We start from the raw sequence: 72089 nt of genomic DNA, 5'->3' as shown, positions 1-72089 counted from the left end.
AATAAAAGTAACCATAACTTTAAACTCTACATTAAAAAAAACAACAATTAAAAAAAAAAAGTCCCGATTAATAAATGTTTTAATGGTAAAAAATATTTTTAACAATACGAAAAATACTTTATTTCAATGGTTTTTACATTGTGTTTAAAAGTATCACATTAAACAGCAAGGTATTATTATTTGCATTGCATTTATTATTGAAATGGACTGTATACAGACTGCTCACTGTCAGATAAGTTACAGGTGGAGCACAGTGGGTGAAGTACAAACTATTGGACTGGTTCATGTATGCTGTACATGTAAAGCATATCTGTCCAAGTCCAATAGGTTGCTTATGTACTCAATCATTCAAGATGTTCTGTGCTTACAACATAGATGAGACAGTGTATTTAAAGCCTTTTATTAAATTTAAAACAGAAACATTTAGTGCAAAGCTTGAGTAAATCTTAAATTGTATATTAAACACACACACACACACACACACACACACATAGATGTGTAGATAAATAGATTCCTTTAAAAATTTAAGATTTGCAATAAATATATTAAAAATGTTTTAAAAATGTAAATAGTAAATAAACATAATAAAAAAGTGTATATATAAAAAGTGCAATAAAATAAAAAAAATTAAAAAGTGTTGGACATCTAGACAGGAGGTCCAAGTCTCCCAGTCCTGAGCAGGATCTGTCAAAAACAAATCATATACTTTTATCGGTTCATTTAGATAATAATACAATAAAGCCTGTTTACAAATTTGTTGACCAAATAAAACTTACCCTGCAATCTAGTCCAAATCCAAATCCAGGAGGTCATGCAGGTTGAGGGTGGGAAACTCAGGATATGTCTCTGTAAAAACAAACCTTTCAGTTTTAACAGACCATTTAGAAAATACAATAGAGCCTGATTACGAATGTTCTGACAAAATAACACTTACCCGGCATCCTTACAGACTCATCCTGTGCTGTGCTGGCTGCCCGGTAATCACCTTCATTATCTGGTAGACCAACCAATGCAAAAAAAGTTAAATTCTGTACAAAAATATTCATGTTCAAATAAGATTGCAGGTTTGTTTACTTACCGAAAAAAGAATCCTCCACTTGGTGATCCTGGGGAGCTGGCACTTGGTCTGCCTGGTTCAAGCCCTCAAGAATGTCCAAAGTGCTGGCCATTGGAATCTCTGGGTTTGTTTCCCTCAGGCGGGCAAGCTCCTCCATAGATACCTTCCATTTTAGGCCTTTGATCAGGTTTCTAACCACAGGACCCTAAAAAAAAATACAGTTTAGTGTAAAACAACAACAAACACATTGTAAGGACATTGTAATTAGTGCAATAAAGTTGTAACAACACATTAACAATATGATACAATGAATGATTACATTACACAACTATTAGAATTAAAAATATATGTTTGTCTAAAAATCCTAAAAACTATGCTGTATTTCTTATATTTCTGTAATTTAACTTATATAATTTGTGAGTATTTATTTTGATTTAACATTTATTCTCTTTCAACCATATGCAAAGCATATGGGAATCTCGCATTCAGGCGTGCGGCTTTCTATGTCGTATTTCTGTTTGATTAGAAATTTGACCAAGTAAGGCAGCACTCTTTCGTTCGTAATCGCGGCCGCCATTTTGAATCGCGCCGGCGCGCGCTGGTTTTCGGCAAATATCTACGCGAAAAAAGCCCCAAAAACCATGAGCAATGTACCATTCTTTTCAGCTAGATTAGACGTTTACAAAGAGCTAAGCAAACGACGGATACGTCGTGTTTCCTTTGAGTTATTGAGGGGGATTACTGAGATTACTTACTGTTATAACAGAGTGTTGTCTGATCAAGTGCCTCTCAACGAACGTAAACTTGATCGAACACACTGGGCAGCTCAGATTCCTTAATTTGACCCGTCCTCTGGCCCATCTGAGGAGTATCTGCCGCTCCGTCGGGTTGAAAATATTATGTGCAGACCTCAAATGATGCCTCAAATGAGACACATTTGAGGTGCACATGGGGCATTCCAACAACACCATCTATGAATGAGTAAATTAAGTTAATACATTTACAAAGTCTTAAAGGATCATGCACAACTGTGAAATAAAGATGAAATATTCATTATATAAAGATGAAATAACTTACATTTAAAAAGGTAACAAACACAATACAGAGATTCCTGGAGGTGTTGCTTCTCTGAGATAACTCCTGCAATGACCTTACCTGTGCCTTCTGATGGACTATTCATTAGCATATGTATAGGTGATCGAGGCTGGAGGTTCCTCCAACTTGGCACATGCAATCTTAATACGTCATTTATTGCATTCTGGACGTTTCATTCAGAAAGCACAGACTGTTGTTAAACATGTACAGTTACTTAAAAATATTCTATGAAGATTGTTTATAGTGTGTTTTAAGAGAGTGAATTTTACATAAGTTCACATGCAAAAAGTGCTCCTTCTTATTTTCTTTCAGTGTTTTTGCAAGGACAAAATGAGTGACAGCGGCGTGGTAACATCCGGACTAGAAATAAGCGATGTTGTGAGTATAAATAAGACACTTCATAAACCAAAATGTGAATAATTCACATTTCATTGTTTTTTTAATTTGTTTTTTTTTTTCAATGTTTTTTTTTTCTTCCCACAGGCAACAACCGTGCTTATCAGCCGCACTGTAAGTTGAGTACACTTGTCAATAAACAGTGCATCTGTTTTTTAGACAGAGATTATTGTATGATGTCCAGTTGGACAGCTTTTGAATTATGTTATATTGCAGGACAGTGAGCACCCCTCTTCTTCTGAGGATGGAGATCCTCTTCCTCCTCCTCCTCCTCCTCCTCTTCCTCTTCCTCGTCCACCCCCACCTCCACCTCCTCCGCCACCCCCTTTGCCAGTTCTTCCTCCTCCGCAGGAGTTTGATGAAGTAATGGAAATATTATAATAATATAGTATAGAATAGTATAGTATTTTACTATATTATACATAATATAGCCTGTCAAACTCTCTAGTTGCCATTGTTTTGTTAATTTTTTGTTTGATTTTTATTTCTCTCCAGTATTTCGCAGACGACGAGGAAGAGGATGACTGAGTTTTTTTTTTTTTTTTAATAAACATTGTATATATCATGGTCTTCTCTTCTCGTTTTATCTTCCCGTATGTACTGTGTGCTTACAGTATAGATGGAGACCAGATGAAGAAATCATCCATAACATCAGGGTGGTCCCATAGCGTGCTCCCGGCTGGGTTAGAACCTATGTTCTCATGATCAAAGGGCCCAAACCAAAATAAAGCCCACAATGACCACTACTCCACAGAACATGTGCATTTAGATCTTCATCTATTATGTACTCAATCATTCAAGATGTTCTGTGTGCTTACAACATAGATGAGACAATGCATTTAAAGCCTTTTATTAAATTCAAAAAAGAAAAAATTAGTCTAAAGCTTACAAAAACTTTCTTTAATGAATAAATAATAATGAATAATAATAGACTTATGATATTAATCATACACACACACACATACAAATTTTAGGTACAAGGTCATATTTCATGTACAACATATCAGTCCCTATCCAATAGTTTGTTTATGGACTTAATAATTTAAGATGTTATGTGTGTTTACAACATAGATAGAGATAATGTATTTAATGCCTTTTAATAAATTAAACAGAAAAAAGCTAAGTAAAACTTACCCTATGTAAATATATAATCTTAAAATGTAAACATTTGTGCTATTCAACACACACACACACACACACACACACACACACACACACACACACACACACACACACACACACACACACACACACACATTTAACAAGTCATTAATGTATTGTCCACAGACTACTGTGTGTGTGTGTGTGTGTGTTGAATAGCACAAGTGATAACATTTTAAGATTATTTATTTACATAGGTCATTGTGAATAATCAGAGGTTTATAAACAATATGTGTTCTGATATAACTGATGTGCATTATAGCTATTCATTAAGAATAATTAGCCTTGAAATTAAATGTTAGATATAAATGATGTACATTATAGCTATTACTTATGAATAATTAGCCTTGAAATTAAATGTTAGAAATTTTAAGCAGCTGGATCTTTACAATTTAATTTTTGCTGGATTATATTAAACTTTACCACAGTAAATACAATAAATACCCTTTTAGGAAAAAAATGATGACAGACAAAAAGTGTAAATTCAAAAACAAGAAAGTATATTTATTAGAAAAAAGCACACAAATATAATAACAATATAATAACAGAATAATAATATATTGTCCACAGACTACACATTAATGACTTGTACAATGTGTATGTGTGTGTGTGTGTGTGTGTGTGTGTGTGTGTGTGTGTGTTGAATAGCACAAGTGATAACATTTTAAGATTATTTATTTACATAGGTCATTGTGAATAATCAGAGGTTTATAAACAATATGTGTTCTGATATAACTGATGTGCATTATAGCTATTCATTAAGAATAATTAGCCTTGAAATTAAATGTTAGATATAAATTATGTACATTATAGCTATTAGTTATGAATAATTAGCCTTGAAATTAAATGTAAAAAGTGTAAATTCAAAAACAAGAAAGCATATTTATTAGAAAAAAGCACACAAATATAATAACAATATAATAACAGAATAATAATATAGAAAAACAATAGATTAATAATATTTAAACAATAAAAAACACACTAAAAACACGCTGAATTAAAAAGAGAAGAAAAAGGTCAAATGTAGGGGGGAAAAAAATGATTCATTTCTTTCTGCGGCGCTTTTCCATAGATTCTTGCACTTTTTTCGCCGCCGCTTTTGACTTTTGCAAAGCAATAACTTTGCGCAGTTGCAGAGGTGAGATCCGCCGTGGTCTTAATCTGGCTTTAAGGCCCAGAGGAGTCAGGACCACCTTCAGCTGCTTTGTTTCCTCTGTCACCTCAGCCGCCATTTCTCCAGATTCTTGTCGTTCATCCTGTCAAAGAAAATACATGATGAACAATTTATCATTAGTCTGCAAATCAAGACAACATGTATGGATGTAGTCTCATTAAATGATATCACTTTACCTCATCAGACCCCTCCGGTACAGCATCATCTGAGCTGGTGCTGCTCGACGTCACGTCGGAATCTCTAGCAGACCGCTTGCGGGGCTGAGGTGTCCTTTTCATGGGCCGCTTTCTTTTCTGATGTGTGTGGGCTGTCTCGGGCGGTGACTGCTCCTCTCCCTGCTGTCAAAGAAAATACATGATGAACAATTTATCATTAGTCTGCAAATCAAGACAACATGTATGGATGTAGTCTCATTACATGATATCACTTTACCTTATCAGACCCCTCTGGTACAGCATCATCTGGGCTGGTGCTGCTCGACGTCACATCGGAATCTCTAGCAGACCGCTTGCGGGGCTGAGGTGTCCTTTTCATGGGCCGCTTTCTTTTCTGCGGTTTGTGGGCTTTCTCGGGCGGTGACTGCTCCTCTCCCTGGAGCGCTGCCTGAAATAGCATCCGGTGCTCGACGGCCTGCTTCACTGACAAATTTGTTACATAAAATTTGTCAGCCGTTCGCACGTCATGGCACATGAACTTGGCTAACTTTTCTCGGTCGTCAGTCGCATGCGTGAACTTGGCCTACAAACAAAAGGAAAAGAAGGGAAAACAAAGGCAAATTGGTAAGATAAAACATTACACAGTGATAACCAAAACCAAAAACACAAAAAATATGTGCTCATGTGAGAAGACACTTACGTGGCTGGCGATTGACGTTCGAATGTCAGTGAACGTTGGGCATCCAGGGAGGCCCATCTCCTTCCACGCCTCCTGGAAATATCCATTCAAGTTCTTACACGGATTGGGCTTCGAGGTGAAAAAAAAAAATTTGGCATCCTCCCCGCCCGGCAGTTTGTCCTTCAAGGCCAGAAACTGACGCGCCCAGGCATATTCATTGTCAAGAAGGGCAATCTGTGCTGGCCCAAATGCTTTATTGGTCTTGTGGCTGCATACCTGATCTCACACACACACACACACACACACACACACACACACACACACACACACACACACACAAAAAGACAGTTAAGAACAGAACAGATAAATACAAGTCCCCAAAACATTTATGTATATAAATGACAAACACTCACGTTTATGACATGCGCCTTCTCATTACGTGAATACCGTGCCCCCTGCACCTCCTGGATAGTCATGTTGGTCAGGACACCTCCCCTGTGGCCGTAGAGGGACGCCAGGAAGGCCGAAAAGTGCCCATAGAAGCGCCACAGGTTTTTATAAGAGGGGTCCCTCTCCAAACTCGCTAAAAACAACAACAACAAGGAGTAAAATCTCAGCAATTAAATGGCAAATTATTTTTTACAGTTAACTCCTTGAGAGTACAAGTTGAAATGTTTGAATAAAAAAACTTACCCAGAAGTTCAGGGATTGCTTTTGATGACAGCTCCTGGCACTTCAGGAGGGTCGCCTTTGACAAAACGCGGTCCTCCTTCATTGCCTTCACCGCCACCTGGTGGATGGACACGCCCCTGCCCAGGCTCTTCAGGACCCGGCGCATCTCCCGGCGCAGCCCGATGAGGACAGTCCTACTTAGGCGGCAGGAGGATGGAGGCGTTTCAGCGATGTAATCAAAGAACTGGGCCACATTCTGTGCATAGTGCTTCACAGTAGTCTCTTTCATGTATGACTGCCTTAGAAAAGAGATCCATCTGCACACAGACCAAAAAAACAACAACATCAGAAATACTCAATTCAAAGTACCATCACATACGCAAACTGTCTGCACAGATGGGCTGATCATGTACAGAATTAGGTTTGCAGCAAAAACACAAAATTCAAAAAAGAATCCCATCAGAAATCTATTTGACAGCATTACATCACATCTGTTAAGAGCGCAACATTAGCCTTACAACTTCAGGACCACGGACAGCGCCGTTCTAAGTCCAAAGCAAAAACACCAAGTTCGAAACTGCATCGCATCAGAAATCTTTTTGACAGCTCCGTTCTAATGGTTAAACTAACTTTTCAGAACACAAGAAAAACAAAACCTGCGCGTGTATTCTGGACGTTTCATTCAGAAAGCACAGACTGTTGTTAACATGTACAATTACTTAAAAATATTCTGGTCGGGGTGTGCTGATAATTTGGAGTAGATCAGATCACTTTGATTACATGCACCGTTACTTAAAAAAATTTTAATAGTGGTCGAGTGCAGGTATAATCTCAAGTAACTCACAGCAATTACATGTACAATTACTCAAACATATACTAGGAGTGTGAAGGTATATTTTTAAGTAAATGGTCAAAGTGTAAAATGACATTTTCATAAAAGATTGACAGTTTAATCTTTAAGAAAGTCAGTTTAAAAAGTGCTGTTTCTAACACCCTGCCGCGCTCTCTATCTCGGTCACATAAAACAAAGCAGTGCGGAATTATGCTGTAATGTACAGGACCAACCAGGTCCAAAACAAAAACACCAAATTCGAAACTGCATCCCATCAGAAATCTATTTGACAGCATTACATCACAGCTGTTAAGAGCGCAACATTAGCCTTACAACTTCAGGACCACGGACAGCGCCGTTCTAAGTCCAAAACAAACGCACCAAATTCAAAACTGCATCGCATCAGAAATCTTTTTGACAGCTCCGTTCTACTGGTTAAACTAACTTTTCAGAACACAAGAAAAACAAAACCCGCGCATGTATTCTGGACGTTTCATTCAGAAAGCACAGACTGTTGTTAACATGTACAATTACTTAAAAATATTCTGGTCGGGGTGTGCTGATAATTTGGAGTAGATCAGATCACTTTGATTGCATGCACCGTTACTTAAAAAAATTTTAATAGTGGTCGAGTGCAGGTATAATCTCAAGTAACTCACAGCAATTACCTGTACAATTACTCAAAAATATACTAGGAGTGTGAAGGTATATTTTTAAGTAAATGGTCAAAGTTAAGTGTAAAATGACATTTTCATAAATGATTGACAGTTTAATCTTTAAGAAAGTCCGTTTAAAAAGTGCTGTTTCTAACACCCTGCCGCGCTCTCTATCTCGGTCACATAAAACAAAGCAGTGCGGAATTATGCTGTAATGTACAGGACCAGGTCCAAAACAAAAACACCAAATTCGAAACTGCATCCCATCAGAAATCTATTTGACAGCATTACATCACAGCTGTTAAGAGCGCAACATTAGCCTTACAACTTCAGGACCACGGACAGCGCCGTTCTAAGTCCAAAACAAACGCACCAAATTCAAAACTGCATCCCATCAGAAATCTATTTTACAGCTCCGTTCTACTGGTTAAACTAACTTTTCAGAACACAAGAAAAACAAAACCCGCGCGTGTATTCTGGACGTTTCATTCAGAAAGCACAGACTGTTGTTAACATGTACAATTACTTAAAAATATTCTGGTCGGGGTGTGCTGATAATTTGGAGTAGATCAGATCACTTTGATTACATGCACCGTTACTTAAAAAAAATTTTAATAGTGGTCAAGTGCAGGTATAATCTCAAGTAACTCACAGCAATTACATGTACAATTACTCAAAAATATACTAGGAGTGTGAAGGTATATTTTTAAGTAAATGGTCAAAGTTAAGTGTAAAATGACATTTTCATAAATGATTGACAGTTTAATCTTTAAGAAAGTCAGTTTAAAAAGTGCTGTTTCTAACACCCTGCCGCGCTCTCTATCTCGGTCACATAAAACAAAGCAGTGCAGAATTATGCTGTAATGTACAGGACCAGGTCCAAAACAAAAACACCAAATTCGAAACTGCATCCCATCAGAAATCTATTTGACAGCATTACATCACAGCTGTTAAGAGCTCAACATTAGCCTTACAACTTCAGGACCATGGACAGCTTGATTTTACTATTTAAACAAACTTCAGAACACAAGAAGAACAGGACTTACTTATATATCTTTGATGTCTCGTTTAAAAAGCACAGGTTGGCGAGGTTTGTCTTGCCTTCTGACATATATCCAAGAAATTTCCTGATGCGATAAATCTTCCCGCTCACATTTTCCCTCATTTTGTAAGTAGGATCCGGGCCTTCTTGGTGCCTCCGATATTCTTCCAGCAGATCATCTGCACAAAGAAAGAGGAAAATAAAGAGACTGTCAGCACAGTCACAGCCTTTCATAAAACATTTATATATATATATATATATATATATATATATATATATATATATATATATATATATATATATATATTTTTTTTTTTTTTTTTTTGTATATATATATTTTTTTTCTTTCTTTTTTAAAAAACATTTATCAAAACAAATGTTTAAAGACGTGCAAATGTTATACTCACTCAGGACCGCCACATGATTGGGGTAGTGAGGTGGACTGGAGGTTTGACCACTGGATGCCTCGGGGACGGAGGATGGCTGGATGTCAGAGGGCGGCTGGGTGCCGGAGGGCTCCTCGTGGGTGGAGGGTGGAGTAGGCTCGTCAGGGGCCCCACTCTCTTCCTCTGGCCCAAGGGATGAGAGGAGTTTTTTGGTCACATTCTGGACTCTGGCTGCACCCTTTGTTGAAGTCCGCCTTTTTAGCACACGGTACCGCCTGGTAACATTTTTGAGGGCATTTGACAGGGTGTCGATTTGCTGATTCAAATCACTGATCTGTGCCCTCATCCGTGCTACCCGGCTTTTACAAGAAGAATTACCGCAGTCCTCGTCCTCCTCATCCGTCTCAAAAACTGGAACCGCATCTTGGTCTGCCCAGGGGTGTTCAGCAGCTTCCAGGTCGAGGGTGGAGATCATTGGCACCTCCGGCTGAGACGCCCTCAGCGCACTCAATTTATCCAGCACTTTTACCCGCTTGCTGTACATCATGTATTCATCCCTGGCTGCCTCAGATATTTCACAATGCGACTTAATGTGACGGTCCAGGCGAGAAGTGTCCTTTCCACAGCCAGGCACCGGACAGCGTCCTTGGCGGATGTTGACCCTTCCGGACTCCAAAGAGAGGAGCAATTTCCTTTCTTCTATATTTTTTACATTATGGAACACTTTTAAGTGTTGGCCTAGTCGCGCAAACAAACGGCAACACAATGGGCATGATTCGACAGGCATGGCTGATAAAATCAGAATAAAAAGATTGCTGACTTCAGGCTACACGTACACGAATCTAGAGAGTTGTGTCATGTAAAAACTATGAACAGAGGACTTGTCTCATGAGTTCCCTCCCACTGAAGGCATAATTTGACTATAACTTAAAGGAAGTTACAGTGCAATTACTTTAAAATTGACTAGGGTTGTGAAGGTATAATTTCAAGTAGTCCACTGTTATTACATGCAAAATTACTTAAAGTTATACTAGCAGGTGCGTGCTGATAATTTAAAGTAAATCAATGCAACTACATGCACCTTACTTCAAAATTTACTAGTGGAAGTCTGCAGGTATAATTTTAAGTAATTCACAACAATTACATAGTCTCTTACTCTAAATGATACGTTCACACCCTCTGTTCAATTTTGAAGTGACTCACTGTTTAATGCAGTCGCAAAATCACTTAAAGTTATACTGATAATTTAAAGTAAATCAATGCACCTTACTTCAAAATTTTCTAGTGAAGTGTGCAGGTATAATTTCAAGTAATTCACAACAATTACATAGTCTCTTACTCTAAATGATACGTTCACATCCTCTGTTCAATTTTGAAGAGAGTCACTGTTTAATGTTGCTTATGTATTTAATCATTCAAGATGTGCTTACAACATAGATGGAGACAATGTAGTTAAAGCCTTTTATTAAATTTAAAACATAAACATATTTAGTGCAAAACAAAAAAAAAACAACTTAAATGAATAAATACAAATAAAATGTAAACACTTTCTACTATTAAATACACAGACACATGAAAATTAGTGGCCCGGCTGGCTCTTGAGACGTGGGGCGGCTGGGACAGTGATATCCGTGCTTAAGTGTGTCCAGGGGGTCCACCGGTTCCCTATAAATCAATGATGTCCTGTAAATCCAGTGTCACCAGCTCTCCAATTTCAAAATTTAAATCCTGGACAGGATCTGTCTCTGTAAAAACAAACCATTCACTTTTAACAGTCCATTAAGATAATACAATAGAGCCTGATTACAACTGTGCTGAACAATTAAAACTTACCCTGCACAATAAAAGAGTCCTCCTGTAAGTCGCCAGGAAGATCTTTGATTTCACCTGTAAAAAAATATTTTTTTTTAAAGGTTCCATTCTGTAAAAAATACTCATGTTCAAATAAGATTTCAAATTTGGTTCACTTACCTAGCAATTCAAAAAAATCATTATCCATTTGAAGCTGGGGATCTGGCACTTGCTCATCTCCAGTCACACTTTCTGTGATATCCAATGTGCTGGCCATTGGAATCTCCGGATTTGTGTGTCTCAGCCTTGTAAGATGCTCTAAAGTGACATTCCACTTGAACTCTTCTACCGTTTTTGTAACAACGGAAACCTAAAGAAAAATACAGTTTAGTGTTGGATTAGAAATGCAGAAATTAAAAAGGCAGCCCTCTCGCGTTCTCTATTAGAATATCTTTCTTAAACCAACAAACAAGCTTTTGAATTAGTCTAGGGGGACAGATGTGAGATTAGGCCTACTTACTGTTAGATGTGAGTGTTTTTTCAGCAAGTGCATCTCAATGAATGTCATCTTCCTAAAACAGAAAGGACAGGTCAAATTCCTTAATTTGACCCGTCCTCTGGCCCATCTGAGGAGTATCTGCCGCTCCGTCAGGTTGAAAATATTATGTGCAGACCTCAAATGATGCCTCAAATGGGTGACATTTGAGCTGCACAATGGACATTTCAACTCCATCTATGAATGTGTAAATTAAGTTATTACATTTAAAATGTCTTAAAGAATAATGCACAACTGTGAAATAAAGATGAAACATTCAACTTACATTTAAAAACGAAATGTAGAGGAGCATGGAGCTGCAGTTTGTTATAAAACACAAAGTTAACTGTTTTAAGAGTTGACCTGCAATGACCCTTGAGTTGGTATTCAAACTAGCCAATCAGAACTCACCTTACACCTTGCCCCCACCAGCCCCCTGTAAAGGGTGTGACCCTTGGAAAGGTGAGAAAGTCAGCCTGAGGATCAAACTTTATCAACAGTCAAAAAATTTTCATGTCTTCTGTGGGTTAGTGGTCAGTGTGGACTATTTTTTTGGTTTGGGCCCTCTGCTCGTGAAGACATGGGTTCTAACACAGCCGGGACAACGTTATGCAAACACCGAAACATTTTGGACTTAGGTTTTGGATTGCTCCTGGAGACCCTCTCCCTCCAGGAGTTTATCCCCAGCCAGAGTGCACCCTGTATGGGCTTGGATTGCTCCTGGAGGCCCTCTCCCTCCAGGATTTATCCCCAGCCAGAGTGCACCCTGGATGGGCTTGGATTGCTCCTGGAGGTACACAGACAGACTACCGGGGACCAGTCAAGAAATTTTCATGTCTTCTGTGGGTTAGTGGTCAGTGTGGACTATTTTTTTGGTTTGGGCACTTTGCTCGTGAAGACATGGGTTCTAACCCAGCCGGGACCACGTTATGCAAACACCGAAACATTTTGGACTTAGGTTTTGGATTGCTCCTGGAGACCCTCTCCCTCCAGGAGTTTATCCCCAGCCAGAGTGCACCCTGTATGGGCTTGGATTGCTCCTGGAGGTACACAGACAGACTACCGGGGACCAGTCAAGAAATTTTCATGTCTTCTGTGGGTTAGTGGTCAGTGTGGACTATTTTTTTGGTTTGGGCACTTTGCTCGTGAAGACATGGGTTCTAACCCAGCCGGGACCACGTTATGCAAACACCGAAACATTTTGGACTTAGGTTTTGGATTGCTCCTGGAGACCCTCTCCCTCCAGGAGTTTATCCCCAGCCAGAGTGCACCCTGGATGGGCTTGGGTTGCTCCTGGAGGTACACAGACAGACTACCGGGGACCAGTCAAGAAATTTTCATGTCTTCTGTGGGTTAGTGGTCAGTGTGGACTATTTTTTTGGTTTGGGCACTTTGCTCGTGAAGACATGGGTTCTAACCCAGCCGGGACCACGTTATGCAAACACCGAAACATTTTGGACTTAGGTTTTGGATTGCTCCTGGAGGCCCTCTCCCTCCAGGAGTTTATCCCCAGCCAGAGTGCACCCTGGATGGGCTTGGATTGCTCCTGGAGGTACACAGACAGACTACCGGGGACCAGTCAAGAAATTTTCATGTCTTCTGTGGGTTAGTGGTCAGTGTGGACTATTTTTTTGGTTTGGGCACTTTGCTCGTGAAGACATGGGTTCTAACCCAGCCGGGACCACGTTATGCAAACACCGAAACATTTTGGACTTAGGTTTTGGATTGCTCCTGGAGACCCTCTCCCTCCAGGAGTTTATCCCCAGCCAGAGTGCACCCTGGATGGGCTTGGATTGCTCCTGGAGGTACACAGACAGACTACCGGGGACCAGTCAAGAAATTTTCATGTCTTCTGTGGGTTAGTGGTCAGTGTGGACTATTTTTTTGGTTTGGGCACTTTGCTCGTGAAGACATGGGTTCTAACCCAGCCGGGACCACGTTATGCAAACACCGAAACATTTTGGACTTAGGTTTTGGATTGCTCCTGGAGACCCTCTCCCTCCAGGAGTTTATCCCCAGCCAGAGTGCACCCTGGATGGGCTTGGATTGCTCCTGGAGGTACACAGACAGACTACCGGGGACCAGTCAAGAAATTGTCATGTCTTCTGTGGGTTAGTGGTCAGTGTGGACTATTTTTTTGGTTTGGGCACTTTGCTCGTGAAGACATGGGTTCTAACCCAGCCGGGACCACGTTATGCAAACACCGAAACATTTTGGACTTAGGTTTTGGATTGCTCCTGGAGGCCCTCTCCCTCCAGGAGTTTATCCCCAGCCAGAGTGCACCCTGGATGGGCTTGGATTGCTCCTGGAGGTACACAGACAGACTACCGGGGACCAGTCAAGAAATTTTCATGTCTTCTGTGGGTTAGTGGTCAGTGTGGACTATTTTTTTTGGTTTGGGCACTTTGCTCGTGAAGACATGGGTTCTAACCCAGCCGGGACCACGTTATGCAAACACCGAAACATTTTGGACTTAGGTTTTGGATTGCTCCTGGAGACCCTCTCCCTCCAGGATTTATCCCCAGCCAGAGTGCACCCTGGATGGGCTTGGATTGCTCCTGGAGGTACACAGACAGACTACCGGGGACCAGTCAAGAAATTTTCATGTCTTCTGTGGGTTAGTGGTCAGTGTGGACTATTTTTTTGGTTTGGGCACTTTGCTCGTGAAGACATGGGTTCTAACCCAGCCGGGACCACGTTATGCAAACACCGAAACATTTTGGACTTAGGTTTTGGATTGCTCCTGGAGACCCTCTCCCTCCAGGAGTTTATCCCCAGCCAGAGTGCACCCTGGATGGGCTTGGATTGCTCCTGGAGGTACACAGACAGACTACCGGGGACCAGTCAAGAAATTTTCATGTCTTCTGTGGGTTAGTGGTCAGTGTGGACTATTTTTTTGGTTTGGGCACTTTGCTCGTGAAGACATGGGTGTTACATCCCTGCCCCTGTTTTTTTTTATCTCTTATATTTTGTGAGAGCTCTAGGGCTGACTCCTCCTTGGTGGGCGGGATTGCCCTAATGAAGATCAGCTGCACCTGTGGCAAACTATTTAAGGAGCTCCTGGATTTTGCCTAGTCTCTCATTTGTGTTTTGTGGCTTTGTTTGAAGAGTGGGTTCTTGAGTTTGTGTTCCCATATGATTTCCACAACTCTACCAACCTCATTTCCATCTGTTTATTGATTTGATTTTGTGTTGATATTTACTATAATTATCTTGTGTTTGAACCCTAGACATTATTTGTTTAACTTTAAATAAACTTATGATTTCTTTATTTGAATTCATCTTGTCAGTTGTCCTCTTTATGTTATGACTTTGAGCCGGGTCGTAACATAAATTGGAGCCTCGTCCGGGATCAATAATGGTTTGGATTTGGGGTTTTATTTGTGAGGTGGAGTGTGGACAAGGTTATTGGATTATTAGGAATCTCCGGTTAGGTAGAGTGTTCCAGCTGGGTTGCTAGTCAATCCTTCCAACGGCACACTGTTTGTTTTGTTAGTTTGTTTTGTTAGTTTGTTATTTTTGAAGGTATCCTGGGTGGAGATTTAATCTCTGTTGGGGGTATGCTATTCAGGGCCTGGTTTTTGCCAGGTGACATGAAGTTCAGCATTTAAAGTGGCCCCGAGCCTGGTAAGCCTTTGAAGATTAGAGAGGGTTATTTTATTTTTAATTTTTTTTATAGTGTACCGGAGGTGCTGTCTAAGATATCCATGTTCAATGGTGTGTTTTTTAGCATCATTGATTAGTGTTGGGGAACTTGTGAAATTTTGTTATGTTGGAGAGAGCAGGAATTTTTCTCATCCCCACTTTCTTCAAGTTGGTAAGTAATTTTGCACCAGTAACCAAAGTTGTTGGTATGTCAATGTGTTGGGTAACATGCATTTGCGATGTAGCATGCTAGGTTGTTGAATGTGGTCAGCAATTTAGGCATGTTTTTGGTGATTTATGAGGAGGTCTCTTTTTGTAGATTACCATAGTGTTAGCATGTTACCTGTTGAGAGGTTTTTGGTAAACCTATTTAGTGTTTGAGTAAGTGATTGACTTGTTGACTGGTGCAGATTAAATTACCTTTTTAGTAGCTTTGTGGAAATGGAGTTGGTCAAAAGTTTAAATCCTTTTTTTCAGTGAAATGTATTGGAAAGGATACTTTGGTGTTTTTGGGAACTCTTAAAGTTGCTACTGTTGTGAAGGCCTTGAGTTTAGCCATGGCTTCTAATGTGGAAGTTTTTTTGAAAGTGTGGTAGTGGTGTCACTTTCCAGGAGGGTCAGTATTTCGGGGATGGCCTGCTTAGCCAGACTCAGGCACTTCAAGATACTGGCTTTACTCAGTACCCTCTGCTCCTTTATTGACTTCACTGAAGTCTGGTGGATGGCCACTTTCCTCTTCAGTGACTTTTTAATAGCCTGCATTTCTTGCCGAAGCCCGATCAAAACCGTCTTTGAAAGGCAGCAGGACGGTGGAGGAGTTTCAGAGATGTAAATTATGAATTGAGACACACTCTGCACATAATACTGTATTGTTGTCTCGTTCATGTGCGCCTTGCACAGTGAGCTGACCCACGCGTGAATCCTGCCAGTCTCATTTAGGAAGCAAAGGGTGCTTAATTTAGTCCTTCCCTCCGCCATGTAGGCCAAAAATTTCTTTATACAAAAAATCTTCGCATTGACATTGTCTTTATGTTTGGTCGATGGGTCTGGACCTAGTTGGGTTAGACTAAATTCATCCAGGATGTTGTTCAGTGTCGACACATTATCTGGGAAATCAGGGGCTTCTTGCTCCTGAGTGCTGGGTGGCTGCTGGCTGGTGGAGGGCTCCATGCCTTCAGACTCGAGAGAAGAGAGGAGACTTCTTGACACCTTCTTCAACCTGCCCGCACCCTTGCATGACGACCTCTTCTGCAACAGCCGGTACCGCCGGGTAAGAACTCGCAGGGCCTCGATCAGTGTGTCGACGTGCAGATTTAAATCAGAATTCTGGCGCTTCATTTTCTTCACTCTCACCCTACAGCCAGCGTTGCTGCACTCTTCCTTTTCTTCGTCCTTTTCCTCTTTTTCTTCCTTTTCCTCTTCCTCTTCAAGGGGCACATCATCATCCCAAAAGTCCAATTCAGCATCCACCTCCAAATCAAGGGTAGGCCTACTAACCAGTGGCACCTCTGGCTCAGATGCCCTAAGTGCAGACAGTTGAGAGAGCACCTTCTTCCGCTTGCAGAACCTCAGTGCATCCTCCTTTTCATGCTTTGAGAGCTCGGTGTGGGACTTCATGTGTCGGGATGTGTCATGTGTAAAACGAGATGCTGGCTCAGTCGTGCATACATCTTTAAACACAGTGGACAAGAAAACACAGGCATTTTTTTCTGATGAAATCAGGATAGGATATGGAAGAGAAAATCACATGTGCTTCCACCGATGCTGAACTCAGTACTGAGTACTCAGTCCCCATGCCCAGAGTTTGGAGCTCCAACTCTGCTTCGTTCCCAAGATACACCCGTTCAAAGTTCCACAGGAAGTTGCCGTATCTCAGGAACGAAGCCGACTTGGGGGTCCATACTCCCGGCATGAGGGGGGCACATGGGTACCTCCCCACACCCGGAGTTTGGAGCTCAAAGTCGGCGTGCTTTCAGAGATACACCCGGTCAAAGTTCCACAGGAAGTGGCCATATCTCGGGAACGGAGCCGATTTGGGGCTCCATACTCTGGGGTCATGGGGGGCCCACAGGTACCTCCCCACACCCGGAGTTTGGTGTCGCTAGGCTGCCGGGTCCCCGAGTTATGGCCGTTCAAAGTTCGGAGCCCACCTGTAACTTATTCGACGGAGGCCCTGTGCGCTGTCCGTGGACATTGCATTAAAAGGGTCATATTTCATAAATAAAGTGCTTACTTGTGGTCAAACCTACTGTACACCACTCAGGGGACACTGTACAACACACTGGTGTACATTTGACCCATTAATTGTGCAAAATTTGCATAAAATCACACTGTCCACGGACAGCTCTCAGGGGCCCTGTCAAATAGGTTGCAGGTGGGATGCTGTTTTTGACTTAGACATTTTCAGCATGTGAGTTTTAAGAAAGATACGTGTGAGTTTTAGGGTGATTGGCCACCTGTAACTAACTACAGTGCTTTTATGTGGTCAAACCTACTGTACACCACTCAGGGGACACTGTACAACACACTGGTGTACATTTGACCCATTAATTGTGCAAAATTTGCATAAAATCACACTGTCCACGGACAGCTCTCAGGGGCCCTGTCAAATAGGTTGCAGGTGGGATGCCGTTTTTGACTTAGACATTTTCAGCATGTGAGTTTTAAGAAAGATACGTGTGAGTTTTAGGGTGATTGGCCACCTGTAACTAACTACAGTGCTTTTATGTGGTCAAACCTACTGTACACCACTCAGGGGACACTGTACAACACACTGGTGTACATTTGACCCATTAATTGTGCAAAATTTGCATAAAAACACACTGTCCACGGACAGCTCTCAGGGGCCCTGTCAAATAGGTTGCAGGTGGGATGCTGTTTTTGACCGGGCATAACTCCAAAACCAAGCCGACTTGGGGCTCCATACTCTGGGGTCATGGGGGGCCCAGGGGTACCTCCCCACACCCGGAGTTTGGAGCTCAAAGTCGGCGTGCTTTCCGAGATACACCCGGTCAAAGTCCCATCTTTGACCGGGCATAACTCCAAAACCAAGCCGACTTGGGGCTCCATGGGACATTCTACCAGAAACGTACATTTCCACTTATAAAAATCTTGGGGGAAAAAATATATTTTTCTTAAATCTGAACGTTGAGTCATATGGAGGACATGTTAAACTATGAGAGAAACATATCATCCCATCTCAGCATGTTTTTATGATTGAATAAAATACAGTTTTATATGCATTTCACCCCTAAAATGTCAGGCCCTGTCACAGACAAATTTGTATTTGTTAGAATGGTTTCATAATGAATTTCTTTGATACAAATAGCATTTTCTTATTGATCACATGTCCCTGATTGTATCTAACATGGTTTTATAATTCCTTTAAGAAATATAAGTAACTTTTCGGTCAACTGTAGTACACAAAAATCACAGAATACCCACCAGGCACTCATATAGTTGTAAAATAACTACCTTTACATAGGAGATTTTTACAAAAACATAGTAGTGGATAGTAGTGGATATATATCCCCACCTTCATCTACACAGGTAAAGAGATTAATTAATTAATATTTCCTCAAATAGTACATTTTTGTCATAATTTCCTGTGTGACAGGACTGACCATGGCGTGACAGGACTGACAGTACTGTGACAGGACTGACTTTATGGATTTTGATGATGCAGAAAAAGTTATGTTTTGTGTTCTTTATTTAAGTTTTGATTGCCATTTCTTTTTTAAATTATTATTATAATTTTAATGTTAATGTAATATTAGACTATGGTAAAATTCAGCCAAGGACATACACAATATTGGCAAAAGTATTGGGACAGCCCTCCAAATAATTGAATTCAGGTGTTTAAATCACTGTTTGAAATCACTGTGTTTAAATTCCATGGCCACAGTTGTATAAAAATCAAGCACCTGGGCCTTCATTTTACTATTGCATGTGTTAAATACATAATATATGCAATAAATGTAATAAAAAAGAACAATAACATTAATTTGTAAGGCCGTGTCACACAGGAATGTGACAGGGCCTGATGTGACAGGGCCTGACGGTTGGCCATTTTAAACTGCCATTACTCAGCCTGCTAGCATGCTAGCATAAAAACTGTTAACATGCAAGCAAGGAATTTCAGTAACCTTTTTAGACATGTTTTGAATTTAAAACATTTTCATTATTTTCTGGAATGTTTTACCGTGACAGGGCCTGACCCTTTAGCTCGTCTTCCTAAAAAAAACATACAAAAAAAAGCTTAAAATCATACAATTCAATGACAGAATGCAGCCTTGATCAATGTCAGCTTCATCTGGATCAAATGATGTCACTTCCTCTGAGTGATACCCTTAAAGGCGTATTTCACACATTTTATGTAGAGTTTTATGTAAACGTGACAGGACTGACCAAAACATGGGGACAGTTGTAAAATAGAATTTATTTGTAGAATTTATATATAATTTCATGTTTTTGATCAGTTGATGTGAATGATAACAGCTTAAACTTGTTATTGATGGAGCTTTTTTCCTAAATAACAGTTTTTTAGCATAACAAAACTATGGAAGCTGTAGCTCCAATTTGGCTGAGGACAAGGACATGGACAGGATTTGTAATTTTCAAAAGTGTTTTTAATAAAGAAAAAAATATCTGAGAACCTAATGAATGACATATTCCTTTACAGAACAACTAACAGAAATCAACTATGAGCCAGTTTTAGGAATTTTTGGATGAAATACTTTTTTAGTCACTGTAACAATTCAAGGACAGATAATGTACGTTTCTGGTAGAATGTCCCCCATACTCCCGGCATGAGGGGGGGCACATGGGTGCCTCCCCACACCCGGAGTTTGGAGCTCAAAGTCGGCGTGCTTTCCGAGATACACCCGGTCAAAGTTCCACAGGAAGTGGCCATATCTCTGGAACGGAGCCGACTTGGGGCTCCATACTCGGGGGTCATGGGGGGCCCACTGGTACCCCCCCATGCCCAGAGTGTGGAGCTCTAATTCGGCTTGGTTCCCAAGATACACCCGGTCAAAGTCCCATATTTGACCGGGCATAACTCCAAAACCAAGCCGACTTGGGGCTCCATACTCCCGGCATGAGGGGGGCACATGGGTACCTCCCCACACCCGGAGTTTGGAGCTCAAAGTCGGCTTGGTTCCCAAGATACACCCGGTCAAAGTCCCATCTTTGACCGGGCATAACTCCAAAACCAAGCCGACTTGGGGCTCCATACTCTGGGGTCATGGGGGGCCCACTGGTACCCCCTCACACCCGGAGTTTGGAGCTCAAAGTCGGCGTGCTTTCCGAGATACACCCGGTCAAAGCTGGACCGGAAGTGGCCGTATCTCGGAACTGGAAGGTCCCAGGAGCTGGGGACGGTGGGGTCAGAAGGGGCCCTAAGGGCCCTCCTCACGCCCGGAGTTTGGAGCTCCAACTCAGCTTAACTCCCAAGATACACCCGGTTATACATAAGGGACTTTTAGACAAAATGGTCGATATCTCGAAAAGGACGTGTCCCAGCGGTTCGTCCTTTGGGGTGGTGAGGGGCCCCTAGGGGCCCTCTAAGACCCCAGAGTCCCGAGCCTCTGGGACCCTTCCTTCTCAAGTGCACCCTTTCCTGTTGGGCCCCGTATCTCGGACCGTGGGGGCGCTAGAGCCTCGGGCTAGGGCCCGTTGGAGAGGGCCCCTCGGGGTCCTACTTTGACCCGAGTTTGGTGTCGCTAGGCGGCCGGGTCCCCGAGTTATGGCCGTTCAAAGTTCGGAGCCCACCGGCAACTTATTCGACGGAGGCCCTGTGCGCTGTCCGTGGACATTGCATTAAAAGGGTCATATTTCATAAATAAAGTGCTTACTTGTGGTCAAACCTACTGTACACCACTCAGGGGACACTGTACAACACACTGGTGTACATTTCACACATTAATTGCGCAAAATTTGCATAAAAACACACTGTCCACGGACAGCTCTCAGGGGCCCTGTCAAATAGGTTGCAGGTGGGATGCTGTTTTTGACCGGGCATAACTCCAAAACCAAGCCGACTTGGGGCTCCATACTCTGGGGTCATGGGGGGCCCAGGGGTACCTCCCCACACCCGGAGTTTGGAGCTCAAAGTCGGCGTGCTTTCCGAGATACACCCGGTCAAAGTTCCACAGGAAGTGGCCGTATCTCTGGAACGGAGCCGACTTGGGGCTCCATACTCTGGGGTCATGGGGAGCCCACTGGTACCTCCCCACACCCGGAGTTTGGTGTCGCTAGGCGGCCGGGTCCCTGAGTTATGGCCGTTCAAAGTTCGGAGCCCACCGGCAACTTATTCGACGGAGGCCCTGTGCGCTGTCCGTGGACATTGCATTAAAAGGGTCATATTTCATAAATAAAGTGCTTACTTGTGGTCAAACCTACTGTACACCACTCAGGGGACACTGTACAACACACTGGTGTACATTTGACCCATTAATTGTGCAAAATTTGCATAAAAACACACTGTCCACGGACAGCTCACAGGCGCCCTGTCAAATAGGTTGCAGGTGGGATGCCGTTTTTGACTTAGACATTTTCAGCATGTGAGTTTTAAGAAAGATACGTGTGAGTTTTAGGGTGATTGGCCACCTGTAACTAACTACAGTGCTTTTATGTGGTCAAACCTACTGTACACCACTCAGGGGACACTGTACAACACACTGGTGTACATTTGACCCCATAATTGTGCAAAATTTGCATAAAAACACACTGTCCACGGACAGCTCACAGGCGCCCTGTCAAATAGGTTGCAGGTGGGATGCCGTTTTTGACTTAAACATTTTCAGCATGTGAGTTTTAAGAAAGATACGTGTGAGTTTTAGGGTGATTGGCCACCTGTAACTAACTACAGTGCTTTTATGTGGTCAAACCTACTGTACACCACTCAGGGGACACTGTACAACACACTGGTGTACATTTGACCCATTAATTGTGCAAAATTTGCATAAAATCACACTGTCCACGGACAGCTCTCAGGGGCCCTGTCAAATAGGTTGCAGGTGGGATGCCGTTTTTGACTTAGACATTTTCAGCATGTGAGTTTTAAGAAAGATACGTGTGAGTTTTAGGGTGATTGGCCACCTGTAACTAACTACAGTGCTTTTATGTGGTCAAACCTACTGTACACCACTCAGGGGACACTGTACAACACACTGGTGTACATTTGACCCATTAATTGTGCAAAATTTGCATAAAAACACACTGTCCACGGACAGCCTAAAGGGGCCCTGTCAAATAAGTTGCCGGTGGGATGCTGTTTTTGACTTAGACATTTTCAGCATGTGAGTTTTAAGAAAGATACGTGTGAGTTTTAGGGTGATTGGCCACCTGTAACTAACTACAGTGCTTTTATGTGGTCAAACCTACTGTACACCACTCAGGGGACACTGTACAACACACTGGTGTACATTTCACCCATTAATTGTGCAAAATTTGCATGAAAACACACTGTCCACGGACAGCTCACAGGGGCCCTGTCAAATAGGTTGCAGGTGGGATGCTGTTTTTGACCGGGCATAACTCCAAAACTAGGCCGACTTGGGGCTCCATACTCTGGGGTCATGGGGGGCCCAGGGGTACCTCCCCACACCAGGAGTTTGGAGCTCAAAGTCGGCGTGCTTTCCGAGATACACCCGGTCAAAGCTGGACCGGAAGTGGCCGTATCTCGGAACTGGAAGGTCCCAGGAGCTGTGGACGGTGGGGTAAGAAGGGGCCCTAAGGGCCCTCCTCACGCCCGGAGTTTGGAGCTCCAACTCGGCTTAACTCCCAAGATACACCCGGTTATACATTAGGGACTTTTAGACAAAATGGTCGATATCTCGAAAAGGGCGTGTCCCAGCGGATCGTCCTTTGGGGTGGTGAGGGGCCCCTAGGGGCCCTCTCAGACCCCAGAGTCCCGAGCCTCTGGGACCCTTCCTTCTGAAGGGCACCCTTTCCTGTTGGGCCCCGTATCTCGGACCGTGGGGGCGCTAGAGCCTCGGGCTAGGGCCCGTTGGAGAGGGCCCCTCGGGGACCTACTTTGACCCGAGTTTGGTGTCGCTAGGCGGCCGGGTCCCCGAGTTATGGCCGTTCAAAGTTCGGAGCCCACCTGCAACTTATTCAACGGAGCCCCTGTGCGCTGTCCGTGGACATTGCATTAAAAAGATCATATTTCATAAATAAAGTGCTTTTATGTGGTCAAACCTACTGTACACCACTCAGGGGACACTGTACAACACACTGGTGTACATTTCACACATTAATTGTGCAAAATTTGCATAAAAACACACTGTCCACGGACAGCTCACAGGGGCCCTGTCAAATAGGTTGCAGGTGGGATGCTGTTTTTGACCGGGCATAACTCCAAAACCAAGCCGACTTGGGGCTCCATACTCTGGGGTCATGGGGGGCCCAGGGGTACCTCCCCAAACCCGGAGTTTGGAGCTCAAAGTCGGCTTGGTTCCCAAGATACACCCGGTCAAAGTCCCATCTTTGACCGGGCATAACTCCAAAACCAAGCCGACTTGGGGCTCCATACTCTCGGCTTGAGGGGGGCACATGGGTACCTCCCCACACCCGGAGTTTGGAGCTCAAAGTCGGCGTGCTTTCCGAGATACACCCGGTCAAAGTTCCACAGGAAGTGGCCATATCTCGGGAATGGAGCCGACTTGGGGCTCCATACTCTGGGGTCATGGGGGGCCTACTGGTACCTCCCCATGCCCAGAGTGTGGAGCTCTAATTCGGCTTGGTTCCCAAGATACACCCGGTCAAATTTCGGAGCCCACCGGCAACTTATTCGACGGAGCCCCTGTGCGCTGTCCGTGGACATTGCATTAAAAGGTCATATTTCATAAATAAAGTGCTTACTTGTGGTCAAACCTACTGTACACCACTCAGGGGACACTGTACAACACACTGGTGTACATTTGACCCATTAATTGTGCAAAATTTGCATAAAAACACACTGTCCACGGACAGCTCACAGGGGCCCTGTCAAATAGGTTGCAGGTGGGATGCTGTTTTTGACTTAGACATTTTCAGCATGTGAGTTTTAAGAAAGATACGTGTGAGTTTTAGGGTGATTGGCCACCTGTAACTAACTACACTGCTTTTATGTGGTCAAACCTACTGTACACCACTCAGGGGACACTGTACAACACACTGGTGTACATTTGACCCATTAATTGTGCAAAATTTGCATAAAATCACACTGTCCACGGACAGCTCACAAGGGCCCTGTCAAATAGGTTGCAGGTGGGATGCCGTTTTTGACTTAGACATTTTCAGCATGTGAGTTTTAAGAAAGATACGTGTGAGTTTTAGGGTGATTGGCCACCTGTAACTAACTACAGTGCTTTTATGTGGTCAAACCTACTGTACACCACTCAGGGGACACTGTACAACACACTGGTGTACATTTGACCCATTAATTGTGCAAAATTTGCATAAAAACACACTGTCCACGGACAGCTCACAGGGGCCCTGTCAAATAGGTTGCAGGTGGGATGCTATATTTGACCGGGCATAACTCCAAAACCAAGCCGACTTTGGGCTCCATACTCTGGGGTCATGGGGGGCCCAGGGATACCTCCCCACACCCGGAGTTTGGAGCTCAAAATCGGCGTGCTTTCCGAGATACACCCGGTCAAAGTTCCACAGGAAGTGGCCGTATCTCGGGAACGGAGCCGACTTGGGGCTCCATACTCGGGGGTCATGGGGGGCCCACTAGTACCCCCCCCATGCCCAGAGCGTGGAGCTCTAATTCGGCTTGGTTCCCAAGATACACCCGGTCAAAGTCCCATCTTTGACCGGGCATAACTCCAAAACCAAGCCGACTTGGGGCTCCATACTCCCGGCATGAGGGGGGCACATGGGTACCTCCCCACACCCGGAGTTTGGAGCTCAAAGTCGGCGTGCTTTCCGAGATACACCCGGTCAAAGTTCAACAGGAAGTGGCCATATCTCTGGAACGGAGCCGACTTGGGGCTCCATACTCTGGGGTCATGGGGGGCCCACTGGTACCTCCCCACAACCGGAGTTTGGTGTCGCTAGGCGGCCGGGTCCCTGAGTTATGGCCGTTCAAAGTTTGGAGCCCACCGGCAACTTATTCGACGGAGGCCCTGTGCGCTGTCAGTGGACATTGCATTAAAAGGGTCATATTTCATAAATAAAGTGCTTACTTGTGGTCAAACCTACTGTACACCACTCAGGGGACACTGTACAACACACTGGTGTACATTTCACCCATTAATTGTGCAAAATTTGCATAAAAACACACTGTCCACGGACAGCTCACAGGGGCCCTGTCAAATAGGTTGCAGGTGGGATGCTGTTTTTGACCGGGCATAACTCCAAAACCAAGCCGACTTGGGGCTCCATACTCTGGGGTCATGGGGGGCCCAGGGGTACCTCCCCACACCCGGAGTTTGGAGCTCAAAGTCGGCGTGCTTTCCGAGATACACCCGGTCAAAGTTCCACAGGAAGTGGCCATATCTCTGGAACGGAGCCGACTTGGGGCTCCATACTCGGGGGACATGGGGGGCCCACTGGTACCCCCCCATGCCCAGAGTGTGGAGCTCTAATTCGGCTTGGTTCCCAAGATACACCCGGTCAAAGTCCCATTTTTGACCGGGCATAACTCCAAAACCAAGCCGACTTGGGGCTCCATACTCTGGGGTCATGGGGGGCCCACTGGTACCCCCTCACACCCGGAGTTTGGAGCTCAAAGTCGGCGTGCTTTCCGAGATACACCCGGTCAAAGCTGGACCGGAAGTGGCCGTATCTCGGAACTGGAAGGTCCCAGGAGCTGTGGACGGTGGGGTAAGAAGGGGCCCTAAGGGCCCTCCTCACGCCCGGAGTTTGGAGCTCCAACTCGGCTTAACTCCCAAGATACACCCGGTTATACATTAGGGACTTTTAGACAAAATGGTCGATATCTCGAAAAGGGCGTGTCCCAGCGGATCGTCCTTTGGGGTGGTGAGGGGCCCCTAGGGGCCCTCTCAGACCCCAGAGTCCCGAGCCTCTGGGACCCTTCCTTCTGAAGGGCACCCTTTCCTGTTGGGCCCCGTATCTCGGACCGTGGGGGCGCTAGAGCCTCGGGCTAGGGCCCGTTGGAGAGGGCCCCTCGGGGACCTACTTTGACCCGAGTTTGGTGTCGCTAGGCGGCCGGGTCCCCGAGTTATGGCCGTTCAAAGTTCGGAGCCCACCTGCAACTTATTCAACGGAGCCCCTGTGCGCTGTCCGTGGACATTGCATTAAAAAGATCATATTTCATAAATAAAGTGCTTTTATGTGGTCAAACCTACTGTACACCACTCAGGGGACACTGTACAACACACTGGTGTACATTTCACACATTAATTGTGCAAAATTTGCATAAAAACACACTGTCCACGGACAGCTCACAGGGGCCCTGTCAAATAGGTTGCAGGTGGGATGCTGTTTTTGACCGGGCATAACTCCAAAACCAAGCCGACTTGGGGCTCCATACTCTGGGGTCATGGGGGGCCCAGGGGTACCTCCCCAAACCCGGAGTTTGGAGCTCAAAGTCGGCTTGGTTCCCAAGATACACCCGGTCAAAGTCCCATCTTTGACCGGGCATAACTCCAAAACCAAGCCGACTTGGGGCTCCATACTCTCGGCTTGAGGGGGGCACATGGGTACCTCCCCACACCCGGAGTTTGGAGCTCAAAGTCGGCGTGCTTTCCGAGATACACCCGGTCAAAGTTCCACAGGAAGTGGCCATATCTCGGGAACGGAGCCGACTTGGGGCTCCATACTCTGGGGTCATGGGGGGCCTACTGGTACCTCCCCATGCCCAGAGTGTGGAGCTCTAATTCGGCTTGGTTCCCAAGATACACCCGGTCAAAGTTCCACAGGAAGTGGCCATATCTCGGGAACGGAGCCGACTTGGGGCTCCATACTCTGGGGTCATGGGGGGCCTACTGGTACCTCCCCATGCCCAGAGTGTGGAGCTCTAATTCGGCTTGGTTCCCAAGATACACCCGGTCAAATTTCGGAGCCCACCGGCAACTTATTCGACGGAGCCCCTGTGCGCTGTCCGTGGACATTGCATTAAAAGGTCATATTTCATAAATAAAGTGCTTACTTGTGGTCAAACCTACTGTACACCACTCAGGGGACACTGTACAACACACTGGTGTACATTTCACCCATTAATTGTGCAAAATTTGCATAAAAACACACTGTCCACGGACAGCTCACAGGGGCCCTGTCAAATAGGTTGCAGGTGGGATGCTGTTTTTGACTTAGACATTTTCAGCATGTGAGTTTTAAGAAAGATACGTGTGAGTTTTAGGGTGATTGGCCACCTGTAACTAACTACACTGCTTTTATGTGGTCAAACCTACTGTACACCACTCAGGGGACACTGTACAACACACTGGTGTACATTTGACCCATTAATTGTGCAAAATTTGCATAAAATCACACTGTCCACGGACAGCTCACAAGGGCCCTGTCAAATAGGTTGCAGGTGGGATGCCGTTTTTGACTTAGACATTTTCAGCATGTGAGTTTTAAGAAAGATACGTGTGAGTTTTAGGGTGATTGGCCACCTGTAACTAACTACAGTGCTTTTATGTGGTCAAACCTACTGTACACCACTCAGGGGACACTGTACAACACACTGGTGTACATTTGACCCATTAATTGTGCAAAATTTGCATAAAAACACACTGTCCACGGACAGCTCACAGGGGCCCTGTCAAATAGGTTGCAGGTGGGATGCTATATTTGACCGGGCATAACTCCAAAACCAAGCCGACTTTGGGCTCCATACTCTGGGGTCATGGGGGGCCCAGGGATACCTCCCCACACCCGGAGTTTGGAGCTCAAAATCGGCGTGCTTTCCGAGATACACCCGGTCAAAGTTCCACAGGAAGTGGCCGTATCTCGGGAACGGAGCCGACTTGGGGCTCCATACTCGGGGGTCATGGGGGGCCCACTAGTACCCCCCCCATGCCCAGAGCGTGGAGCTCTAATTCGGCTTGGTTCCCAAGATACACCCGGTCAAAGTCCCATCTTTGACCGGGCATAACTCCAAAACCAAGCCGACTTGGGGCTCCATACTCCCGGCATGAGGGGGGCACATGGGTACCTCCCCACACCCGGAGTTTGGAGCTCAAAGTCGGCGTGCTTTCCGAGATACACCCGGTCAAAGTTCAACAGGAAGTGGCCATATCTCTGGAACGGAGCCGACTTGGGGCTCCATACTCTGGGGTCATGGGGGGCCCACTGGTACCTCCCCACAACCGGAGTTTGGTGTCGCTAGGCGGCCGGGTCCCTGAGTTATGGCCGTTCAAAGTTTGGAGCCCACCGGCAACTTATTCGACGGAGGCCCTGTGCGCTGTCAGTGGACATTGCATTAAAAGGGTCATATTTCATAAATAAAGTGCTTACTTGTGGTCAAACCTACTGTACACCACTCAGGGGACACTGTACAACACACTGGTGTACATTTCACCCATTAATTGTGCAAAATTTGCATAAAAACACACTGTCCACGGACAGCTCACAGGGGCCCTGTCAAATAGGTTGCAGGTGGGATGCTGTTTTTGACCGGGCATAACTCCAAAACCAAGCCGACTTGGGGCTCCATACTCTGGGGTCATGGGGGGCCCAGGGGTACCTCCCCACACCCGGAGTTTGGAGCTCAAAGTCGGCGTGCTTTCCGAGATACACCCGGTCAAAGTTCCACAGGAAGTGGCCATATCTCTGGAACGGAGCCGACTTGGGGCTCCATACTCGGGGGACATGGGGGGCCCACTGGTACCCCCCCATGCCCAGAGTGTGGAGCTCTAATTCGGCTTGGTTCCCAAGATACACCCGGTCAAAGTCCCATTTTTGACCGGGCATAACTCCAAAACCAAGCCGACTTGGGGCTCCATACTCTGGGGTCATGGGGGGCCCACTGGTACCCCCTCACACCCGGAGTTTGGAGCTCAAAGTCGGCGTGCTTTCCGAGATACACCCGGTCAAAGCTGGACCGGAAGTGGCCGTATCTCGGAACTGGAAGGTCCCAGGAGCTGTGGACGGTGGGGTAAGAAGGGGCCCTAAGGGCCCTCCTCACGCCCGGAGTTTGGAGCTCCAACTCGGCTTAACTCCCAAGATACACCCGGTTATACATTAGGGACTTTTAGACAAAATGGTCGATATCTCGAAAAGGGCGTGTCCCAGCGGATCGTCCTTTGGGGTGGTGAGGGGCCCCTAGGGGCCCTCTCAGACCCCAGAGTCCCGAGCCTCTGGGACCCTTCCTTCTGAAGGGCACCCTTTCCTGTTGGGCCCCGTATCTCGGACCGTGGGGGCGCTAGAGCCTCGGGCTAGGGCCCGTTGGAGAGGGCCCCTCGGGGACCTACTTTGACCCGAGTTTGGTGTCGCTAGGCGGCCGGGTCCCCGAGTTATGGCCGTTCAAAGTTCGGAGCCCACCTGCAACTTATTCAACGGAGCCCCTGTGCGCTGTCCGTGGACATTGCATTAAAAAGATCATATTTCATAAATAAAGTGCTTTTATGTGGTCAAACCTACTGTACACCACTCAGGGGACACTGTACAACACACTGGTGTACATTTCACACATTAATTGTGCAAAATTTGCATAAAAACACACTGTCCACGGACAGCTCACAGGGGCCCTGTCAAATAGGTTGCAGGTGGGATGCTGTTTTTGACCGGGCATAACTCCAAAACCAAGCCGACTTGGGGCTCCATACTCTGGGGTCATGGGGGGCCCAGGGGTACCTCCCCAAACCCGGAGTTTGGAGCTCAAAGTCGGCTTGGTTCCCAAGATACACCCGGTCAAAGTCCCATCTTTGACCGGGCATAACTCCAAAACCAAGCCGACTTGGGGCTCCATACTCTCGGCTTGAGGGGGGCACATGGGTACCTCCCCACACCCGGAGTTTGGAGCTCAAAGTCGGCGTGCTTTCCGAGATACACCCGGTCAAAGTTCCACAGGAAGTGGCCATATCTCGGGAACGGAGCCGACTTGGGGCTCCATACTCTGGGGTCATGGGGGGCCTACTGGTACCTCCCCATGCCCAGAGTGTGGAGCTCTAATTCGGCTTGGTTCCCAAGATACACCCGGTCAAAGTTCCACAGGAAGTGGCCATATCTCGGGAACGGAGCCGACTTGGGGCTCCATACTCTGGGGTCATGGGGGGCCTACTGGTACCTCCCCATGCCCAGAGTGTGGAGCTCTAATTCGGCTTGGTTCCCAAGATACACCCGGTCAAATTTCGGAGCCCACCGGCAACTTATTCGACGGAGCCCCTGTGCGCTGTCCGTGGACATTGCATTAAAAGGTCATATTTCATAAATAAAGTGCTTACTTGTGGTCAAACCTACTGTACACCACTCAGGGGACACTGTACAACACACTGGTGTACATTTCACCCATTAATTGTGCAAAATTTGCATAAAAACACACTGTCCACGGACAGCTCACAGGGGCCCTGTCAAATAGGTTGCAGGTGGGATGCTGTTTTTGACTTAGACATTTTCAGCATGTGAGTTTTAAGAAAGATACGTGTGAGTTTTAGGGTGATTGGCCACCTGTAACTAACTACACTGCTTTTATGTGGTCAAACCTACTGTACACCACTCAGGGGACACTGTACAACACACTGGTGTACATTTGACCCATTAATTGTGCAAAATTTGCATAAAATCACACTGTCCACGGACAGCTCACAAGGGCCCTGTCAAATAGGTTGCAGGTGGGATGCCGTTTTTGACTTAGACATTTTCAGCATGTGAGTTTTAAGAAAGATACGTGTGAGTTTTAGGGTGATTGGCCACCTGTAACTAACTACAGTGCTTTTATGTGGTCAAACCTACTGTACACCACTCAGGGGACACTGTACAACACACTGGTGTACATTTGACCCATTAATTGTGCAAAATTTGCATAAAAACACACTGTCCACGGACAGCTCACAGGGGCCCTGTCAAATAGGTTGCAGGTGGGATGCTATATTTGACCGGGCATAACTCCAAAACCAAGCCGACTTTGGGCTCCATACTCTGGGGTCATGGGGGGCCCAGGGATACCTCCCCACACCCGGAGTTTGGAGCTCAAAATCGGCGTGCTTTCCGAGATACACCCGGTCAAAGTTCCACAGGAAGTGGCCGTATCTCGGGAACGGAGCCGACTTGGGGCTCCATACTCGGGGGTCATGGGGGGCCCACTAGTACCCCCCCCATGCCCAGAGCGTGGAGCTCTAATTCGGCTTGGTTCCCAAGATACACCCGGTCAAAGTCCCATCTTTGACCGGGCATAACTCCAAAACCAAGCCGACTTGGGGCTCCATACTCCCGGCATGAGGGGGGCACATGGGTACCTCCCCACACCCGGAGTTTGGAGCTCAAAGTCGGCGTGCTTTCCGAGATACACCCGGTCAAAGTTCAACAGGAAGTGGCCATATCTCTGGAACGGAGCCGACTTGGGGCTCCATACTCTGGGGTCATGGGGGGCCCACTGGTACCTCCCCACAACCGGAGTTTGGTGTCGCTAGGCGGCCGGGTCCCTGAGTTATGGCCGTTCAAAGTTTGGAGCCCACCGGCAACTTATTCGACGGAGGCCCTGTGCGCTGTCAGTGGACATTGCATTAAAAGGGTCATATTTCATAAATAAAGTGCTTACTTGTGGTCAAACCTACTGTACACCACTCAGGGGACACTGTACAACACACTGGTGTACATTTCACCCATTAATTGTGCAAAATTTGCATAAAAACACACTGTCCACGGACAGCTCACAGGGGCCCTGTCAAATAGGTTGCAGGTGGGATGCTGTTTTTGACCGGGCATAACTCCAAAACCAAGCCGACTTGGGGCTCCATACTCTGGGGTCATGGGGGGCCCAGGGGTACCTCCCCACACCCGGAGTTTGGAGCTCAAAGTCGGCGTGCTTTCCGAGATACACCCGGTCAAAGTTCCACAGGAAGTGGCCATATCTCTGGAACGGAGCCGACTTGGGGCTCCATACTCGGGGGACATGGGGGGCCCACTGGTACCCCCCCATGCCCAGAGTGTGGAGCTCTAATTCGGCTTGGTTCCCAAGATACACCCGGTCAAAGTCCCATTTTTGACCGGGCATAACTCCAAAACCAAGCCGACTTGGGGCTCCATACTCTGGGGTCATGGGGGGCCCACTGGTACCCCCTCACACCCGGAGTTTGGAGCTCAAAGTCGGCGTGCTTTCCGAGATACACCCGGTCAAAGCTGGACCGGAAGTGGCCGTATCTCGGAACTGGAAGGTCCCAGGAGCTGTGGACGGTGGGGTAAGAAGGGGCCCTAAGGGCCCTCCTCACGCCCGGAGTTTGGAGCTCCAACTCGGCTTAACTCCCAAGATACACCCGGTTATACATTAGGGACTTTTAGACAAAATGGTCGATATCTCGAAAAGGGCGTGTCCCAGCGGATCGTCCTTTGGGGTGGTGAGGGGCCCCTAGGGGCCCTCTCAGACCCCAGAGTCCCGAGCCTCTGGGACCCTTCCTTCTGAAGGGCACCCTTTCCTGTTGGGCCCCGTATCTCGGACCGTGGGGGCGCTAGAGCCTCGGGCTAGGGCCCGTTGGAGAGGGCCCCTCGGGGACCTACTTTGACCCGAGTTTGGTGTCGCTAGGCGGCCGGGTCCCCGAGTTATGGCCGTTCAAAGTTCGGAGCCCACCTGCAACTTATTCAACGGAGCCCCTGTGCGCTGTCCGTGGACATTGCATTAAAAAGATCATATTTCATAAATAAAGTGCTTTTATGTGGTCAAACCTACTGTACACCACTCAGGGGACACTGTACAACACACTGGTGTACATTTCACACATTAATTGTGCAAAATTTGCATAAAAACACACTGTCCACGGACAGCTCACAGGGGCCCTGTCAAATAGGTTGCAGGTGGGATGCTGTTTTTGACCGGGCATAACTCCAAAACCAAGCCGACTTGGGGCTCCATACTCTGGGGTCATGGGGGGCCCAGGGGTACCTCCCCAAACCCGGAGTTTGGAGCTCAAAGTCGGCTTGGTTCCCAAGATACACCCGGTCAAAGTCCCATCTTTGACCGGGCATAACTCCAAAACCAAGCCGACTTGGGGCTCCATACTCTCGGCTTGAGGGGGGCACATGGGTACCTCCCCACACCCGGAGTTTGGAGCTCAAAGTCGGCGTGCTTTCCGAGATACACCCGGTCAAAGTTCCACAGGAAGTGGCCATATCTCGGGAACGGAGCCGACTTGGGGCTCCATACTCTGGGGTCATGGGGGGCCTACTGGTACCTCCCCATGCCCAGAGTGTGGAGCTCTAATTCGGCTTGGTTCCCAAGATACACCCGGTCAAAGTTCCACAGGAAGTGGCCATATCTCGGGAACGGAGCCGACTTGGGGCTCCATACTCTGGGGTCATGGGGGGCCTACTGGTACCTCCCCATGCCCAGAGTGTGGAGCTCTAATTCGGCTTGGTTCCCAAGATACACCCGGTCAAATTTCGGAGCCCACCGGCAACTTATTCGACGGAGCCCCTGTGCGCTGTCCGTGGACATTGCATTAAAAGGTCATATTTCATAAATAAAGTGCTTACTTGTGGTCAAACCTACTGTACACCACTCAGGGGACACTGTACAACACACTGGTGTACATTTCACCCATTAATTGTGCAAAATTTGCATAAAAACACACTGTCCACGGACAGCTCACAGGGGCCCTGTCAAATAGGTTGCAGGTGGGATGCTGTTTTTGACTTAGACATTTTCAGCATGTGAGTTTTAAGAAAGATACGTGTGAGTTTTAGGGTGATTGGCCACCTGTAACTAACTACAGTGCTTTTATGTGGTCAAACCTTCTGTACACCACTCAGGGGACACTGTACAACACACTGGTGTACATTTGACCCATTAATTGTGCAAAATTTGCATAAAAAACACACTGTCCACGGACAGCTCACAGGGGCCCTGTCAAATAGGTTGCAGGTGGGATGCTGTTTTTGACTTAGACATTTTCAGCATGTGAGTTTTAAGAAAGATACGTGTGAGTTTTAGGGTGATTGGCCACCTGTAACTAACTACACTGCTTTTATGTGGTCAAACCTACTGTACACCACTCAGGGGACACTGTACAACACACTGGTGTACATTTGACCCATTAATTGTGCAAAATTTGCATAAAATCACACTGTCCACGGACAGCTCACAAGGGCCCTGTCAAATAGGTTGCAGGTGGGATGCCGTTTTTGACTTAGACATTTTCAGCATGTGAGTTTTAAGAAAGATACGTGTGAGTTTTAGGGTGATTGGCCACCTGTAACTAACTACAGTGCTTTTATGTGGTCAAACCTACTGTACACCACTCAGGGGACACTGTACAACACACTGGTGTACATTTGAACCATTAATTGCGCAAAATTTGCATAAAAACACACTGTCCACGGACAGCTCACAGGGGCCCTGTCAAATAGGTTGCAGGTGGGATGCTGTTTTTGACTTAGACATTTTCAGCATGTGAGTTTTAAGAAAGATACGTGTGAGTTTTAGGGTGATTGGCCACCTGTAACTAACTACAGTGCTTTTATGTGGTCAAACCTTCTGTACACCACTCAGGGGACACTGTACAACACACTGGTGTACATTTGACCCATTAATTGTGCAAAATTTGCATAAAAAATCACACTGTCCACGGACAGCTCACAAGGGCCCTGTCAAATAGGTTGCAGGTGGGATGCCGTTTTTGACTTAGACATTTTCAGCATGTGAGTTTTAAGAAAGATACGTGTGAGTTTTAGGGTGATTGGCCACCTGTAACTAACTACAGTGCTTTTATGTGGTCAAACCTACTGTACACCACTCAGGGGACACTGTACAACACACTGGTGTACATTTGACCCATTAATTGTGCAAAATTTGCATAAAAACACACTGTCCACGGACAGCTCACAGGGGCCCTGTCAAATAGGTTGCAGGTGGGATGCTATTTTTGACCGGGCATAACTCCAAAACCAAGCCGACTTTGGGCTCCATACTCTGGGGTCATGGGGGGCCCAGGGGTACCTCCCCACACCCGGAGTTTGGAGCTCAAAATCGGCGTGCTTTCCGAGATACACCCGGTCAAAGTTCCACAGGAAGTGGCCGTATCTCGGGAACGGAGCCGACTTGGGGCCCCATACTCGGGGGTCATGGGGGGCTCACTGGTACCTCCCCATGCCCAGAGTGTGGACCTCTAATTCGGCTTGGTTCCCAAGATACACCCGGTCAAAGTCCCATCTTTGACCGGGCATAACTCCAAAACCAAGCCGACTTGGGGCTCCATACTCCCGGCATGAGGGGGGCACATGGGTACCTCCCCACACCCGGAGTTTGGAGCTCAAAGTCGGCTTGGTTCCCAAGATACACCCGGTCAAAGTCCCATCTTTGACCGGGCATAACTCCAAAACCAAGCCGACTTGGGGCTCCATACTCCCGGCATGAGGGGGGCACATGGGTATCTCCCCAGACCCGGAGTTTGGAGCTCAAAGTCGGCGTGCTTTCCGAGATACACCTGGTCAAAGTTACACAGGAAGTGGCCATATCTCGGGAACGGAGCCGATTTGGGGCTCCATACTCTGGGGTCATGGGGGGCCCACTGGTACCTCCCCACACCCGGAGTTTGGTGTCGCTAGGCGGCCGGGTCCCTGAGTTATGGCCGTTCAAAGTTCGGAGCCCACCGGCAACTTATTCGACGGAGGCCCTGTGCGCTGTCCGTGGACATTGCATTAAAAGGGTCATATTTCATAAATAAAGTGCTTACTTGTGGTCAAACCTACTGTACACCACCCAGGGGACACTGTACAACACACTGGTGTACATTTGACCCATTAATTGTGCAAAATTTGCATAAAATCACACTGTCCACGGACAGCTCTCAGGGGCCCTGTCAAATAGGTTGCAGGTGGGATGCCGTTTTTGACCGGGCATAACTCCAAAACCAAGCCGACTTGGGGCTCCATACTCTGGGGTCATGGGGGGCCCAGGGGTACCTCCCCACACCCGGAGTTTGGAGCTCAAAGTCGGCGTGCTTTCCGAGATACACCCGGTCAAAGTTCCACAGGAAGTGGCCATATCTCGGGAACGGAGCCGACTTGGGGCTCCATACTCTGGGGTCATGGGGGGCCCACTGGTACCCCCCCATGCCCAGAGTGTGGAGCTCTAATTCGGCTTGGTTCCCAAGATACACCCGGTCAAAGTCCCATCTTTGACCGGGCATAACTCCAAAACCAAGCCGACTTGGGGCTCCATACTCCCGGCTTGAGGGGGGCACATGGGTACCTCCCCACACCCAGAGTTTGGAGCTCAAAGTCGGCGTGCTTTCCGAGATACACCCGGTCAAAGCTGGACCGGAAGTGGCCGTATCTCGGAACTGGAAGGTCCCAGGAGCTGGGGACGGTGGGGTCAGAAGGGGCCCTAAGGGCCCTCCTCACACCCGGAGTTTGGAGCTCCAACTCGGCTTAACTCCCAAGATACACCCGGTTATACATAAGGGACTTGTAGACAAAATGGTCGATATCTCGAAAAGGGCGTGTCCCAACGGATCGTCCTTTGGGGTGGTGAGGGGCCCCTAGGGGCCCTCTCAGACCCCAGAGTCCCGGGCCGCTGGGACCCATCCTTCTCAAGTGCACCCTTTCCTGTTGGGCCCCGTATCTCAGACCGTGGGGGCGCTAGAGCATCGGGCTAGGGCCCGTTGGAGAGGGCCCCTCGGGACCCTACTTTGACCCGAGTTTGGTGTCGCTAGGCTGCCGGGTCCCCGAGTTATGGCCGTTCAAAGTTCGGAGCCCACCTGTAACTTATTCGACGGAGCCCCTGTGCGCTGTCCATGGACATTGCATTAAAAGGTCATATTTCATAAATAAAGTGCTTACTTGTGGTCAAACCTACTGTACACCACTCAGGGGACACTGTACAACACACTGGTGTACATTTCACCCATTAATTGTGCAAAATTTGCATAAAAACACACTGTCCACTGACAGCTCACAAGGGCCCTGTCAAATAGGTTGCAGGTGGGATGCTGTTTTTGACTTAGACATTTTCAGCATGTGAGTTTTAGGGAAGATACGTGTGAGTTTTAGGGTGATTGGCCACCTGTAACTAACTACAGTGCTTTTATGTGGTTAAAACTACTGTACACCACACAGGGGACACAATGCAACAGACTGATGTACATTTCACCCATTAATTGTGCAAAATTTGCACAAAAACACACTGTCCACGGACAGCTCACAGGGGCCCTGTCAAATAGGTTGCAGGTGGGATGCTGTTTTTGACTTAGACATTTTCAGCATGTGAGTTTTAAGAAAGATACGTGTGAGTTTTAGGGTGATTGGCCACCTGTAACTAACTACAGTACTTTTATGTGGTCAAACCTACTGTACACCACTCAGGGGACACAACACAACACACTGATGTACATTTCACCCATTAATTGTGCAAAATTTGCATAAAAAAACACACTGTCCACGGACAGCTCACAGGGGCCCTGTCAAATAGGTTGCAGGTGGGATGCTGTTTTTGACTTAGACATTTTCAGCATGTGAGTTTTAAGAAAGATACGTGTGAGTTTTAGGGTGATTGGCCACCTGAAACTAACTACAGTGCTTTTATGTGGTCAAACCTACTGTACACCACTCAGGGGACACAACACAACACACTGATGTACATTTCACCCATTAATTGTGCAAAATTTGCATAAAACCACACTGTCCACGGACAGCTCTCAGGGGCACTGTCAAATAAGTTACTCAGGGTTATGGGGGACACCATAGGCACTTTGTGGACGACTTCAGCACATATAAGCTGTTTGAGGACACTGTAGGCTCTTCATGGACGAATTCCACTCATATAGGCTGTTAGGGGACACCAGAGGCACTTCGTGGACGACTTCCGCACATATAGGCTGTTAGGGGACACCCTAGGCACTTTGTGGACAACTTCCGCACAGATAGGCTGTCAGGGGACACTATAGGCACTTCGTGGACGACTTCCGCACATATAGGCTGCCAGGGGACACTATAGGCACTTCGTGGACAACTTCCGCACATATAGGCTGTCAGGGGACACCATAAGCACTTTGTGGTCAAAGGGATGAATTATAGGCTGAAAGGGGACAAATAGGCTTTCTGTGGACAGCCCCACCCACCCTGCGACTTCGGCCAATGGCGTGGTGCGGGTAGGAGGGAAAAAGGCTGTAAGGGGGACGTTTAGGCTGTCCGTGGACAGGGGGCGTTTTTGGGATCAATCCCCGCCCTCTGGTTACATTTAGGCTGGAAGTGGACAAATAGGCTCTCTGTGGACAGCCCCACCCACCCCGTGACTTCGGCCAATGGCGTGGTGCGGGTAGGCAGGAGATAGGCTGTAAGGGGACACCCTAGGCACTTCGTGGACAAGAGGAAGACTATGGTGGGATAGGCTGTCAGGGGACACCATAGGCGCTTTGTGGACAAAGGGATGAAGAATAGGCTGTCAGGGGACACCCTAGGCACTTCGTGGACGACTTCCGCACATATAGGCTGTTAGGGGACACCCTAGGCACTTTGTGGACGACTTCCGCACAGATAGGCTGTCAGGGGACACTATAGGCACTTCGTGGACGACTTCCGCACATATAGGCTGCCAGGGGACACTATAGGCACTTCGTGGACGACTTCCGCACATATAGGCTGTCAGGGGACACCATAAGCACTTTGTGGACAAAGGGATGAATTATAGGCTGGAAGGGGACAAATAGGCTTTCTGTGGACAGCCCCACCCACCCTGCGACTTCGGCCAATGGCGTGGTGCGGGTAGGAGGGAAATAGGCTGTAAGGGGAACGTTTAGGCTGTCCGTGGACAGGGGGCGTTTTTGGGATCAATCCCCGCCCTCTGGTTACATTTAGGCTGGAAGTGGACAAATAGGCTCTCTGTGGACAGCCCCACCCACCCCGTGACTTCGGCCAATGGCGTGGTGCGGGTAGGCAGGAGATAGGCTGTAAGGGGACACCCTAGGCATTTCGTGGACAAGAGGAAGACTACGGTGGGATAGGCTGTCAGGGGACACCATAGGCGCTTCGTGGACAAAGGGATGAAGAATAGGCTGTCAGGGGACACCCTAGGCACTTCGTGGACAAGAGGAAGACTATGGTAGTGATAAGCTGTCAGGGGACACCTAACGCACTTCGTGTACAAAGGGATGAAGAATAGAAAGCCATCTGTGGAAACCACCGTGGAGCGAGATCGCCCCCTAAAGGTGTCCATCACGGGCCCTATGGGCAATGGCACGCATTACTATGCATTACCCCTCAAAAACGCAAAGTGTCCATTTCGTCATTAACTTAAGCGGCAAATGGGAGTCCATTTGGAGCAGAGATCCCACCGAGTGCTTACGCGTCCAATGGCAACTTAAATGAATGGGAAGATTTCCACGAACAGCCTAATTTCCCTTACACGCACTAGGGTGCCGGCCTGGGACCTTGCAATAGTATTAGAAGGCCTTTCTAGGGCTCCATTTGAACCCCTAGATTCGGTCTCAGACAAGTTTCTTACATTTAAGACCATATTTCTTCTTGCTATTTCGTCCCTTAAAAGAGTCGGAGACCTTCAGGCCCTCTCGGTTTCTCCCACCTGCCTTGAATTTGCACCTGGGATGGTCAAAGCTTTTCTCTTCCCTAAACAGGGTTGAGCTACTATTGTGCTACAGGCTTTCTGTCCTCCTCCATTTACATATCCGGACCAGGAAAAGTTGAACTTTTTGTGTCCAGTGCGAGCATTGGACACTTATGTTCATCGGACTTCTTCCTGGAGGAAGTCCGACCATTTATTTGTCTGTTTCGGATCACCTAAGTTAGATCTTACTGCTTCTAAGCAGACTATGAGCAAATGGATAGTCGAGGCTATCTCTCTTGCCCATGAGTCACCTGACCTTCCGTGTCCTCTGGAGGTTAGAGCTCTACTAGGAGTATGGCGGCCTCTAAAGCCTTGTTATCTGGAGCCTCTCTTCAAGATGTCTGTGATGCGGTAGGCTGGTCCTCACTGCTCACATTCATCAGATTTTATAGCCCAGACCTGGACGCTACTCCAGGGTCTCAGATTCTTAACGCTTGATGTACTAGTTCTGTACAGGCTGACACTCAGGTTCTTGAAATTATGGCGATTTGGGTATTCTCGTTCCCAAAGCGTCATCGACGCGTCAGTGTTGCTCTGCCATACTTCCTTCATCCCTGTGATCGACTTGCTTCGGCATATTTCAAAGCTAGTGCCGGTTGCACCGGATGTGCTTTTATCCTTTCCTGGTCATGACGTCACCCGCCTGTGATGCTCACTCCCGCAATTGGACTAGTTGACATAGATGCTTCAGACGCAATCACGCAGGAGGCATTCCCAAAGCGTCATCGACGCATCGTCTTGTTTCCTTCTCGGGGAACTAAGGTTACAGTCGTAACCAAGACGTTTTTTGTTGTTGTTGTTATTGTTTTTCTTATGTATAGATTGAGTCACTTTTGTATTTGTATTTATGTTAATCTCTCAACAACATTGCCTTATGCACACACACATATGCACTGCCATACCAGCTCAAACTCATGCACTCACACTTACACATACAGTACTAACAGGCCCAGATATCAATATACGTTTATGTTTAGTTTTCACTAAAACATGTCAACTGTTACTTTTTTAACCTGGAATGTTCGCAGATTTGGTTCTCAGACAAAGAAGATCAAAGTTTTGAATCATCTAAATAAATTACAAGCCGACATTTGCCTTCTACAAGAAACACATCTATGAGAATTAAATAATCGAAGTACAACCACTTATTCTCGGATCACTACAACACAAAACAAAGAGGTGTATGCATTTTAATAAGTAAAAGAATCTCATTTGTTCATAACACCACTGTTATAGACCCCGAAGGACGATTTATTATTATTAACATTTCTATTAATAATAGCCCAATTACAATTGCAACCTATATGCCCCAAACACAGATGACCCATCTTTTTTTCCAGACTTTTTTTTCTTCCATTTCAAACTGTCCAGTCATAATATCAGGTGATTTCAACACAGTTCTAGACCCAACAATAGAAGTTCAGGCAATAAACGCATTTTGCAATCTACAGAAACCATAAAACAGTTCATGAGTGACTTTGGTCTTGGCGATAGCTGGCGTCTACAGCATCCAAATGTTAAAGAATACTCACTCATATTCCCGCATTGACTTCTTTCTCACCAGTAATTCTATCATAGCAAATAGGAACAAGAAATAGATCTGGAACAAAAAAATCAAACAACTAGAAGACATTAACATAAATAACCCAACAGACGAAAAACAGGATCAAGAAAATATAAATTTAAATTAAACGAATTAATCAGTAAACACACCCAATTCCTGATACACAGGCTAAGGCAAGAAGACTTCCACCACTGTAACAAATCTGGTAAATATTTGGCAAATCAAATTAAACAAAATAAGGAAAAAACAACAATACCAGTGATTACGGACACAGCAAGGAAGTCTACCAACTCACTGGAAGAAATAAACCAAATCTTTCAAAAAAAATGTACACTAAATTATATTCCTCAGAAAAAGACCCAAATCAGAAAGACATCAATTCATTTCTCAACAGTATTAATCTGCCTCAACTCAGTAAACTTCAAATAAATACCCTTGAATCTCCCAAAACAGAACATTAACTTTTTAATGCCCTAAAACTCATGCCGAACAATAAAGCACCAGGTCCTGATGGATTCCCTGCAGATGTCAGGAATCAGAACAACACAAACAGGTAAAGTTTGCAAGGATGTTTAATTGCACAAAGGAACAGTCACGGCAGGTAAGTTGACGAGTAGTGGACTAATCTGGATGAGTCAATGGATGAGATAGAACTGACAAAGTCTCTTATCTGTTACAGGTTGGTAGATGACAGTTGATTCGAAGAGGTAGACGGGCTGAAGAAGGATGGCAGAAGAGGGCTGAAGATTCGATGGACAGGCTGAATAATCCGAAGATGCAGGTAAGTATGCGAAGCAGGTAAGTGGTATCGTCTTCGTCTCAGTTTGGGTGAGTCAGAGTGTTGATGTTGAGTCAACGAGACCTGACAACTGAATGAGGGAACTGGTGCTGTATTTAAACAGTGAGTGACGTGACAGGAGATTGGCGGCAGGTGATGATGACAGGTGCAAGTAATCAGAACTCAGGGGATGCTGAACGAGTGGGCAGAGAGTAGAGGTCTGGTGCTGACGCTGATGCATCCATGACAGTAAACCCCTCCTCCACGGCCAGCTCCTGAGGGCGGAAATGACCGACGACGGGGATGACCACGACCTCTCGGCGCCGGACGACTGGGATGAGCTGAGTGAAAGTCCTGTAAGAGTGTAGGATTGAGTATGTCATCACGGTGAACCCAGCATCTCTCCTCGGGGCCAAAACCTTCCCAGTCCACAAGATATTCTAGTTGGCCGCCCCGTAGTCGGGAGTCGAGAATGTCCAAGACACGATAGATGTTCTCGTCTGCAGGGTCCACAGGAGGAGGAGGTACGTCATCAGCACCAGACCCTGTGGGGAGGAAAGAGAGGATCAATATAAGGTTTGAGCAGGGAGACATGGAAAGAAGGTGAGATGCGGTAGTGTGAGGGGAGTGATAACCGGTAGGTGACTTCGTTGATCTGCCTCTGTATCATGAACGGACCGATGTACTTGGGACTCAGCTTGCGGCAGGACTGTCGGAGACGGATATCCCTGGTTGAGAGCCAGACCTTTTGCCCAGGTTGGTATAACGGGGTTGCAGATCTTCTTGCGTCGGCCTGGCTCTTATGTCTCCGAACAGCCCTTTGCAGATGGACGTGTGCTGAGTCCCAGACCCTCTCGCTTTCCTGGAACCAATGGTGGACTGCTGGAACATCGGATGGCTCACCTTACCAGGGAAACAGGGGCGGTTGGAAGCCGAGTATGCACTGAAAGGGCGTGAGACCCGTGGTGGACTGTTGAAGGGAGTTTTGTGCATACTCGGCCCAGGGTAGATACCTGCACCAGCAGTCTTGATGATCATGGCAATATGGCCGCAGGTATCTCCCGATCTCTTGTATTTTCCGCTCAGTCTGGCCGTTGGACTGGGGGTGATATCCAGACGTTAGGCTGACTGAGACTCCCAGAAGGTTGAAAAATGCTTTCCATACCCTGGAGATGAATTGTGGGCCCCGGTCAGATACAATATCTTCTGGTATTCCGAAATGTCAAAATATCTGAGTGAATAGAGCTTCAGCTGTCTCGAAGGCTGTAGGTAGACCTGGCAGAGGAATGAGCTTGCAAGCTTTTGAAAAGCGATCAACGACGACCAGTACACACGTGTGAGAGTCAGAAGAAGGAAGGTCCGTGATAAAATCTACTCCCAGATGAGACCAGGGCCTTGTAGGTATAGGAAGAGGTACCAGTTTCCCTTCTGGGAGGCGTCGAGGAACTTTGGTCATGGCACAGACTGAGCAGCTCTTCACGTACCGGGAGACATCCTGGGTCATATTGGGCCACCAGTACCGTTGTTGTACAAGCGAGAGGGTCTGTTGGCTGCCTGGGTGTCCAGAGCCTGGAGATGTATGAATTGAGTCCATGAGAGACAGACGCAGACGAGTGGGTACGTAAGTCCGTCCCTCAGGACCTCCCGGCGGAGCAGGTTCTGTCCGAGTGGCATCGGTAATGTGATCGTCTATGCTCCACTGGATAGGACTGACAATCACGGCTGGAGGGAGTATAGATTCCGGAGTGGAGGTGATGGTATCAGGTTGGTACAGACGAGACAGGGAGTCGGCTTTGACATTCTTGTCCCCAGGACGATAAGTTACTTTGAAATTGAATCTTGTGAAGAAGAGTGACCAGCGGGCTTGACGAGTGTTGATTCTTTTGGCATCACGGAGATATTCCAGGTTGCAGTGATCGGTAATGACATCAAAAGGGTGTTTAGCTCCCTCCAGCCAGTGTCTCCATTCCTCAAGCGCGAGTTTGATCGCTAGAAGTTCCCGGTTGCCGATGTCATAATTCTGCTCCGCCGGGGACATCTTCTTGGAGAAGAAGGCACATGGATGGAGTCGAGGAGGCTTCCCCTGCCGCTGAGATAGAACCGCTCCTACCCCAGTGCAGGACGCGTCCACCTCAACGAGAAATGGAAGATCAGGGTTGGGATGGACAAGGGTAGGAGCGGAGCCAAAAGAGTGTTTCAGTTTCTCAAATGCTTGGATGGTTTCGGGTGACCAGGACAGAGACTTGGCCCCTTTTTTCAGAAGAGAAGTGATGGGTGCACTGATCTGACTGTAACCTTGAATGAATCTTCGGTAAAAGTTTGCGAAGCCCAGGAAACATTGAAGATCCTTTATGTTGGAGGGTAGTGGCCAGTTGGTGACGGCATCCACCTTCCTCTGGTCCATGGTGATCCCGTGAGGAGTGATCACATACCCCAGGAAGTGGACAGTTCTTTGATGAAACTCACATTTCTCCAGTTTTAGATACAGCTGGTGTTCACGCAGACGTTGAAGGACAGACTGGACATGATGGTGGTGCTCAGACAGGTTGGTAGAGTATATGAGAATATCATCTATATAGATGATGACAAATTGGTGCAGGAAGTCTCTGAAGATCTCGTTCATAAACCCCTGAAATACTGCAGGAGCATTGGACACCCCGAAGGGCATGACCCTATATTCGTAGTGGCCTGCAGGGGTGATGAACCCCGTCTTCCACTCGTCTCCTTTTCTGATCCTTACCAAATTGTAGGCACTGCGGAGATCCAATTTTGTGAAGATCTGAGCACCATGGAGTTGTTCCAGGGCGGCTGGAACCAGAGGAAGGGGATACCGATATTTAACCGTGGAGTTATTGAGGGTCCGGTAGTCGATACAGGGGCACAAGCCTCCGTCCTTCTTGCTTACAAAAAAGAAACTGGAAGCGGCAGGGGACGTAGATGGACGGATGTAGTCTTGACGGAGAGCCTCCTCAATATACTCCTCCATGGCCTTCTGTTCCGGGATGGACAGTGGATAGATCTTACCACGCGGTAGGACCGCCCCAGGCAGCAGGTCGATCGCGCAGTCCCATGGCCGATGTGGTGGAAGTTTGGTGGCCAGCTGTTTATTGAAGACATCCTGGAACGCCCGGTAGATAGCAGGAATTTCATGGTGTTTGTCAGTGGCTGGACTTTCGACGGAGGTAGAGCACATAGGAACTTCCCGGACTGGAAATGAAGAGTGAAGAATTTTTTTGACCTGAGACAGACAGTGTGTAAAGCAGTCACTTCCCCATTGACGAACCTCTCCCGTAGACCAGCAGATGTTCGGGGAATGCAGTTCCAGCCACGGGCGTCCCAGGATGATATCTGCCGTAGAGCCCTCCAGCACCAGAAACGACAATTCCTCTTGATGGAGACAACCGATTTTCATGGTTATGGAGGGACTGCTGTGACATATCTTCCCACGACCGAGCGGTTTACCGAGGATGGACTGAACCAGAAGAGTCTGTGGACTCTTGGGTTTGAAGTTTTTGAAGAGTGGAGAGAGAGATAAAATTACCAGCGGATCAATTATCAATATCAGAGTCAATTAACGCTTGCGCTGAAAGAGATTGTTGGAGGTAAGTGATCTGAACAGTAGTGTATTTCATTTGTGAAATAGGTGAATGAAGACGTACTGTACTCACCGCCGGTCGTGGGGGACGTACTGGACAGGAGATGAGCAGGTGACCAGCGGATCCACAGTAGAGACACAAGCTGTTGTTAATACGGTGCTGGCGTTCAACAGAGGATATATGCGTTGAGCTGATATCCATGGATTCTGGTGCTGAAGGGCTGACAGTGGTCGAAGGCGAGGAGGAGGCAGTGCAGGATGATCGAGCTGACAAGCGGTGCGGCGTTGGTCCACACGGATGGAACCTTGAATGAGATTTTCTAAACCAATGATGTCATCATGAATGGTAAGCTGTAGGCGAATCTCGGGCTCTAAACCTTGACGGTAAGCCGTAATTAGAGCCGTCTCATTCCATCCGCTGGAAGCTGCCAGGGTGCAAAATTGTAATGCATACGAGGAAACCGAGGTTTTGCCTTGTCGTAAGCGAAATAATTGATCATGGATAGACAGTGAATTGGAGACTGGAGAAAACACTTCCCGGAAATGGCCGATGAAATTATTGAGGGTTTGAGTTACTATACCTTTTGCATCCCAAAGCGCCTGCACCCAGAGTAGGGCACGTCCGGTGAGAAGGGAGACGAAAAAAGCGACCTTCGCTCTCTCTGAGGCAAATTGCGAAGCATTCATCTCCATGTACAGCTCGAATTGCAGGAGAAATCCGCTGCACTCCCTCTCCTCGCCTGAGAAGGGCGCTGGCCTGGCCATGGGACTGACAGAGGCAGATGAAGAAAAATTGATGGTGGATGGTGGTGGAATGGCGTGAGAAACATCGGCGATCGGGATCGGGGCTGAAGCTTCCTCTTCGCCGTGATCTGTTGGTTTGTGCATGTTGGTCAGGTCTTCTGTCAGGAATCAGAACAGCACAAACAGGTAAAGTTTGCAAGGATGTTTATTTGCACAAAGGAACAGTCACGGCAGGTAAGTTGACGAGTAGTGGACTAATCTGGATGAGTCAATGGATGAGATAGAACTGACAAAGTCTCTTATCTGTTACAGGTTGGTAGATGACAGTTGATTCGAAGAGGTAGACGGGCTGAAGAAGGATGGCAGAAGAGGGCTGAAGATTCGATGGACAGGCTGAATAATCCGAAGATGCAGGTAAGTATGCGAAGCAGGTAAGTGGTATCGTCTTCGTCTCAGTTTGGGTGAGTCAGAGTGTTGATGTTGAGTCAACGAGACCTGACAACTGAATGAGGGAACAGGTGGTGTATTTAAACAGTGAGTGAAGTGACAGGAGATTGGCGGCAGGTGATGATGACAGGTGCAGGTGATCAGAACTCAGGGGATGCTGAACGAGTGGGCGGAGAGTAGAGGTCTGGTGCTGACGCTGATGCATCCGTGACAGCAGAGTTCTACAGACAATTTTGGTCCATTTTATCACCACTCTATATCCGAATGATAAATGAATCAAAACAAAAATCAAAACTACTGGATAACATGAACACTGCCACAATTTCACTCCTTCTCAAACCCAATAAAGACCCTAAGTTACCGTCCGATCTCCCTAATCAATGTAGACATTAAAATCATCACAAAAGCACTAGCCCATAGAATAGAAAAAGTCACACCATCTATAATCCATCCAGATCAAACCGGTTTCATTAAAGGTAGACTCGCTTCCACTAACACACGCAGACTTTTTAACTTAATGGATTACTCATCAACTCAAAAAAACAAAACCATCATAGCTACTCTAGATGCAGAAAAAGCATTTGATAGAGTCAACTGGAAATTCCTGTTTTCCACACTGGAGAGGTTTGGTTTTGGGAAGTGTTACATCCCTTTTTGATTTTAGATAGGGGTAAGGGAGTATAACATTTGAATAAAGATGTGCGTTTAACTTAATGTGAAAGACTGGGCAATAAAATGAAAAAGATCAACACAAAAACTCCGCTCAAAAGTATTTATTTTACAGAACCCAAAAGTGAAAGAATGAAGAGAAAATAATATTTACAATATTTACAAACAATGAGAAGAACGACAATTAACAATACTTAAACAAAAACAAACAAAGGTAGGAAGGCGAGCTCGAGAGATGCCAAATGAAATAAATAAATAAAACAGAACAAACTAGCTAGAAGATTAATGCAACTAAACTAACTATCAAAGGAAAAATGTAGCAAAGAAAAGTCTTCGGCGTCAAGACGCCCTAACAAAACTACACTAACTACAATATAACAAAAACTTACAGGGTGTGGCACTCTCCTAAACTAGTGTGTCTAATACAATTAAAAATTGTCCTATGTGGTGCGCAATGTATGTTGCGCGACTTACTAACTAACTAATCCTTCCCAGCCTCACATGCACCGTGATGACTGAATAAGGATGAACAGTAAAACAAACAAAAACACTTCACAACCACTATTCGACAATTGATTAATTCAAACGATAGACACACAGAAAACAACAGCAGCAAGCCAAACAAATGCAAATGTCAAAGTGAGCGAAAAGCTGGGGACGTGGAGGAGATACGGGTATTTGAGGAAGGTGGTGTAATGTGAGTGGATGGGTGAACCGAGACGTCATCATCCTTCAGGAAAACTGACAGGCTGTAGATTGATCCAATGAGCATCTGAAACACACACACCCACACCCACACCCACGCACACAACAACAACAACAACAACAAACTACATATCCCTATTACAACACTCTAAATACGTACACGTACGTAACACTTCCCCCCTTAAAGATTTAAACTTAAATCATAAACATAAGACATTAATTTGTGGACCCCCAAAAAATTATATATATATAAATATATTACGCTCTAGACAATGCGTCAGCAACATTATTTTCAGAACCCTTCTTATGCTTTATGCTGATGTTATAGTTCTGCATGAATAATGACCAACGCATCAGTCGTTGGTTATGATTATACATTCTTGACAAAAACACCAATGGGTTATGGTCAGTATATACAATCACAGGTAAAGCATTGATGAACCATTCCTTCTCTATTGTGGAGTAATTGATCTGATGTTTGTTAAATTTTCGCGAAAAATAACAAATTGGATGGTCTAGACCAATGTCATCCTCCTGAAGAAGTACGGCGCCAGTACCTAACGCACTCGCGTCCACTTCTAACTTAAACGGATGGGAGAAATCCGGAGCAGCTAGGACAGGTGCACTACTTAACAGGGTCTTTATGCTATTAAAAGCATGTTGGCATGATTCAGACCATACGAAATTAGTTGTAGGACTTAACAGACTGGTAAGGGGATGTACAACAGTTGAGAAATTTCGGCAAAAATTCCTATAATACCCAGCCATGCCTAGGAAACGGCGTAATTCTCGTCGTGTGGTGGGCGCAGGAAAATCAACAATAGCGGAAACTTTTGCACCAACTGGCCGAACTTGACCTTGACCGACTATCTTACCCAGGTATGTAATTGTGGCTTTCCCAAACTCACATTTTGCCAGATTTATAGTTAAGGACGCACTTGCTAAGCGTTTGAATACTGTTCTCAGGAGGGACAAATGCTCATGCCAGTCAGAGGAATATATCACCAGGTCATCAAGGTAAGCATTACAATTTGGTACTCCTGATAATACAATATTGACCAGACGCTGAAACGTTGCCGGAGCGTTTCGCAATCCGAACGCTATTACCTTATATTGTAGAAAATTATCAGGGGTTACGAAAGCGGATATTTCTGCAGCGCGTGGTGTAAGAGGGACCTGCCTTTGAGTAGATCTAGTTTGGTTACAAATTTTGCGGAACCCAAGTTGTCTATGCAGTCCTTCATCCTAGGTAGAGGATAACTGTCCGGAACAGTAACAGAGTTTACTTTTCTGTAGTCTGTACAGAATCGAAATGTACCATCTGGTTTTGAGACGAGAAGACACGGTGAACTCCATGGGCTGAAACTGGGTTCAGCTAGATCGTTTTTCAGTAAGTACTCAACTTCTGTTTTCATCACTGATCGTTTCGTACTATTTACTCGATAAGCATGTTGTTTGATTGGAAAATCACATGTTATCTGAATGTCATGTTGTAACACAGTTGTTTGAGATAGGATATCACCAAACAGCATATGAAAATCATGAATTACTTTTATAACATCCTGCTTCTGGGCTTTGGATAAATCAGATAGAAACGATGGCAATGACTGTAGTATTTCAGAATTAGACAATCTGGCACACCCCTGAGCGTTACGAAGGGAAACGCCATCGTCAACAAGCGACTCACCAGCAGATGGCGATATCACCTCGCAATCCTCGGCAGTGGGTGCTGAAACAACTGCAACAGACGTAGCAACAGAGCCAGAATTCGGAATATCCATTTCCTCCGCAGTTCTTTCAGGTGATTTTCTGGAACAATACAACTTTAACATGTTTACATGACATGTCCGAAGACTCTTTAGCAAACGTACAGGCATTATGTAAGCCACATGTGTCAAACACAAGGCCCTTTATGTGGCCCGCGCGAGCTCAAAAGGCATATGATTGTCTTAAAATAAAGTGCTTTACAGCGTACATTGACCAAAAACTACATCCCCCACAATGCATGTCGATTTTGTGACCCGCGAAATGACGTCATCTTGCGGCTAGATAGCAGTGTTTTCATATCGGCGACGCGTTTAACTAGTGGTGGAGTTGAGAAAGAGCTATAAATAACCCCAAAATGTCCAAAAAGAGAAAAATTGATAAAGAGGGAAGGCAATTTAAAGAACGATGGGAAAGTGAATACATGTTTGTACTTCAAGGAGAAAAACCGGTATGTCTTCTGTGTGGCGAGGCAGTGTCGGCAATGAAGGAATACAATTTACGTCGGCATTTTGACACCAAACACGGAGCGAAGTATGCTAACTCTAGTCTCCAAGAAAAACATAAAATTGTCCAAGAATTGAAAGGCAATCTGCAATTGCAGCAAAATATGTTCACAAAAGCCACAGCAAAAAATGATGCAGCCGTGAAAGCTAGCTTTATTGTGGCTGAAGAAATCGCCCGCGCTTCCAAGTGTTTTTCAGAGGGAGCATTTTTAAAGAGGAGCATGCTAAAGGTATGTGAACAGGTGTGCCCCGACCATATACAGACTTTTAAAAATGTCAGTTTGTCAAGAAACACCATCGCAGATCGAGTTAAGGAACTGGCAGGCAATCTGACAACACAGCTGGCCGAAGAGACACGCAGTTACCAGACTTTTTCATTAGCTGTTGATGAAAGTACAGATAACACGGATACAGCGCAACTATCCATTTTTATAAGAGGCGTGAAAGCAGACTTCACTATCAGTGAGGAGCTCTTGGATGTAGCTGCAATGCATGGGACGATGAAGGGGAAGGACATTTTTGATGCGGTGGAGAGGTCCGTAAGTAAAACTAAATTACCTTGGGAAAAGTTGGTGGGGCTAACTACCGATGGCGCACCTGCGATGTGTGGAGAAAAAGCAGGCTTGGTTGGACTAGTGAAGGAGAAAATGCAAAAAAGTAACTGCCACACACCTCTGATAACTTATCATTGCATTATCCACCAAGAAGCTCTGTGTGGAAAGGTTCTGGAACTGGATGATATAATGACCACAGTCGTGAAAACAGTGAACTTCATTCGAGCGCGTGGCCTGAATCACCGCCAGTTCCAGCTGTTTTTAAAGGAGGTGGGCTCGGAGATGTGCCGTACCATACAGAAGTAAGGTGGCTGAGTAGGAGCGCGATCCTCAAACGATTTTTTGAGCTGAGGGAAGAAATTGCACTTTTCATGCACAGTAAAGGAAAACCCTTGCATGAACTGTCTGATCCAAACTGGCTGTGTGACTTTGCTATGTTGTGTGACCTAGCGGAGCATCTCGCCCAACTGAATCAGAGGCTGCAGGGACGCAAACAAGTCATCACGCAGATGTCCGACATGATCACAGCTTTCCAGCATAAACTGCACATGTGGAAGTCCCAGCTGGAACAGGATAATCTTGCCCACTTTCCTGTCTGTCAGAGCATCTCCGTCTCAGTCTCTGGTGCTTTTTCATGCGCTCGGTTGGCCACCAAAGTGAACCGGTTAATTAATGAATTTGATCGGCGCTTCTCTGACTTTAAAACACAGCACCCAGGCTTTGCCATCTTTGCCAATCCTTTCGCCGCTGACGTCGACAGTGCGCCCCATCTCCTTCAGATGGAGTTAATAGAACTTCAAAGCAATAGTGGCGTGAGAGCAAAGTTCCAGGATGTTGCAATCGAGGACTTTTACCACCTACTGCCCCCTGCTTTGATGCCACAGCTCCGGCTTCATGCTGCCCACGTTCTGTCCATGTTTGGGAGCACCTACCTGTGCGAACAGATGTTTTCAATAATGAAGACTGTGGTGGATTTTAATTAATCAACGTTAATTAATCAACTAACATTTGTTTTTCTTGCAGGAACAACATTCATATGCTTTTAATGTGTCAAAACTCTTTGGGGAAAAACTTGTGACTGACTGTATGTGTCTATGTGTAAAAATAACATAGTTTTGGGAAGTTAAACTAGACAGTCTGTTAGAACAAATGAAGTCATCATTAAAACCTTGTGATAAGTAATCACAAGATCAGAGTTTGCTTTACCTAGTAACAGAGGGGTTTGCATATGAAGAACCAATCAAATAATGGGGAAATTATGTAATGCAGCCTGACATTTATGCCATACCCCGATTCTATAAAAACTGTTGTATATGTGTTTTACGGTGGGATTCTCAATGGAATTTGTCTGAGATCCTCCGGCCTTGCTTCTTGGGAGAGATTCCCTGAGAACTGCTCGGGAAGATCTCCTGGCCGTGATTAAAGCATTTAAAGGACAATTGCAGGTCTGTTTGTCAATTTATTCCTGCGCAGGAAGCTAGTTTAGGGAAGCAAGTTAGTTAGAAACTCGGCCAGTTGTCGACTGAAGACGTAAGAGCCAGAGAGTTAAGGTATTGGTGTCGAGAGCAGACGCCAGAGAGTTAAGGTATTGGTGTCGAGAGCAGACGCCAGAGAGTTTAAGGTATTGGTGTCGAGTGTAGACGCCAGAGATATTAAGATCAGGTGGGTGTCGAGTGCAGACGCCCCAGATAGTTAGGTTTAGGGAAAATATCCACGACATTTTGGCGAGCCAGCCAGGAGTCCTCGGAATCTCCCTCTGTCGGATGGATGGGACGAGGAACCACGTTGTCTTCACTCTGCCAGACTGCAGAACCCTGTTCGACAGAGGGACCATTCCAGTCGGGCTAAAAGGACCTAAAGTATTAAGGTAGGACGGCAGACTTGACATTTTTACTTTGAAATGCTTCTAAATTAATTAAAATGTTTAATTAAAAATTGGCTTTTCTGTTAAGTAAAATTTTGAAGAAAACTGGTAATCACATCTAAAAGATTTAAAAAAATGTTTTACCTTTGCTAATAAGGGCAATGAATGATTATGGTTAAATTCAACCAAATTAGTATATGTTGAGTATTTTATTTGCTGTTTTTGAGAGTGCACCCAGAAAGCTCTTAATGAAACTTTGTTCTGCAAATAGCAACTTGTCATGCTGGAAACCAGATCCAGGAGGGGAAAATACCCTGAGATGCTGTAGTAATGGAACTTGCTTTTTGTTTGAAGTTTTGTTTGAAAAAGACTTTGATTTTGATTTAATTAAAGAAAGGTTAATAAAGAAAGATAAAGAAAGATTCCAAGTGGAAACAAGATAAATAGATCAATATTGTTATCCTGAGATTTATGAATTTTTACATTTTGAAATCAATTAAAAAAATGAAGAAATTGTTAAAATTATAAATCATAATAATAGGAATATGCATTCTGTGATAATTAGGAAATTTTGAGTAATGAAGAAACTTTTATGAGTTAGACTTTGATTTATTAAAGTAGATATAAGATATATAAAACTGAGCAATAGGGGCTCATAAAGTGATGAAAAAATAATAAGATATTAACTAAACGTGTCTAAATATTATACTTTCTATATGAAGGTGTCTAGAATTTGTATCCCGTTATCCCTTGTGGGAGACAGTGTGAAAAACTGATCCATTGCGGAGATTCTAAGAGTCAGTGGTTTATGGTTAACTAAGATAATTTTTGTGCATTGTGCATAGTATGAGAATGAGATTGGGTGACCAATTTAAATAGAAATTGTGATTTGAACAAGCACATAACTGACATCTTAGAGCCATTTTAGTTTAGTTTCTGGTAAAAAAGAAAAGAAAGAATTATTTTTGTTTACATTATACACTGCGTTATAATTAGAGGAGTTTTCCTGCTTTTTCCTGCGTCTTTGCAAAGAAGAAGTGCTTGCTTTTTTACGCAATGAAGGACTAAGCTTTTTAATAAATTGAAGAATTGCTGTGTTGTAAACCAGAAGAGACTTTTGGAAATTAAGCTGTTTAATTTGATTTTTGCGGTTCTCTGAGTGTTCAAGATTTCAGACAGCTGCCTTGAAAAGTGGGATGACTGCAGAAAAATAAAAGAGGAAGTGGGGCCTGCAGCCGCCCTCCTGAAAGAGGAAGTTGAGACTTCTGAGAGGGGTCTGCATGGGGATACTGATTCAGCCTGCAAAGGTGACAATTCACTTGAGACTTTTCCTAAAGACAATTTTGCCATGCATTATGAAATTTTGTGGCAGGATGGATCAAAAGCCAGACCGATGAGAGAGCCATCACAGCCTAACGGTCCAATGTATCAGCCTGAAGTTCAACTGAATGACAATCCACACAGAAAGACAATCAGCCTTGTGGACTAGGTGCTGCATTTTCAATGATCACTACAGAGACCGTTTCAAATTTAGTTATTATTAACTTGATTGTTTTTGAATTATCCACTGGTTTCAGCAATTCTTCATATTTCTTCATATTCTTCTCTGTTTAAACTAACTCTTTGAATCTGCTTTCAGTAGGTACCAGTCAGTAACAGCCCTTCTGCAGGAAGTTCAATAGCGGAAGTTAAAACCGAGGCTGGATTTGGCATAGTGAGGGTTATTACATTAAATAACTAGTGGTAAAAGCATTAATAGGTTATTGACTATGCAGAATTCTATGTAAAAGAAAAATACAATATAGGCCACAAGGCGTCTAAAGAGAAATTATGACTAGAAAAGCAAAAATATTGGTCACTCCATTTCATTTAAAGGTAATTTTCTAGATTCAATAGAAACAATGTTTCTAATTCTAAACTTTTGAAATCACATGCTGTCATCATCATGGATACGAGATATAAATGTTATAAATGTTATTTTCTTTTTTTCCATGGACCAAAGGTTGTGTGAAGATTTCCAAATCTTCTTTTAAATAGCTTATGAGCAACAACAAAAAGTTGGAAAATTGAAATTGTGCAAAAAATGACAAATTGCATTTGAAAAATTAAAACTGATTCTCTCAACTGCAACTGTAGGTATATACGATTATTATTATTAAAAGTGTTTAATCTATTTGATTTTTGAAAAGCTAGGTTTACGTCCACTGTGTAAACTTAAAAACATGGCGACTGCATCGGACAATTGAAAGTTGATATCCTAACGTTCAGACACTGTTGCAAGGGGAATGCCACAGTGTGTCTACGTTCAGTAGTTTCTGTCGTCGTCGAACTTTGTTACCGTTCAGATTTGGTGGTATTCCACTCCTAATATATGTTCCCCATTCAGTTCATAAACTGCTATGGCAGACAAGAATGTATGAATCTCTGGCCAGAGAGGGGTGTGTGAAAGTGTGTGAAAGTGAGTGTGTGAAATAGGGTGTTCAGAGACAAATAAATGATGTCAATCAAAACAGCTGTATCTAAATTTATAAAGACCCACAGGTTAAAATATGACCCCACAGGGAAGAAAATATACCCAACAAAACAACGACCATGGATGATTTTGACTAACTATCCTGGTCTGGGTTTATTGTTATGGCAGAAATGGAAGCTTTAGCGTAAGTTCTGCCGGGAAGACTTAATTGTTGCGTCACTTATTGCCTTCTCATCTATCCAATCATGTTCTAATACTAGAAGTATAAAGGACCTGTACTTACACTTGTCTGAGTTCGCAGATGCTGAACGCTTCCACTCAGTTGCTCGCGTTCAGTTGCCGACCGAATATGTCTCAGGACTCGCACATTATTTGCGACTATTCTGATTCCGACGACGAAATCGTCCCGCCCTCACCTATTACCGCCCGCCGGAGTTCGCGCATTCAGTGCCGGACTTCTCCATGGGCGCAGTGGTCTTCTGAAAGTATGTTTAAACTTCTCGAAGACGCCGGCATACCAGTTAGTCAAGGTCTCTCAAGAGAAGATCTACTTTCTCTCGCCCATAATGCCCTGGGTAATCCTCCTGCTGCTATTTCTTCGACTCCAAAAGCATCGATATCGTCAACTCAGACAAAACAAACTGGAAGGAAAAGAACGGCTAAATCTTCTTCACCCATTCCGGCAAAAAGAACATCGCAGTTTGCCAGGGCACCATCTTCACCTCAAATCAATGATTCCACTGACACAAATGTCCAGCTCATCTCTGCGGTTCAAAGCCTATATAAAACAGTCAAAGGTTTACAATCCAAAATGACTAACCTCGAACTTTCCCTCGCCAGTGCTCATTCCAGCGCAGATCCGGCATTTCTCTCTCCAGTGATTCCACAGTCTCGTCCTCCTCCTTTCGGATTATGCAACCAGAGTCTGCCTTCGACTTCAGCTACCTTGCCTGCTTCTCTGCCTACCATCCAGACGCCTTTTCAAAATGTCTCCGCTCCATCGGCTTCTTCAAATTTTAACCTCTCTACAGCAGCTCCAGCACAAGAGTTCGGTAGGCGTTTTGTTTCACCAGCCGCCGCAACAGTGTCTAACTCTCTAAGAGCCAATATCATCCAAGGTAAGGACATTAACCTTGCTACTCTACTGCTTCCTTCGCCTGCCGCCGACAGGAAAATGGTTGACTGTGGTGACGTGGCAGTACTCCTAAAAACTTCCGACCCCCGATTACAACGTAATCTTTCGTTCGGTGAATTTGTAATTGCTTTCAGTATTTACCGAGACATTTTGTGCCAAGTTTACCCCGACAGAAGGGAAGAGTTAGATCTCTATCTAGCTATGATGGCGGACTTCAGTCAAAGATACGGGGGTACTTTATTTTATGAATACCACAAGTCCTTTTCCGCCAAATCTGCCTCCTTCATCTCACTTTTTAATTCAAGGCTAGACTGGTCAGTCACTGATACTGAACTGCTCATCCGCCATTTCGGAGGCCAAAAAAGCTTAGCTTGTGCCATTTGTAGCGCTCACGGCCACAAGGCTTCATTTTGCCCGAAAGCTTTTGCTAGTAATGACCCAGCCGCTGTCCACGGTCCTGAAAATGTAAGATTTTCTTCAAACTCCAGAGGTCGCCTACCTGTCGCTGAACTCAATGGCGTACCTCTTTGCATTCAATTCAACGAGGCCGTTTGTTCTTTTCCTAATTGCAAATTTGCTCATATTTGTAGTGTCTGCAAGGATCCACACCCGAAATCTGTCTGTCCACGCCGGTACAAACCTGCTCCCCGAGGGAAAGCCCCAAATCTGAGAAAATTCTAAATAAACACCCGTCTACTCCTATCAATATTCCTAATCTTTCAAGCTACCTCTCTTCCCACCCCGATCCACTATTCGTTGATTATTTAATCACCGGTTTGTCCCAAGGGTTTCGGGTGGGCATCCTTTCTCATCTTTCTGCCTCTTTTGTTGCTAAAAATTTGCAATCTGCCAGAAACGAACCTGATACGGTTTCAGCTCTTCTAGACAAAGAAGTCAATAAAGGATATGTTATTGGTCCTTTCACTTCTCCTCCATTCTCTCCTTTTCGGATAAATTCTATCGGCGTTGCTACTCGCAAATATTCTGGTAAAAAACGTCTTATCTTTGACATGTCTTCTCCTCATTCCTCCAATATAGCAAGCGTTAACGAATGCATTCCCCTAACACCTTTTTCTCTTCATTACGCTACCGTGGATAATGCTATCCAGTTAATCAAAGTTGCTGGCCAAGGTGCCTGGTTAGCCAAAGCTGACATTACCGACGCCTTTAAAACTATGCCAATTCACCCCTCTGACTGGCCGTATTTCGGAGTTAAATGGAATTCAAACTTCTACTTCGCTGTGAGGCTTACATTCGGTTGTAGAAGTAGCCCGCATATTTTTAACAGTCTCTCCGAAGCTCTGTGTTGGATTCTGCTGAACGTCTGTAAGCTCCCTTTCGTTTTGCATTTACTAGATGATTTTTTGCTAGTCGACTTTCCATCTTCCCAATCTTCCATACTCAACATTCTTAAACAAATTTTTAGTGACGTCGGCGTTCCCCTCTCTGCTGAAAAAACTTTGGGCCCCTCTACTTCGTTAGAATTCTTAGGCATTCATCTCGACACGGTCAAAATGCAAGCTTCCCTTCCTCAAGAGAAACTTCTAAGGATCAGGTCGTTTCTGGAATCTTTTTCCTCTCTACCCAGCGTTTCGAAACGAGATATGCTCTCTCTGCTCGGTCACCTCAATTTTGCCATGAGCATTATACCACAAGGCAGAGCCTTTATTTCTCGGCTGTTAACTCTGGCTCATTCTGTCCAAAAATTAAGTGATCCGATCCAGATAGACGATGGATGTTTGTCCGACATCAAATTTTGGACTCAGTTGCTTAATGATTGGAACGGCATTTCTTTCTTTTACAATGATGCTTTCGAATCGTCCGCAGACCTTCATCTATTTACTGATGCCGCCCCATCTATTGGTTTCGGTGGGTTTTTTCAAGGGCAGTGGTTCGCCGAGAAATGGCCAAACGAATTTCCAAAGACAAAATCAGGCTCCGTGTCTTCTGCGCTCTACGAGCTTTATCCTTTAGTCTTAGCCAGCGTAATCTGGGGCTCAGCGTGGTCAAGGAAACGCATCTTGCTGTTTTGCGATAATGAAGCCACAGTAGCCATAATCAATAAAGGCAGATCATCGTGCCAAACGATCATGCCTTTTTTGAGACGCTTAATCTGGCAATCAGTCACTTTCAATTTCATTATTAAGGCTGCCCACATACCCGGGCACTGTAATGTTATTGCTGACGCGCTTTCCCGCTTTCGTTTTCAGACGTTCAGACGGCTTTGCCCTTCAGCCAATACGGAACCAACACCCTGCCCTCCCCTATCAGCAACTATGCTAAATTAGACGATTTGCAAAGATCTGCTAGACTTTACATGTCTAAAGGAGTAGCTCCTTCTACATTTAAAGCTTACACTTCCGCCTGGTCTTCTTTTTTAATGTTTTGCTTCTCCTTTCAGATCCCTTTATTTCCTATCCTGATTACAACCGTTTGCTCTTTTCTCGTTTTCAATTTCGAAAATCGTAATCTTAAAATTTCCTCCATCCGCAGATTGCTCGCTGGCATTCAATTTTATGCAAAATATTTTAATCCCGATTTTCCAAGCCTTTTCACTGATACTTCTGTTCGATTACTGCTCAAAGGCATAGCTAAATCCTCTACGAATTCCCCTGATAAAAGGTTGCCTCTTTCTTTGCCTTTATTGCAAAGATTGATCCTTTCACTACGCAATGGCCTTTTTTCCACATACTCCAATATTTTGCTAGAAGCTGTGTTTTTAACTGCTTTCTATGGATTTATGCGCCCAGGTGAATTCACTTCAGCATCTAAACAATTTGATCCCGTCCGCGGTCTTTCTATCTCCGACTTAAAATTCTCACCTAACTTCTTTACTCTTTTTCTTAAGTACTCTAAAAATGACTCTCTAGGCTCTGGTGTCTCTATAACAATTTCTAAAATTAGCAATAATTTTTGCCCCTTCTCATCTATGATTAGATTTCTCAAAATCCGCCCTAGATCCTCAGATCACTCACCCCTATTCTCACTTCCTAACGGAGCTCCTCTTTCCAAAGGCTGGTTCAGATCTCATTTAGTTTCTGTTCTTAAAAACTGTAGTCTATCCCCTTCCCTGTACACTGGACACTCATTCAGGATTGGAGCAGCTACCTCAGCAGCCGAACGTGGCATTTCTACAGCTGCTATCAAGATCTTGGGTAGATGGTCTTCTTCTGCATTCGAGTCTTACGTAAGACCTGATCTTAAGATCATTCTTGAAGCTCAGCAAGCTCTGCAGTAACGATCCAGGTAAATCTCTATGCAACTTCTGGTGGTGGTGCTATGCTTTATCTATCTGTTGATAGTTCAGTAGTATAACTCGCACTATGGCTTAGTTGCCATGATAGGAGCTTTTGCTATGTGTGGCATTAGCAGCCTTGTGGCTCAGCGTGGCCTTGTCTATGTGTGGCTCAGCGTGGCCTCGTCATTTGTGGCTCAGCGTGGCCTCGTCTATGTGTGGCTCAGCGTGGCCTCGTCATTTGTGGCTCAGCGTGGCCTTGTCTATGTGTGGCTCAGCGTGGCCTCGTCTATGTGTGGCTCAGCGTGGCCTCGTCTATGTGTGGCTCAGCGCGGCCCCCTCTATGTAAGGCTCAGCGCGGCCTCGTCTATCGTGGCTCAGCGCGGCCTTGTCTGTGTGTGGCCCAGCGTGGCCTAGTACATGCGTATTTTAAAAGAAAAAGTTAAAGCATTAATATATAGCATAATTACAGCAGCAGGAAGTATATTGCATAAAAGTATACCTCCAGTTTATATTCATAGATTTACCATCCTCGATGATACATATGGTTCCTCGTCTATCTCGCTGCTTGATCTTTTTCTTTTTCTTTTTATATTTAGGTACTACACGTTAAACGGCGGCGGGTATATTTCTTTCCATCTTTGGGGGTGTGCTCCGTTCCAGTGGAATCATCTTCCACCTAATTTTGGGGGTCGGCTGCGCCGCTGCCTTCATCTTCAGGCAGGAAATGCTGAATCCGTACCCTCAGATCGCGAGTTACGGATGGGGCCTACGCCAAATACTTATTGTACATATTGCTGCTGGATCACTAATAAATGTATGCTTGTTACTATATCTATTCTCCCGAGTCTTTCTGGTAGAAATGGAAGCTTTAGCGTAAGTTCTGCCGGGAAGACTTAATTGTTGCGTCACTTATTGCCTTCTCATCTATCCAATCATGTTCTAATACTAGAAGTATAAAGGACCTGTACTTACACTTGTCTGAGTTCGCAGATGCTGAACGCTTCCACTCACCACCATCCACCCCACCACCACCAAGATGGTTCCTCCATCACCGCAGGATGGTCCCTTCCCCTCCAACCTCCCCACCACCACCAGGATGGTCCCTTCCAATTTCTCACTGGGGGTCGGCTGCGCCGCTGCCTTCATCTTCAGGCAGGAAATGCTGAATCCGTACCCTCAGATCGCGAGTTACGGATGGGGCCTACGCCAAATACTTATTGTACATATTGCTGCTGGATCACTAATAAATGTATGCTTGTTACTATATCTATTCTCCCGAGTCTTTCTGGTAGAAATAAACAATGCCACACCTGTACAGCGTATAACTTTGGGAAGGCAGAGAGCAAGCAAGCTTGCCCTGTCCACCCCATATTTAACTTTTTACTTTTTACAGGATGTCATGATGGATCTCATCGAACAGAACTGATTCTGTTCCAAATGTATAAAAATATTGTCTTGTTACAGTTTAACATTAAATTTTACAGGTCTCATCAAAAAAGGACGACCGGCCAGACGAGCAGACGACATGATACATGATGTTGTAATTAACAAAAATACTTAAGATCTCCATTCACAGGTTGTTCTTGTGGTTCACTCCACAAACAAGGTCCCATCTGGGGTGCGGTGACACCTCCGTCCAAGCATTTCGACTTAAACTACACCAACCAGCCCTCAGCAACCACACGCCAACGCCAACGCCGACACCAACGACAACGCACAGCGTCAAGTGAGGGACAAAGGAAGTGCTAGTAACTTTCCTCCCTTGCCAGCGTGGGAGGGCCCATTGCAACGGTTCGCAAAGAATCACCCTGGTGAAGATGGAACGTCCATGGAAAAACGAGATGATCAACACATCTGGAGGAAGATGTGGACCAACTAATGGTTTAAGCTTAGCATAATAGTTAATTTTGTGTGATGTTTATTGATGTTTTATTTGGTTCGATCAAACTGTACTGTACTGAGTATTTAGATCTCATGATTTGAACAATTACTGATGAATTTGAAAATATTTCAGGTATATGTAAATTGTGAAGAGGAAAATCTCTTAATTCTGTAGAGTATAGGGACTCTAACTAGATACATTACTGTAAAAATAATAAATAATCTAGGAACTATTTTTGAAGAAACTTGAGGGTTTTAGAACTCTAATTCAGATATCATAGATGCTAAAAAAAAAAAAATTAATAGTTGTAATAGTTGTTCTCTAATAAGAGAGGATAAGTTACTTTGCCGGACTAGGTCCGAATAGATAATTGGGTAAACTATAGCGATTAATTAATGACTACATTAAATATTTTTTAGGTGTTTCCATTTGTTAAAATAGCAAAAGAAAAACTTTCAAAAGGAGATTGATTTTGGGAAACATATTTAATTTCTGAATTATTATTAGTTAAAGAAGTTACCAGTGTGATTATTGAAATGTTCCTTTCATGTATTGTCTAATTGTATTGTCTAATGTCTGTATTTGATATCTGAGAGGTGACTGCGGGTCTAGTCTATCTAGGAATACAGTAACAGTGCTTGCTTATTTAGCCCGGCTTCCAGAAATGAAATATGGACTTGCTTTGTTGAGAAAGGTCTTTAACGTATTAGAAAAAATATGGGCACAAAGTTAAAACCTAGACCAAGAACAATGTAACTCAAACATGTTAAAATTTAAACTAAACTGAATCTAAACAGTTAAGACATTTCAGTGAAATAGAATATTTGCTCATAAAGTAAAATTCTAAAAAGCTTTCTTAATTCAGAATGAAGTTACAGATTTAATGATCTGGATCAATGGATCCATTATGAACTATTCCGCATTGCCAACAAATAGAGGCAGGACATGTTATGTCCATCAGTTAATTCTGGAAAAATAGGATTTTAGGATAGGTAATTAATGATTAAATAGCATATCAGTAGCTAAGGCTATTATCATGGCAAAAGCTTGGGTTAATTTTAAAGTAATGACATTGTTTGAAACAAAATAATACAATTATTGATATTTGTGTTAAGGATAAAAATGAAAAGATTTTAGAACTTTTTGGTTAGATTTTATTACACAGATCCTTAAATAGATCTTACTAAGTAAAACAATTGCCTGCTTGAATTAAAAGCTAACAAATAAGGTTAAGAAAAATGGTTAATCAGCAGTATCAGCCTGTTAAAGGCCTAATAGATCAATGCGATTCAAAATCCAGAGAAAGATGATAATTAAACTTGACTCAAGGTCTACTTAAGTTATAAAGGCAATGTACTATGGTATGTTTAGTGTTTTACTAAAGATGGAATTAGGTTGTTTGAAGATAGAATGTTGGGAAAAAGATGGAGTTGCAGAAGATGAGAAGATGGTATGTGTATGTGGAAGACGGTATGTGTATGTGGTAACATTGGAAACAGGTGGTATTTTAATTACAACTTAGGATGCTGATTGAAGGAATATTTGACAGGTATTATAAAGTAAAAGATGGAACATGGTATGATTAGAGATATCAGGTGGTATTAAAGTCACTGACTTATAATGGGATGATTTGGGAAAGGTAAATTAGATTGCAGGTAAATCAGGCGGGTATGGAATAATTCATTAGAGTAATTAAAAATCCAGATTCATATTTTATTTGGTCGTAGGGTATGATTACGACCAGAGAGGGGAATTGTGGTGGATTTTAATTAATCAACGTTAATTAATCAACTAACATTTGTTTTTCTTGCAGGAACAACATTCATATGCTTTTAATGTGTCAAAACTCTTTGGGGAAAAACTTGTGACTGACTGTATGTGTCTATGTGTAAAAATAACATAGTTTTGGGAAGTTAAACTAGACAGTCTGTTAGAACAAATGAAGTCATCATTAAAACCTTGTGATAAGTAATCACAAGATCAGAGTTTGCTTTACCTAGTAACAGAGGGGTTTGCATATGAAGAACCAATCAAATAATGGGGAAATTATGTAATGCAGCCTGACATTTATGCCATACCCCGATTCTATAAAAACTGTTGTATATGTGTTTTACGGTGGGATTCTCAATGGAATTTGTCTGAGATCCTCCGGCCTTGCTTCTTGGGAGAGATTCCCTGAGAACTGCTCGGGAAGATCTCCTGGCCGTGATTAAAGCATTTAAAGGACAATTGCAGGTCTGTTTGTCAATTTATTCCTGCACAGGAAGCTAGTTTAGGGAAGCAAGTTAGTTAGAAACTCGGCCAGTTGTCGACTGAAGACGTAAGAGCCAGAGAGTTAAGGTATTGGTGTCGAGAGCAGACGCCAGAGAGTTAAGGTATTGGTGTCGAGAGCAGACGCCAGAGAGTTTAAGGTATTGGTGTCGAGTGTAGACGCCAGAGATATTAAGATCAGGTGGGTGTCGAGTGCAGACGCCCCAGATAGTTAGGTTTAGGGAAAATATCCACGACAAGACCAAGCACAGATCACGCATCAACGATGACAACCTCCACGCTGTTTTACGGATTGCTACAGCACAAGACCTAAAGCCAGACACTGACGGACTGACCAGAGGAAAACGGTGTCAGACATCCAGCCAGAAAACAAATAGGTAAGCATTTTTATAAACCTGAATTGCAAATATATAAACAAATATTTCAACTGAATAAGTACAGTGTAATATGTGTGAAATGTAATGGTTGAGCTTGAATTTTGTTTTGTGTTTGTTATTTTCAGAACATGAAATGGATGAGGATGGTGTGGAATATGGTGTAGGTAGGCTACTAGGGTGAGAAAGGATCTTTGGTGTGTTGAGGTCAAGCAGCATCACCTCATAAACTTCACTCAGAACTTGACCAATATAGTTGTGAACTGAAACAACCCTTATTGCCATTTTGAGTTAATTACACATACTATTTTGATAATATCGTTTATTATCTTTATGAGCGCTGTCTCTGTGCTGTGGTGCGGTCGGAAACCAGATAGAAAATTGTCAAAGGATCCATTCAAGCTCAATAATTTGTTCAGCTGATTGAAGACAACTTTTTCAATGATCTTGCCTATGAAAGGAAGATTTGAGATCGGTCTATAGTTTCTTGGCTTCTTCGTAAAATAGTCACACTTAGCTTCCTCCCGCCCGAAAACGGGCGAAGCCTTAAAATTTTACTTTACTTTTTCCCAGGATAACCAATCAAATATATTTTTGTTCTATAATGTTTTCTGATTATTATTTAGAATTTTTAGAATTTTTTATGATACTTTGCATTAATTATATAATTTTTATGAGCTATTTTTTCCATTAGAATTAATATATATTTTTTTATTTTATTTATTTTATTTAATTTTTCAATAAATGCAACATTTCACATCAAAATAGAGTGCAGGCCTAAAAAAAAAAATGTTCAAGTGAGAAGAGCGCCATCTAGTGGCTTCAAAATGTATTAATTTGTGTCATGTCCTATAACCGCCTATAGGCAGCCTATAGCTTTTTTATTTATTTATTTGATTTATTCCCATTCGGAAAGAAAAAAAATTATTACTAAGCAACCACTGAATGGAACAACACAAATTATATATCATTTTAAAGCTTAAGATCTCAGCTTTTTAATGCATCTAATTACATTTATTAACTCCTAACAAGTGCTGAGTAATCCCTCTAAAACCGAGTGTACCGCCAGCAGGCGCCACCTAGCTGCGAAAATATTCTTTACCATATTTTTAAAAAATCTTGCCTTGATTAACACAAAGTTGATGTCATTTGAAAGCTTAGAGTCTGCACTTTACAGTGAATGTATCCACTTTGAAAAACTCAAGTATTGCTGAGTTATTTGCTGATAATAGAATTTCTTTTTTTTTTCATAATCTATAAAATAATGTACTGCAATGTGTCAAAAACATCATACAGCTCATGAAACATTCTCAGATAATTGAAAATGGCACTTCATTTTTTACAGCATATTATTACAATTAAAATGAGCCCAAAATTAACATAATCTATTGCTTTTATGACAAGATATTCTTCATGGAGAAAAAATTGCCCATGAGGGGGTGTCAAAGACTGTACAAAAAGGCTGTCTCTTTTCCAAATGCTGTAACTTTTGATTCCTTTATCCAAAAATTATTATTTTTTTATCCAGATGCAGCTAACATGTAGGGGGACTTCACTAAAAAAGAATTTTCCTCCTACCTTATTTCCTTCCTGAGTTATTCCATGACAAATAAGAAAGATATGCAAAATCATAATAAAAATTATATATATATATTGTCTTTTATCCGCTGTTTCTTGGCAGGACAATGTCCAAATGTAATGTAATTTATATTTTCAAAAAATTTAAAAAGAGTTCTTTCAAACGATACCTACCTTTTGACTCTCCTTGCTATAGTTTTGGAGTTATTATGATTATATAATTTTTATATAGTTTGGGGCAAAATTTGCTGTTTCAGTCTTACCAGTTCATTTCTCTCTCTGTGTGTGTGTGTTTGTGTGTGTGTGTGGGGGGGGGGGGGGTGTCTTATTTGCACTCTTGATGTTTTAGAGTGTCACCCCTTCATTGCTGTACACTTTTTTTCAGCACAGTGGCTGATCTGTAGCTTGTACCACCAAAAGTTTCTCTGAGTTTTCCTATTTTTTCGTATTTCCCATTCATTTCCTATGTCGCCCGTTTTCGGGCGGGAGGAAGCTAAGTGTGACTTTTTTTTTTACGACCCTTTAACATATCAGAATCATCTCCTTGATTTTTTTGTGTGTTCATATAGGTAATAAAACAAAAGTCACCAAGTTTCACCCCCATCCGATGAAGCAAAAAAAATTAACAATTCGAAACGTTCAAGTTTTCGCCCGTTTTCGGGCGAAGAAGCCCAGAGGGTATGGTCTTATCCAGATTGCTCTTTTTCAGGAGGGGCTTGACAACTGCAGTTTTCAGGGAGTTTGGAAAACTCCCAGAGAGAAGTGAGGCATTTAGATCTGCTTCTAAACTGTTTAACACACTTTTGAAAAAAGATGTGGGAAGTGTGTCAAGGGCGCAGGTTGATGTTTTAAGGTGCTGTACGGTTTCTTCCAACATTTTGCCATCAATTTCTTTGAAATCAGACATAGTAACTACTTTCTCAGGTGGTCTGATCTGTCTGACCCCAGCGCAACTCAAGGATGTGCTGATCACCTTTCTGATATTATTGATTTTCTCAGAGAAGATAGAAGCAAACTCACTGCACTTGTTGTCTGAGAGCATTTCACTGGGAATCTGGCTTGGGGGATTTGTCAGTCTCTCTACAGTAGCAAAAAGAGTGCGTGTGTTGTTTAAAAGACTAACGGGACTCCTTCATCCCACTCTTTACCGGAGCTTAAATAGTATTTGCGCAGCATTTATTTTAACGTTTGGTGAAAACGTTCAATTACCCCTTGGCTTTCAGGATGGTACGGACTAGATACTCTGTGCGATATTTCCAAGGTTTTTAACACCTGTCTGAACAATTTGGAAAGAAAATTCGTTCCTTGGTCTGTCTGTACAGTTTTTGGCAGTCCAAATGTGGAAAAAATTTTGACAAGTGCCTTTACAATTGCAGCAGAAGTAATTTTTCTCAATGGAATTGCTTCTGGATATCGTGTTGCAGAGAACATAATTGTTAGTAAAAACTGATTTCCTGATTTGGTCTCTGGTAAAGGACCGACACAATCTAAAATGACATGCTCGAAAGGCTCTCCAATTACAGGTATCGGAATCAATGGAGCAGGCGGGATCTTTTGATTTGGCTTTCCCGTTACACACATGGCAGGTGTTACAATACTGACAGACATCTTTCTTCAAACCAGGCCAAAAGACAGCATGATCATGAGCCAAAGATGCCCCGACAGCAGATGATCATGAGCCAAACTTGCCAAAGACTTACATTTACATTTACATTTATTCATTTAGCTGACGCTTTTATCCAAAGCGACTTACAATTGCTATATATGTCAGAGGTTGCACGCCTCTGGAGCAACTAGGGGTTAAGTGTCTTGCTCAGGGACACACTGGTGTCTCACAGTGGATTCGAACCCAGGTCTCTCACACCAAAGGAATGTGTCTTATCCATTGCGCCACACATCCAATAAGACTTGCTGTCTGTAAGCAGTGGGTAACACAATTTGACAGGTAACCTCCCACTCATTGTCCATACCAGCGACAGGTCTCCACTTACATAACAGTAACTCATTGTCTATCACATACTCAGCTTTTCTGTCTTTTACAGATGTTGGATGCTCAGCAGCAGAGAAAAACTTAGTTAAAGAAGGATCATCTTGCTGTGATGCTACCATCCCTTCACGTGTGATAGGTACAGTCAACACTTCTAAATCTGTCACAATTTCATCAACCATTTGTTCGGGTTTCACAACATTAGAACACTGCAACTCGGACGAAGAGCTTTCTTCAGCAAAGAGTGGCAACATGAATGAATCATTCAACTTAATGTCGTTCCCTACTCTTCGCTTTTGCACGCGCGTCACAACATTTGCAGGAAACACATCCGGAAATTTATCAGCAATATCATTAGCGTTAACAAAACAATCAGGCTTGTCAACCGCTTCTACAACGGGTGTCACTTTTCCTCCAGCCAAATCATTGCCAAGAATAAACGTAACCCCCTTAACAGGAAGGGAGGAACGTACCGCAACCTTAACATATCCTGAAATCAACTCACACTGTAAATGAACGCGATGTAGCGGCACCTTTATAATGTCCATTCCAATACCCTAAATTAGTAAACTTCAACCACAAGATGTCCGTTCTGACAATGGAAGAACCTCAGATACAATAAATGACTGAACCAACTGGTTTTGGTGGTCCAGGTTGTTGTTTTCGTTTTAAAGTTAAACAGTCTGCAATTACATGTCCTGTTTTATGACAATAAAAACATTCTCTTGTTTCTTTAGACTGTGGTGTGTTAACCTTAACACGGGAACTCAAACTTTCTGGCGCAGGCAATGACAGCGTTTTGTCGAATCGAGTCAAAACGAATGCATTCTTGTGGGTTAAAACAAATTCAAATTTAAATAAGTGACCACACGTTCAGGTAAGCAATTCTTGAACTCCTCCAAAAGCATCAAATCCCTTAGAGAATTAAAATCTTTCGCCTTACTCGCGGTCAACCACTTATCGAAAAGCATTCCTTTCTCACGGGCAAATTCTACGAACGTTTGCTGTGCTGTTTTTTCCTGGTTTCGAAATCGCTGTCGGTAAGCTTTGGGCACCAGCTCATAAGCGCGGAGAATAGCGTTCTTCACTGTCTCATATTGCAAGCTATCCTCTACCGGCAGTGCTGAAAAAACCGCCTGAGCTTTTCCGACCAAATTACATTGTAATAAAAGAGACCATACCTCTTTCGGCCATTTAAGTACGGATGCTAGGCATTCAAACACTGAAAAATAGGTATCCACCTCGGTTTCCCTGAAGTGAGGCACTAAAGCTATGTGCTTACTAACATCAAAGGCAGTTGTTGAAACATCACTTGCAACATGTGAGGTAACGACAGGACTAGACACAACCGAGCCAGAGACAACGTTCCTTGACTCCAACTCAATTTGTCTCAATTTTAGAGATGCATCTCCATTCTTGAGATGCATCTCCATCTCGGCCTTACGTTTCTCTGCCCGCTCCTGCGCTTCCATCTGCATATGGACGATTCGGACCTTAAGCCGCACATCGCCACCAGACCTACTGGAAGGCGGAGAAAAGGGATAAAAGGGCTGCAAGACAGCCTTGGTCTCGGCCTCAACCTCCACCTCGGAAGCCTCGCTCAACGCCTTCTCCGACTCAACAGGGCTTTTTGGACACGTCTCCACTGCCGACCGGCCGGCCTCCTCACCATCCGCATCTGTCAACATAAGCACATGAAGTTCAACCAGCCTTTGATGAATAACAGCTTTAATTGTTTTCTTTAGTGCTTGTCTCACCACAGAGATCCCATAGTGGTCAGTGATTTTTAACAAATCATCCTCTCTGCACTTGTCAAATGTGTCCAAAGTTGGTTTAACAATAAACGACTGTAAATTGAATGTACTCATGACTTCAACACTAACGCCACTGTCACTATACCCGTTGGTAATGTACACAAGCGTTTCCTTTTTGTTACCGAAAAATCAAGCATAAAGATATACACACAAAAAAAATATAAATAACCGGGAAGAATCCAATTGTTTAAATCCCAGACGAGCCCCCATATGTTACGTCCCTTTTTGATTTTAGATAGGGGTAAGGGAGTATAACATTTGAATAAAGATGTGCGTATAACTTAATGTGAAAGACTGGGCAATAAAAGGAAAAAGATCAACTCAAAAACTCCGCTCAAAAGTATTTATTTTACAGAACCCAAAAGTGAAAGAATGAAGAGAAAATAATATTTACAATATTTACAAACAATGAGAAGAACGACAATTAACAATACTTAAACAAAAACAAACAGAGGTGGGAAGGCGAGCTCGAGAGATGCCAAATGAAATAAATAAATAAAACAGAACAAACTAGCTAGAAGATTAATGCAACTAAACTAACTACCAAACGAAAAATGTAGAAAAGAAAAGTCTTCGGCGTCAAGACGCCCTAAAAAAACTACACTAACTACAATATAACAAAAACTTACAGGGTGTGGCACTCTCCTAAACTAGTGTGTCTAATACAATTAAAAATTGTCCTACGTGGTGCGCAATGTATGTTGCGCGACTTACTAACCTGCTCCCTCCTTCCCAGCCTCACATGCACCGTGATGACTGAATACAGTAAAACAAACAAAAACACTTCACAACCACTATTCGACAATTGATTAATTCAAACGATAGACACACAGAAAACAACAGCAGCGAGCCAAACAAATGCAAATGTCAAAGTGAGCGAAAAGCTGGAGACGTGGAGGAGATACGGGTATTTGAGGAAGGTGGTGTAATGTGATTGGATGGGTGAACCGAGACGTCATCATCCTTCAGGAAAACTGACAGGCTGTAGATTGATCCAATGAGCATCTGAAACACACACACCCACACCCACAACAACAACAACAAACTACATATCCCTATTACAACACTCTAAATACGTACACGTACGTAACAGGGAGTCATTCGTTAACTGGATCAAAATTCTGTATACCTTCAGCCACTGTCATCACAAATGGACTAATATCACGTAGCTTCACACTGCACCGGGGGACTAGACAAGGATGCCCACTCACCCCTTCACTATTCACCATTTTCATCGAACCGTTAGCAGCAGCTATTCATCAATACAGCCACATTAAAGGAATTCAAACACCAAATATACACCATAAAATTAGTCTTTATGCTGACGATATACTACTGTATTTGCAAGACCCCTCATCATCATTACAAGAAACAATCAAACTCATTGATTCATTCTCAAATATTTCTGAATACTCAATCAACTGGAGTAAGTCTGTTATCCTTCCATTATATTCCAAAAGCTTGGATGTGACATCCCATACACTACATATCCCTCTGTGCACCAATTACATCACATATTTAGGTATTAACATTTCCCCCAGGCTGTCAGACCTGTTTGGACTCAACTATACTCCACTACTTAAAACAATAAATGATGATCTTCAACGCTGGATGAACTTACCATAATCCATTATGGACAGAATATCAATATTTAAAATGACTATACTCCCTAAATTAAACTATTTATTTACAATGATACCTTCACAAACCACCTGTCACATCCATAGAAGGAGACAAGGCAGATGTAAACAAATAACAAGTTTATTAAGTGCAGAGTGAGCGATGCAGGAATACTTGAGTGCGATGACTGTAAAGCAGATATGGTGAACACTAGCTGACTGTAAAACAATGTCTTTTGTAGAATACTGGTGAACACGATGATGAAGGAACACAGGACGATGGACGAAGGAAACCACGGGACAACAGGTAAGTATCTTCAGGTTGGTCTTCTGGTAAGGTGAGTCTGTAGCGTCAAGAGACGAGACCAGACACTGAGGTGCGTGAGATTGCGACTGAAGTAGTGAGTGCAATCATGACGTGCAGGTGCCGGTGATCAGAAATCAGGTGACTGTGATCTGGTGCAGTGTTGGTCAAGTTACTTGGAAATAGTAATTAGTTACTGATTACTGATTACTTCTCCAAGAAAGTAATCCAGTTACTTTACTGATTACTTATTTTCAAAAGTAATTAGTTACTTT

Source organism: Squalius cephalus (genome assembly GCF_949319135.1).
Source record: "Squalius cephalus genome assembly, chromosome: 14".
In the NCBI taxonomy this organism is placed as follows: Eukaryota; Metazoa; Chordata; class Actinopteri; order Cypriniformes; family Leuciscidae; genus Squalius; species Squalius cephalus.
This window is presented reverse-complemented; position numbering follows the sequence as displayed.